This window comes from Meles meles, chromosome 16, assembly GCF_922984935.1.
Source record: "Meles meles chromosome 16, mMelMel3.1 paternal haplotype, whole genome shotgun sequence".
Taxonomy (NCBI): Eukaryota; Metazoa; Chordata; class Mammalia; order Carnivora; family Mustelidae; genus Meles; species Meles meles.
The window spans coordinates 9,094,737-9,166,825 of record NC_060081.1 but is presented as its reverse complement, the minus strand read 5'-3'; positions in this window follow the sequence as shown (position 1 = coordinate 9,166,825).

Here is a 72,089-nt window from a genome sequence, read left to right as displayed (position 1 = left end):
GATTACAGGAAGTTTCAGAGATAATCCTCCCACAGTTTTCATAGTCCGGCATTCTGGAGCAGTGCTCCTTGCTGTGGCAGTCAGGCCCTAGGGCAGTCACATCCCACACCCAGGTATGGAAGGAGTTGAGGAAAATTCACTCCAAAATTCCCCTATTGAGATCTAACATTTGGGATCTAACATATTTGGGATCTGCCAAAAGTGGAAATTCAGTTCCCTTGTGGGTAATCTGTCTTCTTCACCTGTGCCAGCCATGGTTTCTGTGTGATTACCATAAGATACTCTCCTACTATATATATATATATATATATATATATATAATTTTTTTTTCTTCACGGATTGATCATTAAGATGGGCATCTGACTTTCTTCCAAATAGGTAGAAATAATATGTTATGTTTTGCAAGTTGGAGGCAGAAAAGCTAAGCAATGGGAGAAGAAAAGAACCATCTTAGGGTTGTGTTAAAATTGACCACTTAAAATACACTCTTGGTGTGTTATGTGGACCTTTTGAAGGAAACAAACTTAAATCATCATTTTGGATAAATATAAAATGAGACAAATTATGGACTGACGTTTCCTTTTCGATCATGTATATATATGAAATATGTTGCATTTGAATGGATTTTGCTTGTCCTGTCAGTGTCAATATTTCCCTCCACAAAACAAAATCTGAGACAGCTGGATTGATATGTCACTTATTAACTCCAGAAACACCTAGACATCCATAAACTCCTGATTATTTTTCCCATGCCATCAACAGGGAGACTCTAAAGATCAAGAGAGTTACCTGATGGATTCCATGGGTGAATGCAGCTCTAAGAGCTGAGGGCTGGACCTTATGAAGAAAAGATTTCTGAGGGAAGAAGGAAGTCACAAGGCAAATCAGACCATGCGATAGAGGAAGGGTCTAAAGTTTCAAGATCAGAAGACTCGGTAGAGTATCCTCGCTTCCAGATACTGCTGAGCTGGGAAGGAAACATCCGTATGAGTAGCAGAAGACTGAAAGCCAGCAAGATTCTGGTGATCATGTGCATGTGATTTAACCTGTTCTCACCTGCTGGTGAGAGTCTCACCTGTTTCAGGGTCAAGAGTGGAAGGAATTTGCACAGAACACCCGATGGCTCATTGGATACAGTGGGACTGCAATGGCTGATCAGCAAGTATACTGTGCTTATGTGAGCATTCTGCTAAGTAGTTAGTAGGTTCCTGTGACACAGGCATGTTTGTAGGGGGCAGGTCAGGAGATATATTTGGGCCCAGTGCTGACTCAGCAAGTCCTGGGTCAGTCAAACCACAAGCTATGTCGAGTCCCCAGGGGGTGGTGGACTGGGCCTTGACAGATTGGGAAAGAGAGCTGTGAGTACAAGGGGAATATACTCAGAGCTAACTTCTCAGGATTTGAGTAGATCTCTGGAGGGCAGTTGACCTGAGACCCTAAACCTTAGCTTGGTGGCTAGGACTCTTCACAGTCTACTTGAAATGAGCACAGACTCTCAGTGCCTGAATGAAACAGCGGGGAACATCAAACTGTACGCCTTCATTTTTTTTTTTTAGATTTTATTTATTTATTTGACCTAGAGAAGGACAGAGAGATAGAGAGAGAGAGAGAGAGAGCGCGCACAAGCAGGGGGAGTGGTAGAGGAAGAATCAGACTCTCCACTGAGCAGGGAGCCCAATGTGGGACTCAATCCTGGGACCCTGGGATCATGACCTGAGCCAAAGGCAGATGCTTAATGACTGAGCCACCCAGACATCCTTATACACCTTCATTGTAGAAGAGAGAAGACTTGGCTTTATTCTAACACATAAGAGGAGAATTGTTGGATGATATGGTTATTCTATATCGATTTTTAAGTACTTTTTACCTCCAATGGGGGACTCAGACTCATGACCCCGAGATCAAGGGTCACTCACTCCTCTGATTGTGTCAGCCGAGTGCCCCTCTGTTGAAGTTATTGAGAAAACTTGACACTGTTTTCTATAGTGGTTGCACCCATTTATAGTCCTACCAACAGAGTCCATTTACAGTCCCACTGGAGCCCAGTAGAACACAGTTCCCTTTCCTCCACATTTTGGCCAAATTTATTGTTTGGTCTTCTGGATATTAGTCATTCTGACAGGTGACAGACATAATTTTGGGCTCTGATTTGCATTTCCATCGTGATAAGTGGTGGTGAACATCTCTTCGTGTATTTGTTGGCCCTCTCTGTGTTTTCTTTGAAAAAATATCTAGTCTGAACTCTACTGATCTTGTAACTGCTATCTATTTTTGTGTTATCGAGTTGTATGCATTCTTCAATATTTTGGATATGAGACATTTATCAGTTAGGTAGTTTGCAAATATTTTCTCCTCTTCAGTATGTTGTCTTTTCAATGTGTTGATGACTGGAGATTTCCTTTGCTGTAAGAGGCTTTCAGTTTGATGCAGTCCCAGTTGTTTTTCATTGTAGCTTTTGCTTCTGATGTCAAATCCAAAAATCAGTGTCAGGAAGGAACTCAGGAAACGTTCTTCAAAAAATATTGTGATAAGGGGATGAATGAATAGATCTCTTTTGATACCTCTATGCTGCATAGTTTTAGTAAGTTCTTTCTTGCCTGGCTCAGTCAACACAACATCTGACTCGATCTCAGAATCTGGAGTTCAAATTTTGGTCATGGAGCTTATTATAAAATGGCAGGGGTGTTAATAACAGTCTGCTCAATTTCCAGCTAGGTATTTTATGGTCCTAGCTGTTTTGTTGAACTCCTTGCCACATTGTGACTTCGTTGTTGTGGATCAGGTGGGATAGACATTCTGTTGCATTGCTACACTTGAGGTTGCCCAGTGTTTTCAAAACACTTATCGTGGAGACTCTTGCTTGCCTGTTTTATATTCTTGGAGCTTTTTTTGGAAATCAATTGACTACATATGTGTGGGTTTTTTTCCTGGATTTTCTACTCTGTTCCATTGATCTGTGTGTCTGTCTGCATTTCGATACCATATGATTTTCATTTCTACAACTTTGTAATACACTTTGAATTCAGAAAAAATTATGCCTCCAGGTTTGTTTTTTCTCCAGATGGCTTTGGCATTTCAGGGTATTTTGTGGTAGTATTCACTCTGTATGATTATTGGTTTTATTTCTAAAAATGCCATTAGATCTTGATGGGGTTTGCAATGAATATTTAGATTGTTAATGCAGTGTGGACCTTTGGATTACATATATACTAGGGTTAGCATGGGATGTCTCCAGACATAACTCTGTCTTCTTCAAATTCTTTCATTAATGATTTAAGGTCTTTTACTTCCAGGTGAAAATAATTCCTGTGTATTTTATTATTTTTGAGTAATTATCAATAACAAATAATTTTCTTAATTCCTGTCTTCGATAGCATGTTATTCATGTATAGAGATGAAACACATCTTTGTATATAGAATATGTGTCCTTAAGTTTAGGACTTAATCCATCTGTTAGTTCTATAAGGATTTTTGTAGAGTCATTAATAGTTCAATATATGATACCATCTTCTCCTAATAAGTAAAAAATAAGCTGGAAATATAAATTGATGTCATCTAACTGGAAAAAAGGATACACAAATGCTGAGTGATAGTTTTCAAATTGTCTAAAATGTTTTATGTTTACTGTAAGCAAAGTAATCCATAAATATGGCTTGTTATCTTTTACTGCTTTCTTTCAACCAAATATACAGAGCTGTGGTATGGACCAATTATTTCCCACACAATTCCACCATACACCATGTGTCTCTTGGGAAGCATCCACCCTTTTCCCTACTTTCTATCTTGGAACCCAGGGCCTGACTCAGCTACTCAGAAAATATTTCTCAAAACAGTGCATTTGGGGAAAAGCCCATTTTCCACAGATTTCCAAGAAGACACATTACAAAACGTTGAATTTTATGGAACTGTTTTAATCTCTCTGTGAATCCTTGAAGATGTCCAACATCCACTGTCTTGTTTTGAAGACAGTTCAGGGAACTCCTGCAATGTCACCAGGAGCCAACAGAGGAGGGTGTGTACTCTTAACAAGGACACTGCTCCACCCCTGCAGAAGATAAAAGTTAACTTCCTTTTGGACTTCCTTCATAATCTCAGTGAATTTCTTCAAGGATAGAGTAAATATTATTCTGCAGACTCTTGCAGATCTATTTACAAGTCCCTACAAGTGAAAACCTAAGGTACTACAGTGACTAAAGTGCATCCATTCTTGCACATATCAATACGTAATATTATAAATGACTGGATGAAGGCCTGTGGACCTTACCCTCAAAGAAGACAGAAAATGAACCCCAAATGGTTCACAGATCTAAATTCAAGAGGTAAAATTGTAAACTTCAGAGAAGAAAGCCTACGAGGAAATCTTCCTGACCTTAACTTTGGCATCTGTTTCTTATGATGACACCAAAATCAAGAAGTGGAAGAATAGGTACATGGGTAAATTGGTCACTGACATAAATACCTTCCCCGTGGGTTCCACACGTGCTCCCAGGCACCAGGCAGGAACTGTATGAGTCATTTCTTTCTACATCCCACTTAGCAGTACCCATTACATTCTCCAGTTTAGGGATGGGGTCTGTAGCTTCAGAGCCCTGCTTGGGTCATGCAGTTACAAAAAGGCTGAGCAGGGGCTAGAACATCTGTCTTTCTGCCATTGGGCTCTGTGTTCCATCCACACAGCTCACGCCTGGAAGTCAGAGGTGCAGAAAGCTCCACAGGCCTGGAGACCTCACTGATTTCAAGGGGCAGTGGTGCCACCTCTGACTTTGGGTTTTCCTGGGTCTGTTGTCTGATGATGCTGTGCCTTGGCGCTGAGGACTCTCCCAGTAACAACCATCATTTGTCTGCGTAGGAGGAGGTTTTCTCCCTGGGTACAAAGGCTCATGTAACCTCAAAGTTGAGAAGTCTCTTCTGAAGTATCTGGATGCAACATTCTTGTGAGGTTGGGCCCACAACGCTGGCAAGCCCTGGGTTCAAATCCTGCCTGTGACTCAATATGGAGCATGGAAAGGGGTAGTTTTATAAAACCTCGGTTTCCTTCTTCATCAAACATAGTATTTCTACCTTCCTCATGGAATTGTTAGGGGCATTGACTGACATGATTCATTCTCTCAAAAGACACTCAGTATTCCTTAGCTTTACCTGTTAAAATTAGCCCACTGGAAGCACGTTGCTCTCATGGGCTTTCAGTTTCTGCCTTCCCGTGTCCCTTCAGCCTGCCAATTCAGGCTCCCCTGACTCAGCTGTCCTTCCAGAAAGCCTTAATCCCCTCCAGTATGCGATCCCACAAAACTGGTGTTCATCCATCACACCAAAGGCAGCCCTGGAACAGGATGTCCCCCATAGCTTGTGTTCAGGACATGGAAAATCCTCAGTGGGGATACTGGCAGGCAGGATCCCCCTGAGATGTCACATGTTTTTTGGAACAAATATTGGGGTGCCTTGTGATGGCACTCTTTCTCTCCAAAGCATGGAAATGAACTGCCCTCAATTCCATCATGCCTGTCCCACATTTCCCCCATCGTGTAATCATTGGTAAATAGCATCTTGGGCCCCCTTGGCTGCCTGGGTCCCAGAGCCTTTTTGTGGTTGGAGTTGAAAGTATTTTATGGACGTCATTTTTGTTTTTGTTGGAACTATTAGTAAGATGAAGCTTGGCCACTCCCTGCAAGCTAACACAAAGTCTGTGCCATGGACCAATATGGCAGTGCCCAGTCCATGGCAGCCCTTCCTCTATTGCTAAGAGCTCTCCTTTCTCACTGAGTCCCAATAACTCGTGTTTCTCACTCTTCCTGCAGAGAGAGTCCCAAATATCCTTTCTGAAGATGTACCTTCAGTGTCTGGTTAGCTCCATGTTATGGCAGAGAATACAGGAATTACTGACGCTGGTCTCAATTACAGCATCAGATCAAGTTGATTTCCCTTTACCCGACTTTGTGGGAGGAAAGGGGTCTCAGCAGGAAGCACAGCCCCTTCTCTCAGACAAGCTCAACTTGAGGGATGCCAAGATTGGTGTTGAAAGGGTCCGGAGGTCACAACTAGAGGATCCTGAGGTGTGTTGATGGGCTATGTCCAGGGCCAAAGCTCCTGGTTGAGGATCTGTCCATCCTGTAGCTTCCATGGGCAGTCAGTGTTCTTTGTAGAGGGCTCTCTTGCTCACACAAGTTCAAGTGGTTCCTACTGTTGCCACTAAAACTATATCTGGGTGAACACTTGTCTGTAACCCACTGACCTGCACTGCCCTTAGATGTTCCTCCCTGAGACAATGGGGTTCAGCCAGGAAGGAGAGGGAGCAAGCTGAGAGGAGTGACCTGGCCTGCACCCCTATGTTGGCCTGGAGCAGGGTCTGGTTGCTCTAGTTAGAATCTGAGTTTTGAAGCACAAAGGGCTGGAGTGGCTGGAGCGTGTCACCAGACAGGGCATGGGTGAGGTGTGTTCCAGAACACAAGGCAAGGAATCTTGTGGGAAAGAACATATGAGGGGGTTGTGCGCAGACTTTTCTATGTTCTATGGTCGCTCCCAATACCCCGATGGCATCACTGGTGGCTTGTACTCCTCATGATTTCAGTTCTCATCTATAGTACCTGGGATCCGTCCTTTCCAAAGCAATACTTCTCCTTAATAAAGTGGGCATAGAGGAGCCAGCAGCCAGTCCCCCCAAAATGTGGTTAAAATATGTTCCAGTATTGGTGTTTATAGGAATCATTCATAAAGAAACAGAGATTTATGGCACAGATATGCTTGTCACTTACATAATGAGAGTAAAATAATTGGAAATGGCTTAGTTGTTCAATTATAGGGCTGCTGAGTACTGTCACTGAAAATGCCCAAGGGGACAGCAGCAACAGTGCCTGCCCACAGTGGGGACATGTGGTAGAACAAGAGCTCAGCCCTTGAAGCTTCCCTTACCAACTCTGCCACACACACGCAAACACACATACACACATACACTAAACTTATAAAGGCAGGGAAGAAGGACACTGTGTCATATGGGTGATTACTTCTTGGTAGAAGGAAGGTGACTTCTTGTTTTCATATTTAAATCATTATTTACTAAATAAACATAGTCTGGATAAAACCTAAAGAACTATTTACCTTATTACTAACTTATTAGCAATAAATGAGAGTATTTAAGATATGATTTTAATATTTCATAATATGCCCTTTAGAATAGTTTAAACTAAGACTATCCAGGAAAATGAAAGAATTGAAAGGTGTCTCATGGACCCAGACATTTCTATTGTGCTTTCTGCTTTTCAAGGCATCCTTGTAAAAGGGAAACCTATCACAGAAGAGAAAGTATCATCAGCATGACTGACTTCTCTTTTCCTTATAATAAAAGAATTTTTTTCCCACCACTCAGTGTGGTCTGCATCCAAGACTCAATCCCTAGAAGGTCTCCCCAACTGACGCCCATAGGGTCAGGGATCTGAGACTACTCACTCCAATTGGCCCAACCTGTGGCCCACACTCTCTCCTCCTCAGGCTCACATGAGCCACCCCCAGCCCTCCTCACCCCCAGGCTCTGGCTCTGTGTGCTCAAGCTGTTGAAGCTGTGAGAGAAGCTAGACATGGCACTCCATGTCTGAGCCTGGCATATTGAGCCCCATGTATGCCAGCAACATATACAGGCTGGGTAATTCTAGAGGCTGGAAAAAATCCCCACGATATTGCTCTAGCCATGTGCTCAAGATCGAATAGATTGCCCTATAGAGGTAGGTAAGAGAAGTCAGAGGACAGGGCACCCATCCTAACCAATAGCCCAGGGAACCCCTGTGGGAAACTGAGCCCCTGGTTTTCCAGCTCCTGTCAGAGTCCATTCCTAGTCCTTGTCTACCTGTGATCTGGCAGTCCTGATTGAGTCAGGCCTTGTCACAGACAGCAGGCTGGCAAAAATATGCTGTGAGTGGGACCTGTGACACCTTGATCAATGGTGTGACCATTTCTGTCCTTATCAGGGGAGCTGGACACACTCCTCGGTCTGTCTTCTTGCCCACTTGCCACTTGAATTCAACTGCATGTGCTGAGGAGAGGAGGTATCTGGCTTCCTAATTACCCTCACTGCACATGTCACTGGTCTGTGAAGATCCAACCAAGGAGGGAAGTAAGGGACTTTGTCTCTAGCCAGGCCTTCCCAGGACCCTCCCTATGCCTCAAACGTTACCTCCTGTACACATATGCTGCCTTATTCACTAGGTGCCATGTATGGGTCTCCTTCCACTGACACTAATATCCCACAGAGTGTGGGATGTCTGCTTCCTTAGCTCTCACTGGGTCTCATGAGAACCATCTGAGAACCCAGTGTCCAGGTTCCAATAGAAAGCTGTGTGATGGTTCCTAAATCCTCAGTTCAGGGTCCCAGAATTGGGGTAGAGATAAGTCTGGGAGGGGGCAGGGATGGAGAATGACCCTGTTAGGGGTTCAAGATATCCTCCATTCCCCTATGCACTCCACAGTGCTCACACACCAACCACATCTCCCCAGGACAACTTCCCATTTTCCAAAAGAAGCTCTCAGAACGTTACCATAAAGCACGAATAACAGATGTGTGGTTGAAGGTCCAAAAGCCTATCTAATTTGCAGTACCTCAATTGCCTGGTGGAGAGGGAAGGCCCCCTTTTATCAGCTAAAGCTCATTCACATGTTCCGCTTCTCCTGGGCTCTGGCAACCTCATCATAGCTGGAGAAAATGCACCCATATCTAGAGGACATGACATTGGTGTGAACAAGAAGGGATCACCAGGATATCCACTGTGCTCAACCTCCCCAAGCCCATGGGTGGGGAACCACACATAGCCCTCTTTCCCTAAAACTTAAGAGGAAGTAATGGGGCTGCCCTTGGATTGTTCAGAGAGGTAGGCATCACCTAGTCTGCTCAGTATTAAGTTCCTTATATTACCTCCTGCCAAATGTCCTGAGGCACTCTGGTTGAGGTTTGATCCAATGTTCCCAGTATGTAAAAAATCATTACCATGAGGTTTCTGGGAGCCAGAGCCCTGGGAAGTAGGCAAGAGGCAATAGAACATCTTTCCGTATCAGATGTCTTCAGCCAAGTAACTCTGATATTGGACTACACTAGAATGTGGTTGCCTGGTTGCAGGGGTACCAAGTTCTGTTGGGGTCTGTGGTCAAGGAAGTGACATCACTGCCTGGGACCCCCTACTGGAGTCCACTACTGATTTGGCACCTACACAAACAGTGCTCTGGTCTGCCATCTCCTCATACAATTTCTGCGTGCAAGGACACATCTGTAAACAGTGACAACAATGCATCCCTCTCCACAGGCCCCCAGGGACGATCTGGTAGCAGCCAGGGCCTCAGCTTGGAAACGCACCTGGTTTCAGGCAAAACTATCTATTATTACCTGTTTTTGACTCTAGATAATCCATTTTGCCTGACTGGAATGGTCTTCTCCGTAAAATCCAGATGATTCTAGCATGTCGTTCGACCAGATATCCACAGCATAGGTTGGATAGTATCTATGATGTTATAGTAGTGTCACATGTAGGAAATATCTCCAACTAAATTTCCCTCCTCTTATCAACTTCTTTGAATCTGCTACTAGGCAGATCCCACCCCACAGTCCTGACTGGTTTGTGTGTATTTGTGTGCACATGCACACTTACCCCTGTGTACATACATGTGTTAATCAGTGCTCACATTCTGGAGTCCCACAAGATGACAGCCCTACCTACAGAATGGTGGGCAATAGCTTCCCAAGACCTTCGGCTTCTAATTTTCAATGTAAACCCTAAAGAAGGGACTGAAGCCTTGGCCCTTGATGGTCAGAATCCACCCTTATCCGTAGGGACTGCCTGTCCTGTAATGCAAGCCATTACATCCTTTCCAAATGGTGGGTTGTTGATAGGGGTCCATTCACTGAGTTGACATGACCTGGGATAATCCTCATACAAGAACATGGGGACATGTCTCCTATCTAGGATATCAATGATCCCCCTCAGCCAAATGCCATTTCCATGTCTATAGCCACTTCCTTATAGACAACATTTCCAGAGCCCCCAGTGAATGACTAGGCACATCCAGGACCCCACCTTTGAGGAAACTCTAAGAGCTGGGCTCATGCCTAGTAATCCTACCTACCAGCATGATTCTGGGCAAAGCATGGACTCTGCAGGGATAGTCACCTTCTCTATGTATGGGCTCTACTGGTTCCCCAACTCCTCTGTATACATCCTTTTGCAACCCCCTTCCCTGAGTGTGGTCTGGATTTAGTGATTCACTTCCATTCCACAGAACATGGCAACATGGCCCAAAGGCCCTGCTGAGATTTATTTATAAAAGCTCATTGCCCAGCCCCATGTTGACTCTGATGCATGTTCTCTCTCAGATCCTTACACTGGAGTACAAGCACTTAGGTTGAACCATGACAAAGACATGTGCATGTGGCCTAGCACTGTGGGTCAAAAACAGAGAGAAAACTCAGGTCTTTAGGATTGGCTGTATCTGGCCAATGCCCCCAAGTGAGTCAGGTTCTCAGTGTAGCAGGTCGTCTCTTGGTGTTGTCAAAAAAACCCAAACAGCTGAGCACTGCTGGTTACTGATCCCCAGAGACTGAGAGACAGTGTTTGTGGATTCAGTCACTGAGTGTGAGGAAATGTGGTCACACAGCACTGGGAGAATTGCACTGATACTGTCAAACTGCCCTGGATCATGGCCCTCCTACCCTCCATCTCTGCTCTCTTACTCAGCTTCTTCTGGCCACCCTGGCCTCCTTTCTAAACTCCACTCTGGGAATATCAAATTCTGCCTCCAGTCCTCTGCCCTATGGTGCCCTCTGCCAGGCTCAATATACTCAGATTTGTGCAGGGCTGTTTCCTTCTTTTCCTGCCACAGGAATTCTCAATTTCATCTCAGAATAGCCTTGTCATACCCCTCAAGAGGTGGAGCTCAGGACTTAGTTGTAGTCCCTTCCTCTTTTCCTGTGGAGCAATTGCTCTTTTCATTCACATTTTTGTTTCTTGTTTCTCCATCTTCTCCTCTAGACCCCAAGCTCGTAGAAGGAGAACCTGATTGGCTGATAGCACTGGCACCATCTAGAGTGGGCAGTGCCCAGTGGCTGAATGAATGGTAGACAGGATCCATCCCCACACTGTCCAGCTCCATTGTTTGAGCCTCATTCATTTTGGCCATGTGTAAGTCCTTTTGTTTTCTTTTCTTTTGTTTTTTAAGTAAACTATGCCTTACATGGGGCTAAAACTCCTAACCCTGAGATCAAGTATCCTACTGATTGAGGAAGCCAGGTGCCTCTTTGGTCATTTTTTAAAGGTTTTAGGCTGATAAATATTGACATTTACTTGGTGGTTTCAACATGTTGTAGGTATATTACATTATGCTAAATTATCAAGTAACTACCTGGGTTGTCATGCACCTCTGAGGCCACCAGCACAAGAGGAAAGATGACAAAGAAATACACACAGGAGGGTGTTTACAGCCATGTCTTGAAGGCCCAAATGTACACTTTCTGGGCAAGAGATCACTTCCCTAGAAGACCATCACAAACAACTCACTCCTCTCAAGTTTACTGATAATAGGGGGCTGCAAAGCTTCAGAGCTTAGGAAAAACACTAACTAGCACTCTTTGTATTTTTATTTTGTAGCTTTTTATTTATTTTTTCAGGTTTTTCTTATTTTTCATCTCTTTTAAAATAATTTTTATTAGACAGACAGTGTGTGGGAGGGTGTTGGGAAATGGCAGAGAATCTTCAAACAGACTCCCTGCTGAGCACAGAGTCCAACTCTGGGCCTGGTCCCAGGACCCAAAAGTAAAAGACTTGAGCTCAAACTCAACAACTGAGCCACCCAGGCTACCCTCCAAGAGTATCTTTAAATGAGAAGAAATTAAAATCAGATCAATCCTAAGTACATAAGAATTTAAAGGAAGAGTAGGAGAAGGAAGGGAAACAAGAATGACAAGAGCAGAGGAAGAGTAGTCAAGAAGTAATATGAATTTTACTAAAGTGTGGCATGAGGCAAAACTAGAAAGAAAGAAATTACTTTGTTAGTAGTATCTTTGTGGTATGACCAAATGTGTTTGGTTTTTATTCTACATACTTGTAAAAATGTCTTCCTATTTTTAATGAACGCATGAATTATTCCAATTTTATCTTTAATACTGAAAGAAAATATGTTATATAATTTACTTTCTCAAATGTCTTAGGACTTCTGGGAGGAATTCTCTTCAACCACACTGCATCGCCAAGGGTCTTGGAGGTGATCCTTGACTGTGTTCTCGAACATGAACCAGTAGGCATTCCTGCTTGGTGTTTGTTTCTTTATTGCCCTTACCACAATGAAAAGTACTTATTAATTTAGTTATATACACATTAAATGTCTTTTTCTCTCTCACTTATCAACTCCAAAAGGGCAGTCACCTTTTCTGTTTTATTAATCAATATATAATCAATTGCCTAGCACAATGACCCATTAGGCAGGAACTCAATAAATACCTTGGAATGAATAAATATGTAAACCAAGAAAGTGAAATTGTATCAGAGTTTGGAAGTAAACAGAAAATCTATAAATACAAAATAAAATTTGATTTATTTGAGCAAATGGTTGAAAATTTGTCATCACAAAATGGGCCATTAGTGTCCAGACTATTTTCTTTTTACTACCCTTTCATTACTATTTTTCACCAAGATCTGCTGTTCCCCAAACTGAAAAATAGACATATCATCTGAGAAAAGAATAATTAATTATTTTTGACATAAACACCAGAAACAGCACTAAGGTGAGGCAATTGATGCAGCCAGAGCACACGATGTCAGGAGATATTCATGCCTTGGTTTGCACAATCTTCACCCATGAACTTTCATGAACCTGCAAGTGAGTGGCCCCTTCAATTTTGTACCCTAGGTGCCTCACTTGTATCATTTTCGTACGTCTGTTAATTTTTCTATTATGTATTCTTCCTATAAATTTATCCTTGAATTAGAATTTAGTGCATCTCCAGGCTATTTCAGTTAGCCAACAATAGTTTCATGGATGTCCTTCTTTTCATACACAGATTTCTTTCCATCTCTTGACTACCTGCCAAACCCACATAACAAAACTTCCAGATTGGTGACAACAATCTATTTCCTTTCCTCCAATCCCATACTGCTAATTGTGACCAAGCTTACTGGACGCACTAAATATTTTTGTTATCCAGCCTTAGCTGATGTGTAATGAGACTTGTTACTGTTTTCTTCCTCATCACTTTGTGCAGGCCAGAGATTACAAATGAGGTGTTGGGTCTCAGTGCATAGACTCCTTTCTTTGACTTCAACATACTTAATGTTAACTACTTCCCAACATTTAAAATGGTCAACCTTAAAGGAATATCCAGATGTACAAAATCTCAATAATGAAAAAAAAAACATTTTAGATGATTTTCCTTTATTTATTTTAGAGAAGGAGGGAGAGGATGTGCATGTGCATGAGGGGGAGGTGGGGCAGAGGCAGAGGGAGAGGAAAAGAAATGTAAACAGACTCCATTCTGAGCAGTCAGCCCCACATAAGTCTTGATCTCACAACCCTGAGATCATGACCTAAGCCAAAACCAAGAGTTGGATGCTTAATCTACTGAGCCACCCAGGTGCCCCATAAAACACCTTTTTTTTTTAAAAGAAAATCTGACAAGGGTCTATTAACATATGGCTCCAGTCAGCTGGAGCTTTCTTAACATTCAACTGAAATAAATGCCTTTCTTAGAAGCTTCCAATGGGCTTACCACAGATAAAATATTTCTTCTCAGTTTTCAGTTAATTTCAGACATCTGATTTCCAATGATATCTAGCCCTCATATATGAAAACTCTATTGACAGTTGGATGGGGAGACCCTACTTTCTAGCAAATGTAAGTTACTGCTCAACTCACTCCAGAAAACACAAGATCCCAAACATTTCCACGTTATGTTTGTAGACACAAACTCGTGGCTCAGTGGTTTAAGCCTCTGCCTTCAGCTCGGGTCGTGGTCTCAGGGTCCTGGGATCGAGCCCCGCATCGGGCTCTCTGCTCGGTGGGGAGCCTGTTTCTCCCTCTCTCTCTGCCTGCCTCTGCCTACTTGTGACTTCTCTCTCTGTCAAAAAAATAAATAAAATATTAAAAAAAAAGAAATATCCCTTTCACATTCCAATCACCCATAGCACTGGTGTTGTTCTTTTTACTTTATTTTTATTTTTTTAGAAAAAATACTGTGGTATCATTAACATATTATGTTATATTACTTTCAGGTGTACAATAGAGTGACTTGATAATTCTGTACATTACTTGATGCTTATCATGATAAACGTAGTCACCATCTGTCACCACACTGCATTGTTACAGTTATTAAACATATTCCCTATGCTGTACTTTACATTTCTGTAACTTATTTATTTTGTAACTGAAAAACTTTTACCTCTTTATCCCCTTAATCTCTTTTTCTCATTCTCCTACCCATTTTCCCTTTGGCAATCACCAGTTTGTTCTCTGTATTTAAGAGTTTGGTTTTTATTTGTTTTTTCAGATTCCACATATAACTGAAATCATATGATACTTTTATTTTTATAGTACTGTCACCCCTCTTAAACTTCACGTGTCTTGTCTTTTAAACTCTGTACCACAGGGGGATGGAGAAAGTACCAAACTTGTATCCAATGTTATATATATAAACACACACAGTCACACACACACACACATTATACAAGATAGAGAGGTAGATTCTGTGAATAAGAAAGTGTGAAAGTTGAGAGCTTTGGAGTTAAAAACTGAAATTCCAGAATTGGATCCCTGGTCCAAATTTCAACATTACACATTCCTATCTTGCTGGCCAGGAATCACATCTATAATGTCTTTACTGAAGTATTCTTCCATCCAACAACTCTTGTTCTCTGCAGTTCATGCTTTTCTTGTGTTTTTCAATGTGGATGGGCTGACAGTTTTCTGATGATTCAATGTCTGATTACTTTTTCCATAAAAAATGTTTAACAATTCCTTGTTAAAATCATCTCTACGCTTGTGAATTCTACTATGAACTGTAACAAAAATCCAGATTGCACCCCTGACATTTTTTCCCTTATAAATCTCCCCAAGTAATCATTTAAGCTCATCAAAAATATGTTCTCTTTTCCAAAAAAACACTAAGCACAATTCATCCAAGTGCTTTACCTCTTTATAACAAAGATCACCTTTCCTCCGGTTTCTAATAACATTCTTCATTCCCATTTGAGATCACATGAGCATCACCCTTAAAGGTTCATACTTCTACTGACAGTCTCTTCAATCAATGTAGGCCTTTCTAACATGAACCTTGTAACTCTTCCAGCCTTTCTCCATCCCACTTCCACAAAGTCACTTCCATATTTGCATGCATTTGTTACAGCAGCTCCCTATTTTTCAATGCCAAAATATCCATTAGGTTGCTAAGATTGTGTTATCAGAATGCCAGCAACCAGATTGGGTGGCTTAAACATAAGAAATTCATTTTTTCAGAAATCTGGAAGATGGAAGTCCAAAATTAAGGTATCAGAAGGTTTGGTTTCTCCTGATGCTTCTCTTCCTGGCTTGGAGACAGGACATTCTTGCTATGTCCTCACATAGCCTTTCCCTATGCATGTCCATCCTTGGTGTCTCTTCCAGTTCTTATAAAGAGACCTGACTTATTGATTAGGATTGGATTAGGATTAAATTATGATTTAACTTATCCTATTTAATTATGATTTATTTAGTTTAACCTAATTGCTTCTTTAAAAGTTCTATTATTAAAATATTTTACTTATATATTTGACAAAGAGAGATCACATATAATAAGCAAAGAAAGAGGCAGAGTGAGAGGGGAAGCAGGCTACTTGCTGAACAGAGAGCCATATATGGGGCTCAATCCCAGAACCCCAAAAGTAAAAATGCGTGTGTGTTTGTAGAAAGAGAGGGAGAGAGAGAGAGAGAGTCTATATTTATAAAATATATAGGTGGAACATACCAATAATATATAGATAGAAGATAGATAAATGATAGATAGATGATATATAGATAAATAGGTAGGTAATGAGCAATCGGCTCACACAATTATGGTAAACAAGAAGTTCTATGATTTGTCATCTGCAAACTGAAGCCCTAGGAAAGCTAGTGGAATATTCCAGTTGGAGCCCAGCCACCTGAGAAGTGGGGGAGCCAATATTTAAATCATAATCTGGAAGATGGCGGGGAAGTAGAAGGAGGCACCGTTTCAACCTGTACCCTAAAGTGAGCTGATTACCTACCAAAGAACTCCGACCACCCATGAAATCAGCCTGAGATCAGAATTATACACGTCTGTATCTCTACAGGAGCAGAAGACACCAGTGGCAGGTAAAGCACACTGGGAACATCAGACTGATATCTGAAGATAAACAAAAGGGGGAGGGAGCCACCAGAGGTGACCGATTGGAAAGTAACACCCCAATATGAGAGTGCCCTGCGTCTGGGGACCAGCATTAACTTGGAGTCTGGTTGAAATAACTCAAAATACAAAGGATCACGGGGTGGGGGGATAGTGGGAATCTGGGCGGTTAGGGTCAGGGACCTAAGTCCCTGGACCCAGGACAGCCTCCCCTGGCACTGAGCCAGAGAGAGTGCGGCAGAGAAATCGGGTCTCCATCCCTGAGCCTCCAGGGCACCTGACCCGCCAGCACGCCAAGAACGAGTGGGGTCTGGCTCCCATGAGGAGCTGGGAACCTGGCCAGATGGCAATCCTGAAACACGCACGTCCCACAACCTCCCTTGGGATCGGTGCTCATAGGCGCTAGCCTGGAGCTCTGGCATCCAGAAAAAACAGACATTCCCTGCCCAGGACAGCAGGAAAATCTCAGTGTGCGATCTCTGTTCGGAACCAATCTGGCGTTCTGGAGCTGCCTAGACAGCCACCGCTGCCCTGGTTTTGGGTACAATGAGGAGCTCCTGCATCCCCAGGGATAGTGACTCAGAACCGACTCTGCCAGCAGCTCTTGCAGAACATTCTGAGGCTTCTTCCTGAGAGAGAGGTCGGGGTGCAGTTTGCTCTCCTCTAAACCTCCAAAAACCATCAAAAGCTGTCAAGGTGAGAGAAAAGAGATGAAAGAACATAAAAATCCCCAGAGAACAAAAGCCTGAAAAAAACAGTTTCCTCAGAGCCCACCCCCTTGAGGGGAGTGGGAGGACCTAACTCAGGGAACATCATTGTCTGAAAACCCACGTGGCAGGCCCCTCCCCCAGAAAACCAACCAGGAAGGAAGAAAAAAAAAAGATTACAAGAGAACAACCACCACTACTTCATAAAGACAACTTTTATTTTTAACTCTTTACCAATATTCTGGTTCTTTTTTTTTATACATACAGATAATTTTTAACCTATGTACCATCACACTGAGATGTCCAGTACATCAAATTCTTTAATAACCTTCTAACCTGAACTTTTTGATACATACACCCGTGTTTTCCTTTTGCTTTTCTATTTTTAATTCTTTTTTAACTTTAACTTAGTTTAGTCTAGTTTATTCTTTTTTAATTTTTATTTTCTACTATACAAATAGAGTTAAACTTCAAGTTAATCCCCTTTCCCCAATCAATGCTACCCCTATAGGCAAACCAGTTTTTAATCCCCCTGTAACTTAGGAAAGTTGAGTCCCTTAACAAAAACATCAAGATACATTCAGGAAGAATCAAAATAACCTTTCTCACCCACAATGAGGATTTATAACCACTCTCCCAATTTTTCCTTCTGTCAGTGTTTCTGGGAATTTGTGTTTGTCCTGATAATATATAAATCTTACACTTGGGGTTCTTTCTGATGGGGTTCTTCCCTTTTTTTTTTTTTTTTTTTGCTTATATATATATATATTTTCTCTTGTCATATACTTTTATCAGTCTTTTTGTTTTTCTGTTTTTCTTTGTAAACTTCACAAATCTTACCTTGTGGTCCATTTTGACTGAACCTTCTCTTTTATCTTCCCTTTTTTTCCTATCTCTCTCTCTCTCACTTTTTCCCCCTTTTTTCTTTTCCCTTTTTTTTCTTTCTTCTTCTCTATTTCTTTTTCTTTTCTTTTTTCTCTCATTTGGGTGGGGAACCCTGATTTCACAGAAGCATTCCAGGGTGCACCTTGTCTGCACCGCAATCGATAAGTCCAGCTGCATCTGTTCAGTCATCTCTTACCAAAATGACTAGGAGGAGGAATACCCAACAGAAGAAAAATACAGAGGATGGGCCTTCTGCAACAGAGCTAATGGCTATCAACATAGACAATATGTCAGAAAAGGAATTCAGACTGACAATTATCCAGGCAATAGGTAGGTTGGAGAAAGCCATGGATGACCAAACAGAATTGATTAGGGCAGAACTGAAAGCCACCAGGGATGATGTTCACAATGTTAGGGCAGAACTGAAAGCCACCAGGGATGATGTTCAAAATGCTCTCAATGAGTTCCAATCTAATCTAAATTCCCTAAAAGCTAGGGGAACTGAGACAGAAGATAGAATTAGTGATCTGGAGGACAAACATATAGAGAGAAAGGATCAGGAGGAAGCCTGGAACAAACAGCTCAGAAACCATGAAAACAGAATCAGGGAAATAAATGATGCCATGAAACGTTCCAACGTCAGAATTATTGGAATCCCTGAAGGGGTGGAAAAAGAAAGAAGTCTAGAAGATATAGTGGAAGAAGTTGTCTATGAAAATTTTCCCAATCTCACGAGTGGAAACAACGTTCATGTACTAGAGGCAGAGAGATTTCCTCCCAAGATTTTAGATTCTCGAAAGTCCTCATGACACCTTATAGTTAGAATGAGGAATTATGTTTCACAACAGACCCTCTTAAAAGCAGCCAGGACAAAGAAGCTCCTTACATACAGAGGAAAGCCCATTAGAATAACGTCAGACCTTTCCACAGAGACCTGGCAAGCCAGGAAGGGCTGGCAAAATATATTCAGAGTACTAAATGAGAAGAACATGCAACCAAGAATACTCTATCCAGCAAGACTGACATTTAAAATGGATGGGAAGATAAAGAGTTTCCAAGACCAGCAAGGCTTAAAAGACTATGCAACCACCAAGCCGACACTGCAGGAAATATTAAGGGGGGTCCTATAAAAGAGAAAAAATCCTAAGAATATCATTGAACAGAAATATAGAAACAATGTACAGACAGAAAGACTTCAAAGGCAACACAATGTCAATAAAAACCTATCTCTCAATAATCACTCTTAATGTGAATGGCCTAAATGCACCCATAAAACGTGGACACAGGGTTGCAGATTGGATAAAACGACAGGACCCATCCATATGTTGTCTACAAGAGACCCATTTTGAACCTAAGGATACACCCAGACTGAAAGTGAAGGGATGGAGAAGCATCTTTCATGCCAATGGGCCTCAAAAGAAGGCCGGGGTAGTGATTCTCATATCAGATAAATTAGATTTTAAATTAAAGACTAGTCAGAGATACAGAAGGACACTACATAATTCTTTTATTTTTAAAGATTTTATTTATTTATTTGACAGAGAGAGATCACAAGTAGGCAGAGAGGCAGGCAGAGAGAGTGAGAGGGAAGCAGGCTCCCTGCTGAGCAGAGAGTCCGATGCGGGACTCGACATAATTCTTAAAGGGACTATTCACCAAGATGATCTAACAATTGTGAATATCTATGCCCCCAATAAGGGAGCAGCCAATCACATAAGAAAACTATTAACCAAGATAGTCATATTGATATGAATACATTAATAGTAGGAGATCTTATTACGCCTCTCTCAGTAATAGACAGATCATCCAAGCAGAAAATCAATAAGGAAATAAGAGCATTGAGTGACACAGTGTACCAGATGGACCTCATAGAATTATACAGAACCTTCCACCCTAAAACAACAGAATACTCATTCTTCTCAAGTGTACATAGAACCTTCTCCAGAATAGACTACATACTGGGTCACATAGCAGGACTCAATTGATACCAAAAGACTGGCATTAATCCGTGCATATTTTCAAATCACAATGCTTGAAACTGGAGCTCAATTACAAGGAAAAGTCGGAAAGAACTCAAACACCTGGAAGGCAAAGACCACCTTGCTTAGGAATGCTTGGATCAACCAGGAGATCAAAGATGAACTTAAACAATTCATGGAAACCAATGAGAATGAAGACACTTCGGTCCAAAACCTATGGGATACAGCAAAGGCAGTTCTAAGGGGAAATACGTAGCCATCCAACCCTCCCTCAAAAAAATTGATAAATCCAGAATACACCAGCTGTCTCTACACCTAAAAGAACTGGAGAATCAACAACAAATCAAACCAACTCCACATGCAAAAAGGAAATAATCAAGATTAGAGCAGAGATCAATGAGGTAGAAACGAGAGATACAGTAGAACGTATCAATGAAACTAGAAGCTGGTTTTTTGAAAGAATCAATAAGATCGATAAACCATTGGCCACACTAATCCAAAAGAAAAAATAGAAAGCCCAAATTAATAAAATTATGAATGAAAAGGGAGAGATCACAACGAACACCAAGGAAATAGAAATAATCATCAGAAATTATTACCAACAGTTATATGCCAATAAGCTAAGCAACCTAGATGAAATGGATGCATTCCTGGAAAACTACAAACTCCCAAAATTGAACCAGGAAGAAATTGACAACCTGAATAGACCAATATCTAGTAATGAGTTTGAAGCAGTGAGCAAAAACCTCCCAAAAAACAAGAGCCCAGGGCCTGATGGATTCCCTGGGGAATTCTACCAAACTTTCAAAGAAGAAATAACACCAATTCTCCTGAAGCTGTTCCAAAAATTTGAAGCAGAAGGAAAACTTTCAGACTCTTTTTATGAAGCCAGCATTACCCTGATCCCCAAACCAGGCAAAGGCCCTACCAATAAGGAGAATTTCAGACCAATATCACTGATGAATATGGATGCAAAGATTCTCAACAAGATCGTAGCAAACAGGATCCAGCAGCACATTAAAAAGATTATCCACCATGACCAGGTGGGATTCATCCCTGGGTTGCAAGGTTGGTTCAACATTCGCAAATCAATCAATGTGATAGAACAAATCAATAAGAGAAGAGAGAAGAACCAAATAGTCCTCTCAATTGATGCAGAAAAAACATTTGACAAAATCCAGCATCCGTTCCTGATGAAAACGCTTCAAAGTATAGGGATGGAGGGAACATTCCTGAACTTCATAAAATCTCTCTATGAAAGACCCACAGCAAATATCATCCTCAATGGGAAAAAGCTTGCAGCCTTCCCGTTGAGATCAGGAACACAACAAGGATTCCCAGTCTCACCACTCTTGTTCAACATAGTATTAGAAATCCTATCAACGGCAATCAGACAATAAAGAGAAATAAAAGGTATCCAAATTGGCAAGGAAGAAGTCAAACTCTCTCTCTTCGCAGATGACATGATTCTTTATATGGAAAACCTCAAAGACTCCACCCTCAAACTACTAGAACTCATACAACAATTCAGTAACGTGGCAGGATACAAAGTCAATGTACAGATCAGTGGCTTTCTTATACACTAACAATGAAAGTACAGAAAGGGAAACTAGAGAATTGATTCCATTTACTATAGCACCCAGAACGATAAGATTCCTGGAAATAAACCTAACCAAAGAGATAAAGGACCTGTACTCGAAGAACTATAGAAAACTCATGAAAGAAATTGAAGAAGACACAAAAAGTTGGAAGACTGTTCCATGCTCTTGGATTGGAAGAATAAACATTGTTAAAATGTCTATACTGCCGAGAGCGATCTATACTTTTAATACCATTCCGATCAAAATTCCATAGGTATTTTTCAAAGAGCTGGAGCAAATAATCCTAAAATTTTTATGGAATCAGAAGAGACCCCGAATTGCTAAGGAAATGTTGAAAAACAAAAACAAAACTGGCGGCATCATGTTACCCGATTTCAAGCTTTACTACAAAGCTGTGATCACCAAGACAACGTGATACTGACATAAAAACAGACACATAGACCAGTGGAACAGATTAGAGAGCCCAGATATGGACCCACAACACTGTGGTCAAATAATCTTTGACAAAACAGGAAAAAATATGCAGTGGATTAAAGACAATCTCTTCAAAAACTGGTGCTGAGAAAACTGGACAGCGATATGTAGAAGAATGAAACTCGACCATTCTCTTACACCGTACACAAAGATAAACTCGAAATGGATAAAACACCTCAATGTGAGACAGGAATCCATCAGAATCCTAGAGGAGAACATAGGCAGTAACCTCTTCGATATCAGCCACAGCAACTTCTTTCAAGATATGTCTCCAAAGGCAAAGGAAACAAAAGTGAAAATGACTTTTGGGACTTCATCAAGATCAAAAGCTTCTGCACAGCAAAGGAAACACTCCACAAAACAAAAAGGCAACCCACAGAATGGGAGAAGATATTTGCAAATGACAGTACAGACAAAAGGTTGATATCCAGGATCTATAAAGAACTTCTCAAACTCAACACACACAAAACAGATAATCATATCCAAAAATGGGCAGAAGATATGAACAGACACTTCTCCAACGAAGACATACAAATGGCTATCAGACACATGAAAAAATGTTCATCATCACTAGCCATCAGGGAGATTAAAATTAAAACCACATTGAGATACCACCTGACACCAGTTAGAATGGCCAAAATTTGCAATACAGGAAACAACGGGTGTTGGAGAGGATGTGGAGAAAGGGGAACCCTCTTACACTGTTGGTGGGAATGCAAGTTAGTGCAGCCACTTTGGAGAAAAGTGTGGAGATTCCTGAAGAAATTAAGAATAGAGCTTCCCTATGACCCTGCAATTGCATTGCTGGTTATTTACCCCAAAGATACAGATGTAGTGAAAGAAGGGCCATCTGTACCCCAATGTTTATTGCAGCAATGGCTACAGTCGCCAAACTGTGGAAAGAAGCAAGATGCCCTTCAACAGACGAATGGATAAGGAAGATGTGGTACATATACACAATGGAGTATTATGCCTCCATCAGAAAGGATGAATACCCAACTTTTGTAGCAACATGGACGGGACTGGAAGAGTTTATGCTGAGCGAAATAAGTCAAGCAGAGAGAGTCAAGTATCATATGGTCTCACTTATTTTTGGAGCATAACAAATAACATGGAGGACATGGGGAGATGGAGAGGAGAGGGAGTTGAGGGAAACTGGAAGGGGAGATGAAACATGAGAGACTGTGGACTCTGAAAAACAACCAGAGTGTTTTGAAAGGGTGGTGGGGTGGGAGGTTGAGAAACCAGGTGGTGAATTATAGGGAGGGCACGTACTGCATGGAGCACTGGGTGTGATGCCAAAACAATGAACACTGTTATGCTGTAAATAAAAAATGAAAAAATATGATCAGTGCATAAATGTATTATATATGGAAATCTACTAAAATAGTGCAAATGCAGCTGAAGTTTAATTCCATCAAAATCTGGGTCTGGATCTAATTCCTCCCTTCTATGTTTGCCATATGAATCCATAGGCACTGTATTTTTAAAAAATATGAAGTTAGTTGTGTGTGTGTGTGTGTGTGTGTGTGTGTGTGTAAACACTAATAAGTTCTTAAAGAAATTTGTGGGATATGGTTTCATTGTTGCCTTTCTGCTGACTATGGAGAGTAGATTCAAGTGCAAAGTAATAAACGTAGGGGCTTAGAGGAAATCTCATTTCACTTGCTAACTTTTCTAATGCAGGTCAGGAATATAATATGCCTCCTGAGAGGATAACAATATGCTGAATAAGACTGAGTGAGAAAATCCAACACTGGGAAGGAAATAATCACCCTTCTCTTCCCTTTTTGTGTTTCACAATGATGAGAGGGCTTAGTGCTTAGCCTAAGTAAGGTGTTTATTGAGTTCATTCGCATGGCAAGCATAAATATGAAATGATACATTTGCCTACACTGTCATTTCTAGTTATTTTTTGGAGATTATATATGAATATATATTCATATATAATCTCCAAATATACATTTATAAGGCAATGATTCCTGCTGCTGCTATTATTTTTCATGGGGATTTTCAGTATTTTGCATTGATCTGATTTAAAATTTATATGTGTACAGATTTCCATCTTCCTAATACCTATCATTCCAGCTCCATTTCTAGGGTAACTTTATTTCCTACTTGCTTTCTCCCTATTTCATTCTATAGTCGCATTTATTTATTGGCTTGTTCATTATTCATTCAATGAGGAAAATGAGATAAGACCTTATTGAGAGAGAAGAGAATAAATCCAGGAGAAAGATGGGAAAGAAAGAGAAATCTCCCTCTAAACCTTTTGTTCTGGGCTTTAGAAATTTTCATAGCCTCATGCTTTCTGCAGAGATTTGCCAAAAATAAGTTTGATGAAAAAAGAAACTACCAATCATATCCCAAGAAAAATGTCATTTTTAAAAAGATTTTTTATTTAATTATGCGACAGAGAGAGATCACAATCAGGCAGAGAGAGAGAGAGAGAGAGTGAGAGAGAGAGAGAGAAGCAGGCTCCCTACTCAGCAGAGAGCCTGATGCGGGACTCGATCCCAGGACCCTGAGATTGTGACCTGAGCTAAGGCAGTGGCCTAACCCTCTGAGCCACCCAGGTGCCCGAAAACTGTCATTATTATCTCCTTCCATAAACAAACAAAAAAATCTGTAGAAGTCAAGCATCAAAGATGGAGGAGAAGTAGATTCAATACCATCAAGGATGATGAGTCCTTTTCAAGAGGTTCTTCCTCTCTCATGAAAGGACACAACCTTCCTGTCTCTATTGCTTCTAGTGTAGTAATATAGAGGATACAGATATCCATATCTGGAACTTTTTCTTTTCACATGAATAATTGAAAGCCCATATCAATCTTTTCATCTTGTTTTCAATGATCCTTGAGATAATGTGTGGCTATTATGTGTGTGTGTGTGTGTGTGTTTATTTTTTCAATAGTCATAATGTGTGAGTTCCTCCTTGTCTTTGGCATTGTGTAATGAAACACATACTAACCTAGAATTCATAACACTCTAGGTTCAAGCCTTATTCCTTTTGTTAAGTATATGACCCTAGAGAGACTCTCACCACCTTTTAACTTCAGTTTCCATCCCTGACAAAGAAAACAATAATACTTATGTTCTAGAATGATGTGAAGCTTAAATGAAATTGATGTGTATGACACCCTTTTAAAAATTTCAGGTGTTGTTATTGTAAGAAAATATATTAATCATATTTTTTTAATTTAAAATTGATAGATTTCAAAATTTTTAGCATTGGCAACTCTTAAAAAAACTATTGAATAAGTAATATTGTGATTACAGATAATTTCAATCATTTTGAGAAGTCTGAGTATGTTACCGAAAACCCAGTACATTGATTTTAGTTATTAGTCAATGAGATGAGCAAAAAGGATGATAAAATAATTAAATGGATAATTCTGCCTCCCAGTTAAAAATATGCCAGTGGCCTCAGAGGACACTATTACAAGAAAAAGGTAATCTTAGCAAGAATTTTCCTGAGATATAGACACAGAATTGCATACTTGAAATGTAATCTCATCACCACAGTGATGAGATTATTATCATCAATTATTAATAATATAAGTTAATCATTATTACTTGTTAATTAATAGTAATTAAATGATTAGTCAGCTAATAATTAGGTACAAATAAATAAATAAATAAAATTATTTGTCAATTATTAATGATTAATAATAATTAATGTTTAGAATTAATAATTCTGATAAGGCTATCAGACTGAATTGTGAAGTCACAAAAATAGCAGGTCGCTGTGAAAAAGGCTGGAGCCTTAGAACTAAACATCCATGGTTTGCATATGTGAGTTATTTAACATTGGATATATTATTGAGCTTTCTGTCTGGAAAGGAATGCCATTTCTCATGCCAGGCTTCCAAGAATATGCTTCTTCTGTTTGCATATTCTGGCCTTTCCCCACTTCTTCTTTCATTCCAGCCTAGTAGAAATGAAGTTGACATAACTAATTGGTTACTCGGGAATGAATAAATACATACTTGGTTTAATTTCACTCTTTTCTTTTTTGCTATTAAGCTTGTCCTTAAGCACATGTTTTCCACCATTCCTCTGTATTGCACATAGGACCCAGGAAAATAAGTGTAGGAAGACAAATCATGAAAATTGCCTACACACTCAAAATCATTTCCTACTTCAGAGTTTCAAGGTGACACTAAACTGGCTAACTCAAGGTTGGGGGAGAAATCATTGCTAGGGGGTGGGTTTCTTGGCAAGAGGCATGGAAATGTCCACTATGGCACAGGATTGAGAATGGATATTTACAAGAAATTGTGGCCCTGGCCTCTGAGATATCTCCTTTGCAAACTTCTAAGCTCTATAGGCAACCTAGGTGTCACTTTCAGAGATGGGTGCCTGGGTGCCTAATGGATTATGCTGTCAGAAATGGGACTGTGGAAAACCAAAATTAACTCCTCGCTGCAAGATTTCCCCAACTGAGTTTAAATTCACACATAATGGATTTAGTACTAGAACAGAGTGACTGGTGTCCTGGCAAGGCTATAACAAAGAAGTTTTTCTCGTTCACTCTGGTCTTTAACATCATTAAATACTGGGTTCTGATGACATCCTCCCCCTCCCCCTCTGTTTTTATAAGTATCGATTGGATTCTTAACTTAATTTATGGAGTATGATGATTTTTGTGTCTCATTATCTTTTTGAATTGTTTAAAATTGAGGCCCTACACCTTGCAATTGACCTAATACAACTTCTTGTTGACTTATTCCAGACAGAAGTGGTATAAGCAATAGTTGCTGACAGGACCAAGATTTAATCAAGCATGAAAAATCCTTCTAGTTTAGACTGAGCTAAAGAAAGTGGAGAGAAGTGGGAGACGAGTCAAGATGGCAGAGAAATAGAGGCTGAGACAATATCAGGTAGCAGGAGATCAGCTAGATAGCTTTTCAAACCATTGCAAATACCTAAAAATCCAACAGGAGATCAAAGAGATGAAGAGCAACAATTCTAGAAACAGAAAATTGACCACTTTCTGAAAGGTAGGACCTGTGGAGAAGTGAATCCAAAGTGATGGGAAGATAGATTGCGGGGGGAGGGCCGGCTCCTGGCAAGCTGCAGAGCAACGGAGCACAAAATAAGGATTTTTAAAAGTCTGCTCCACTGAGGGACATCGCTCCAGAGGCTAAACCAGAGTGAAACCCATGCAGGGACAGCGTGGCCCGAGGTCCTGCAGGGTCACAGAAGGATCGGTGGTGTCACAGAGCTATAGGTATTAGAGTGGGGATGCTGGCTAAAGTGACAGAGCCGATGAGTGAGCTCTCAACTCGGGGTGACCTTGAACCATAATCCATGGCATATCCACTGCTCTGTGAGTGAGGTCACCACAAGATGTGGAGAGACACCCCCTGGGGGAGATCAAGGATGTGTGGGGTTCGGAGACTCCAGGCAGAGCTGTGTGCCTGAGACAGAGACACTTGGTCACAGGCTGGGTGAGCTCAGAGTGCAGCCTGAGGCCAGGGAGATTGGAGTGACTGAGCGCTTTTCTCTGAGGGTGCACTGAGGAGTGGGACCCTGAGGTCTTGGCTCCTGTGGGCCAGAGATTAGGAGGCCATCATTTTCATTCCCATCCTCCAGAACTCTATGGAAAGCGATCACAGAACAAAAGCTCCCGAAAGCAAACCTGAGTTGATTAATTACCCTGGCCCCTGCTAAGGGTGGTGCAATTCCAGCTCGGGCTAAGACACTTGAGAATCACTACAGCAGGCCCCTCCCCCAGAAGACCAACACAAAATCCAGCCAAGACCGAGTTCACTTATCAAGGATAACAGAGGAATTCCAGAGGAGGAGAAAGCAAAGCATGGAATTCATGGCTCTCTCCCCATGATTCTCCAGTCCTGCAGTTATTTTTTTTTAATTTAATTTTTTTCTTCTGCTAAATCTTTTTTAACTTTTACCATTTCCTCTTTTAACATTTTAAACTAGTTTATCTTAGCAATACCTTTCATAAATAAATAATAATCTTTTTTGAATCTTCATTATTATAGTTATATTTTATCCTTCATTGTATTTAACTTAATTTTTTGTATACACATAGGGTTTTTTCGTCTAAAATATTTGAGGTATAACTTCTTAAAATAGATCAAAATATATCCTAAATCTAGCTCCGGGCTTGTTCTAGTCTCCAGCCCAAGCAAATTCTCTCCACTTTCTTTTTCTTTATTCTCCCATACAACTTATTTTATCAACTTCTTTCTTATAAATTAATAAAAAATTTTCATCTTTATAGGCATATTCCATCACTTTATTGTGTTTACCCTTATACATGTTTTTAATTCTTTAAAATTTTGGAGATAGTAACTTCTAAGAGACCAAAATACTCCCAAAATTAAGTGGGTGACCCTGTTCTAGTCACCAATCTAATATATATATTATTTCTTTTTATATTTTTTTCTTTATAAGTTTTCTTTCCTAAGTTTTTTCTGAACTTCTTTTTATCCCCTTTCTCCCCCCCCATGATTTGGGGTCTCCACTGATTTGGTTAAAGCATATTTTCCTGGGGTTGTTGCCACCCTTTTAGTATTTTATTTGCTCCTTCATATATTCTTATCTGGACAAAATGACAATGCAAAAAAAACCCACCACAAAAAAAAAAAAAAAAAAAAGAACAAGATACAGTACCAAAGGCTAGGGACCCAATCACTATGGATTTTGCTAACATGTCAGATCTAGAGTTCAGAATGACGATTCTCAAGGTTCTAAGACGGGCTCAAGAAACGGATGGAAGATATTAGAGAAACACTCCCTGGAGAGATAAAAGCCCTTTCTGGAGAAATAAAAGAACTAAAATCTAACCAAGTTGAAATAACAAAAGCTATTAATGAGGTGCAGTAAAAAATGGAGGCTATTACTGCTAGGATAAATGAGGCAGATGAAAGAAATAGTGATATAGAAGACCAAATGACAGAGAATAAAGAAGCTGAGCAAAAGAGAGACGAACAAATACTGGACCTTGTGTGGAGAATTTGAGAGATAAGTAAGACCATAAGATGAAACAACATCAGAATACTTGGGATTCCAGAAGAAGAAGAGAGGGGGGGGGAGCAGAAGATATATTGGGCGAATTATTGTAGAGAATTTCCCTAAGATGGCAAAGGGAACAAGCATCAAAATCCAGGAGGTGCAGAGAACCCCCTCAAAATCAATAATATTTCCACACCCCATCACCTAATAGTAATACAAGTCTTAGTGACAAAGAGAAAATCCTGAAAGCAGCCCAGAAAAAAAAAAGTCTGTATCATACAATGCTAAAAAAAATTAGATTTGCAGCAGACTGATCCACAGAGACCTGGCAGGCCAGAAAGAACTGGCACGATATATTCAGAACACTAAATGAGAAAAACATGCAGCCAAGAATAATATATCCAGTTAGGCTATCATTGAAAATAGAATAAGACATAAAAAACTTCCAGGACAAACAAAAACTGAAAGAATTTGAAAACACCAAACCAGCTCTACAGGAAATATTGAAAGAGGTCCTCTAAGCAAAGAGAGACCCTAAAAGTAGTAGGTCAGAAAGGAACAGAGACAATATGCAGTAAATGGTTACCCTGAATGTAAATGGGCTAAATGCCCCAATAAAAAGATACAGGGTATCAGAATGGATAAAAAAATAAAACCCACCTATACATTGCCTACAAGAAACTCATTTTAGACCCGATGACACCTCCAGATTTAAAGTGAGGGGTGGAAAACAATTTACCATGCTAATGGACATCAGAAGAAAGCTGGAGTGGCAATCCTTATATCAGATCAATTAGATTTTCAGCCAATACTATAATAAGAGATGAGGAAGGACACTATATCATACTCAAAGGGTCTGTCCAACAGGAAGTTTTAACAATTATAAATATCTATACCCTTAACATGGGAGGAGCCAACTATATAAACCAATTAATAACAAAATCAAAGAAACACATCGACAATACTACAATAATAATAGGAGACTTCATTGAAATGGACAAATCATCCATGCAAAGGATCAACAAGGAAATAAAGGCCTTAAATGACAAACTGAACCAGATGGACATCACAGATATATTCAGAACATTTCATTTCAAAGCAACAGAATACACAATCTTCTCCAGTGCACATGGAACATTCTTCAGAATAGATCACATCCTGGGTCATAAATCAGGTCTCAACCAGTATCAAAAGTCTGGGATCATCCCATGCACATTTTCAGACCAAAATGCTATAAAGCTAGAACTCAATCACAAGAGGAAATTTGGAAGGAACCCAAATACATGGAGACTAAACAGCATCCTTCTAAAGAATGAATGGGTCAACCAGGAAATTAAAGAAGAATTGGAAAAAATCATGGAAACAAATGATAATGAAAACACAAGGGTTCAAAATCTGTGGGACACAGCAACGGCAGTCCTGAGAGGAAAAGATATAGTGATACAAGCCTTTCTTTCTTTCTTTCTTTCTTTTTTTTTTTTTTTGATACAAGCCTTTCTTAAGAAACAAGAAAGGTCTCAAATACAAAACCTAACCCTACACCTAAAAGAACAAACAAAAAGTATTAGAAAGCATTAGAACAAATCAACGAAAGTAGGAGCTGGTTCTTTGAAAGAATTAATAAGATTGATAAAACCCTGGACAGTCTTATCAAAAAGAAAAGAGAAAGAACCCAAATAAATAAATCATGAATGAAAGAAGAGAGATCACGGCCAACACCAGTGAAATACAAGCAAATATAAGAACATACTATGAGCAACTCTACACCAACAAATTGGACAAACTGAAAGAAATGGATGCATTCCTACAGACATATAAACTACCACATCTGAACCAGGAAGAAATAGAAAACCTGAACAGGCCCATAACCAGTAAGGAGATTGAAACAGTCATCAAAAATCTCCAAACAAACAAAAGCCCAGGGCCAGATGGCTTCCCAGGGGAATTCTACCAAACATTTAAAGAAGAATTAGTTCCTATTCTCCTTAAACTCTTCCAAAAAACAGGAATGGAAGAAAAACTTCCAAAATCATTTTATGACACCCCCATCACATTGATCCCAAAGCAGCCAAGGATCCCACCAAAAAAGAGAATTACACACCAATATTCTTGATGAACACAGATGCGAAAATTCTCACCAAAATACTAGCCAATAGGATTCAACAGTACATTAAAAAGATTATTCACCACGATCAAGTGGGATTTATTCCATGGCTGCAAGGTTGGTTCAACATCTGCAAATAAATCAATGTGATAGAATACATTAATAAAAGAAAGAACAAGAACCACATGATACTCTCAATAGATGCTGAAAAAGCATTCGAAAAAGTACAGCATCCCCTCCTGATCAAAACTTTTCAATGTGTAGAGATAGAGGGTACACACATCAATATTATCAAAGCCATCTATGAAAAACCCACTGCAAGTATCATTCTCAATGGAGGAAAACTGAAAGCTTTTCTGCTAAGGTCAGGAACATGGCAGGGACGTCCATTATCACCACTGCTATTCAACATAGTACTAGAAGTCCTAGCCTCTGCAATCATACAACAACAACAATTTTTTAAAAAATTAAAGGCATCCAAATCAGCAAAGAAGAAGTCAAACTATCATTCTTTGCAGATGACATGATAATATATATCAAAAACCCAAAATAATCTACTCCAAAACTGCTAGAACTTGTTACAAGAATTCAGTAATGTGTCAGGATATAAAATCAATGCACAGAAATAAGTTGCTTTTCTTTACACCAAAAACAAGGAAGAAGAAAGAGAAATTAAGGAGTCAATTCCATTTTCAATTGCACTCAAACCATAAGATACATAGGAATAAATCTAACCAAACAGGCAAAAATCTATACACAGAAAATTATAAAGTACTCATGAAAGAAATTGAGGAAGACAAAGAAATGGAAAAATGTTCCATTCTCATGAATTGGAAGAACAAATATTGTGAAAATGTCATGCTACCTAAAGCTGTCTACAAATTTAATGCAATCCCTATCAAAATTCCATCCATTTTTTTTTTCAAAGAAATGGAACAAATAATCCTAAAATTTATATGGAACTAGAAAAGACCTTGAATAGCCAAAGGAATATTGAAAAAGAAAGCCAAAGTTGGTGGCATCACAATTCCGGACTTCAAGCTCTATTACAAAGCTGTTATCATCAAGACAGTGTGGTGCTGGCACAAAAACAGAAACATAGATCAATGGTACAGAATAGAGAGTCCAGAAATATACTCTCAACTCTATGGTCAGCTAATCTTCAACAAAGCAGGGAAGAATGTCCAATGGAAAAAAAACAGCCTCTTCAACAAATGGTGCTGTGAAAATTGGACAGCCATATGCGGAAAAATGAAATTGGACCATTTCCTTACACCACGCATGAAAATAGACTCAAAATGGATGAAGGATCTCAATGTGGGAAAGAAATCCATCCAAATCCTTTAGGAGAACACAGGCAGCAACCTCTTCAACCTCAGCTGCAGAAACATCTTCCTAGGAACATCGCAAAAGGCAAGGGATGCAAGGGCAAAATGAACTATTGGGATTTCATCAAGATCAAAAGCTTTTGCACAGCAAAGGATGAAGTTAACAAAACCAAAAGACAAATGGCATAATGGGTGATGATATTTGAAAATGACATATCAGATAAAGGGCTAGTATCCAAAATCTATAAGGAACTTAGCAAACTCAACACCCAAAGAACAAACAATCCAATCAAGAAATGGGCAGAGGACATGAACAGACATTTCTTCAAAGAAGATATCCAGATGGCCAACAGACACATGAAAAAGTGCTCCACGTCACTCGGCATCAGGGAAATACAAATAAAAACCACAATGAGATGCCACCTCACACCAGTCAGAATAGCTAAAATTAACAAGTCAGGAAATGACAGATGCTGGAGAGGATGTGGAGAAAGGGGAAAACTCCTAAGCTGTTGGTGGGAATGCAACTGGTGCATCCACTCTGGAAAACAGCCTGGAGGTTCCTCAAAAAGTTGAAAATAGAGCTAACCCATGACCCAGCTATTGCACTACTGGGTATTTATCCTAGGGATAGAAATGTAGTGATCCGAAGGGGCATGTTCACCCCAATGTTTATAGCAGCAAGGTCCACAATAGCCAAACTATGGAAAGAACCTAGATGTCTATCAACATTTGAATGGATAAAGAAGATGTATACACACACACACACACACACACACACACACACACATATATATATATATATATATACACACACACACACACACACAATGGAATACTATTCAGCCATCTAAAGAAACGAAATCTTGCCATTTGCCATGATGTGGATGGAACTAGAGGGTATTATGCTTAGCAAAGTAAGTTAGTTGGAGAAAGACAGCTATTATATGATCTTCATGATATGAGGAAGTGGAGATGCAATGTGGGGAGCTTGGGGGGTAGGAAACAAATAAATGAAACAAGTTGGGATCGGGGGATAGACAAACCATAAGAGACTCTTAATCTTGCAGAACAAACTGAGGGATGTGGGGGGCTGGGGGTTAGGAGAAGGTGGTGGGGTTATGGACTTTGGGGAGTTGTACTGTGGGGAGTGCTGTGAAATGTGTAAACCTGGAGATTCACAGACCTGTACCTTTGGGTATCAAAATACATTATATGTTTATAAAAAATTATAAAAATTTTTAAAAAGATGGAGAGGATGCAATTTTTTTCTCCAAATTTTGATTAAAAGAGTAAGAACAACTTGATTTTTTGTATAAGATTGTGGATTATATATACAGTTGAATTTCTTTCTGCAAAGTTCAAAGTGAGTGTGTATTCAAATGTTAGCATCTTGATGTTGACAACTTGGAATAGCTTATGGCATTTAATCTCTCTGCAGTCTGTAATAAATTATGTTATATGGCTGGGCATAATACTATTGGGTAATAAATAAACCAGAGAGTGAGTTAGGCTTTTGGGGCTGAGTGGCCTTGGATTGGGTTTAACTCATTCATCATTTTGATCTACTGTAGAATTTCAGAGACAAACTTTATATTATCCACATTTGATTCCAAGAGAATGCTCAAAACAGAAATACTTAGTATGTGTGAGTGAGATCTTGAAAAATAGGAGTCGTCCAAACACACTGCTGCTCACTTCATTTGAGAGACAAGGGCCAAACTCCCATTTTGTTAAATTTCATATGTTTATGGGAATAAAAAGTGAGACAACTCTTTTCTCCAGTCCCGGTTTCTATGTTTAGAGAATTTCCTTGAACATTTCTCTCCACTTACATCACCTCCTCCCCTTCATTAGTTCCCACAGAGAATGAATAACAGCTATGCTACCTGTACTCAAATCCTGCCAACACCTCTTAGTAACTATGTGACATCAGACAAATTTATTTGTCTCCCATTTCTCACGTCTACAATGCAGATATTTTTGATTTTTGATTTCTGAAGTTAATCTATTGGATTGGACCAAGTACTATATTTAAAGTGGTTAAAACAATGTCTGTTCACACAAAGCACTATGTTTTGTATTAGCTATTATTTCTCAAATTTGCCTTCAATTTTCAATTGAATTTAAATAATTTTATTTTTTAATAATTTAAATAATTTAATTTAATTCAATAAATTTAAATAATACTTGTTCCAATTTTTAAGATTGCTCTGCTTACTTAAAGGGATTGAAATGAAAGAGAGACTAATTTTTTCGCTGTTTATATGTTATTAATTTTCCTTAAACGTTGACTTAGTATGTACCCTGGTTCATTATCTGAACATGAGAATGAACAAACTATAAATTATTCAAGAGCCTTTTGTTAGCAGGAAATTCTGGGAATATTTAGACTTTCAGGTAACTATCCTTCCATTTATTACCCAATCGAAATTATTTGAGATGAATATTTGGGAGAAGATTCTAGTTTTGGGGGTATAGGAGCAGGTATGAAATAGATAGCCAGGAGACTGGTAAAATCAATGAATTAAGGAATTCCAGTAGGACTTCCAGATAACATTAAAGACCTACAGAAGACTAGCGGTCATGACAGAAAGTGATAATGAGGCTCAGGGGAAGCAAGATAAATGCAAGAATTGCATTTATCTGGGACAGGCGTTTTGACAAGCAAACATGATGGTCTTCACACCACCACTGGAAAGATGAAGAGAGCCTGCAGAGCTTGGTGAGACTCTGTTAAGACGCTCTGGTATTCCTGGTAAGTTCTCCTAGTAAGACTACTACAGTATCGTCCAGGCCTCTTAAAAGGCCTCCAAAAGATATTACTATCTTTTAGTAATATTAACTAAATTAATATTTAACACCTCCAAAAGATATTACTAACACCTCCAAAAGATATTACTAAAATATCAAAAGACCATCATACCATGACAAAAATGGGATAAATTAAGGAATGTTATCATAGAATCTGTCAACATGGCTCACTACATCAGTACATTTAGGGATTTAATTGATATAACCATGTAATATACATATGTTAATTTTTAAGAACTCCTAATAAAATTGTAAATTGGAATGTAACAAAATTACTCAAATATAATAAAGTTGTCATTAAAATTAAATATTACCATAGATAAAGGCACCAAAACCATTTCATTTAAATCCAAGAATCATGCAGGAATATGCACCATGACCATTATTTTTCAGAATAGCCTCAAAGTTTCTAGCAAATGCAATCATTCAATGAAATAAGGTAATATTTATAAAATATAAGTAATGGTTATGTAAGTAATAAGAATCATGGGTTATTTGATTTTTTTTATAAATAGAAAAAAGTGATAGAATAAAAGAAAGTGATAGAGAAAATACTAAAGTTATTGGACATTTGATAAACAAAATAGCAATTTAATAATGTGTTCTTTTTTAAGATTTTATTTTATTTATTTGACAGAGAGAGAGATCATAAATAGGCAGAGAACCAGGCAGAGAGAGAGGGGGAAGTAGGCTCCCTGCTGAGCAGAGAGACTGATGAAGAGCTCGATCCCAGGGCCCCAAGATCATGACCTAAACCAAAGGCAGAAGCTTAACCCACTGAGCCAACCAGGTACCCCTCAGTAATGTTTCTAATTCAGCAGTAAACATTTAGGGACAGTAGGAAGAGAAAACATCTCCCATTCATATTAGCGACAAAAACTATAAAATGTATGTGAATGTATTTAATAGTTAAGGCAAAGGATCTACATGTGTAATATCTCATTGAAAAACATAAAACACAAATGAACTAATTAAAACCATATCATAGGAGTCAAGATGGCGGGAAAGTAGGAGGAGGTCCCGTTTCAACTTGTACCCTAAGTGAGGTGATTACCTACCAAAGAATTCCGATCACCCATGAAATAAGCCTGAGATCAGAATTATACACATCTGGATATATACAGGAGCAGATGATGCCAGTGAGCAGGTGAAGTGGAGTGAGAACGTCGGACTGATATCAGAAGATGAACAAAAGAGGGAGGGAGCCACCAGAGGCGACCTATTGGAAAATAATACCCCAATACGAGAGTGGCCTGCATCTGGGGACCAGTATTAACTTGGAGTCTGGTTGAAAGCACTCAAGAAAAGAGCAAAGTATTGCGGGGGTGGAAATTGTGGGAATCAGTGTGGTTAGGGAGGGGCTTAAGTCCCCGGACCCAGGACAGCCTCCCCTGGCGATGAGCCAGAGAGAATGCAACAGAGAAACCAGATCCCTGAGCCACCGGCATGCCTGAGTCGCTAGTGTGCCTGAGAACATGTGGGGTCCGGCTCCGGTGAGGGGCTTGGAGCCTCGCCAGACAGCGTTCCTGAAACGCTTGTGCCCCACACCCTCCCTGAGAGGGGTGCAGGCAGGCATTAGCCTGGAGCTCTTAGATCCCCACAGAGGGATTAGAGCCTGAGGCACACCCACCCCACACCCTCCCCTGGGAAAGGGGATCACAGGCGTGAGCCAGGAGCTCTGGCACCCAGAAAAACCAGGCAGTCCCAGCCCGGGCCAGCGGGAAAATCTCAGTGTGCGATCGCTGCTTGGAACCTCTCTGCCAGTCTGAAGCTGCCCAGACAGCCGCCGCTGCCCTGGTATTGGGTACAACAAGGAGATCCTGCATCCCCAGGGACCCTGACTCAGAACCTACTCTGCCAGCAGCTCTGCAGAGCATTCTGAGGCTTCTCTCTGAGAGGGAGGTCAGGGTGCAGTTTGCTCTCCTCTAAACCTCCAAAAACCATCAAAACCTGTCAAGGCAAGAGAAAACAGATTATAGAACATAAAAACCTCCAGAGAACAAAAGCCTGAAAAAACCGGTTTCCTCAGAGCCCACCCCCTTGAGGGGGGTGGAAGACCTAACTCAGGGAACATCATTGTCTGAAAACCCACATGGCAGGCCCCTACCCTAGAAAACCAACCAGGAAGAAAAAAAAAAAAAAAAAGAAGAGGACAAGAGAACAACCACCACTACTTCATAAATACAACTTTTATTTTTAACTCTTTACCACTATTCTGATTCATTTTTATACATGTAGACAATTTTTATCTTATTTACCACTACAGTGAGATGTCCACTACATAAAATTCTTTAATAACCTTCTAACCTGAACTTTTTGCTACATACACTAGTGCTTTTATTTTGCTCTTCTATTTTTTTAGTTTTTTATTTAAATTTTAATTTAGTCTAGTTTATTCTTTTTTAATTTTTATTTTCTAATATACATATAGTGTTAAACTTCAAGGTAATCCCCTTTCCCCAAACAATGCTACCCCTATAGGCAACCAATTCTTAATCTCCCTTTATCTTAGGAAAGTTGAGTCCCTTAAAAAAGACATCAAGATACAACCAGGAAGAATCAAAATAACCTTCCTCGCCCACACTGAGAATTTATAACCACTCTCCCATCTTTTCCTTCTCCCAATGATTCTGTGTATTTGTGTTTGTCCTGATAGTATATACATCTTAGACTTGGGCTACATTTTGATGAGGTTCTTCCTTTTTATGCTTTTATATATATATATATATATATATATATATATATATATATATATATTTCTCTTCTCATACACTTTTATCATTCTTTTTGTTTGTCTGCTTTTGTTTGTGTACTTCATAAATCTTACCTTGGGGCCCATTTGCGATGAGAATTCTCTTTTATCTTCACATTTTTCCTTTCTTTCTCTCTCTCTCTCAATCTCTCTCTCTCTCTCTCTTTCGTTATCTTTTCTTTTTTTCCTCTATTTCTCTTTCTTTTCTTTTTTCTCTCATTTGGGTGGGGAATCCTGATTGCACAGAAGTGTTCCAGGGTGCACCTTGACTGCACCACAGTCGATACATCCAGCTGCATCCATTCAGTCATCTCTTACCAAAATGACTAAGAGGAAGAATGCCCAAGAGAAGAAAAATACAGAAGATGGACCTTCTGCAACAGGGCTAATGATTATCAACATAGACAATATATCAGAAAAATAATTCAGGCTAACAATTATCCAGGCAATAGCTGGGTTGGAGAAAGCCATGGATGACCAAACGGAATTGATTAGGGCAGAACTGAAAGTCACCAGGGATGATGTTCCCAATGTTAGGGCAGAACTGAAAGCCACTAAGAATGATGTTCAAAATGCTCTCAATGAGTTCCAATCTAATCTAAATTCTCTAAAAGCTAGGGGAACTGAGACAGAAGATAGAATTAGTGATCTGGAGGACAAACAGAGAGAGAGAAAGGATCAGGAGGAAGCCTGGAACAAACAGCTCAGAAGTCACAAAAACAGAATCAGGGAAATAAATGATGCCATGAAACGTTCCAATGTCAGAATTAATGGAAACCATGAAGGGGAGGAGAAAGAAAGAAGTCTAGAAGATAGAGTGGAAGAAGTTGTCTATGAAAATTTTCCCAATCTCACGAATGGAAACAACGTTCATGTACTAGAGGCAGAACGGTTTCCCCCCAAGATTTTAGATTCTCAAAAGTCCAAGTGACACCTGATCGTTAGAATGAAGAATTATGATTCTAGACAGACCCTCTGGAAAGCAGCTAGGACAAAGAAGCTCCTTACATACAGAGGAAAGCCCATTAGAATAATGTCAGACCTTTCCACAGAGACCTGGCAAGCCAGGAAGGGCTGGCAAAATATATTCAGAGTACTAAATGAGAAGACCATAAAGCCAAGAATACTTTACCCAGCAAGACTGACATTCAAAATGGATGGAGAGATGAAGAGTTTCAAAGACCGGCAAGGCTTAGAAGACTGTGCAACCACCAAGCCAACACTGCGGGAAATATTAAGGGGGGTCCAATAAGAGAGAAAAAAGTCCTAAGAATATCATTGAACAGAAATATAGAGACAATCTACAGACAGAAAGACTTCAAAGGTAACATGATATCAATGAAAACGTATCTATCAATAATCACTCTCAATGTGAATGGCCTAAATATGCCCATAAAATGACACAGGGTTGCAGATTGGATAAAACGACAGGACCCCTCTATATGTTGTCTACAATAGACCCATGTTGAACGTAAGGATACACCCAGACTGAGAGCAAAGGGATGGAGAAGCATCTTTCATGACAATGGGCCTCAAAAGAAGGCTGCGGTAGCGATTCTCATATCAGATAAATTAGATTTTAAAGTAAAGACTGAAGTCAGAGATACAGAAGGACACTACATCATTCTTAAAGGGACTATCCACCACGATGATCTAACCATTTTAAATATCTACGACCCCAATATGGGAGCAGCCAATTACATAAGAAAACTATTAATCAAGATAAAGGGTTATAGTGATATGAATACATCAATAGTAGGAGATCTTAATACGCCTCTCTCCGTAATAGATCATCGAAGCAGAAAATCAATAAAGAAATAAGAGCATTGGGGTGCCTGGGTGGCTCAGTGGTTTAAGCCTCTGCCTTCGGCTCAGGTCATGATCTCAGGGTCCTGGGATTGAGCCCCGCATCAGGCTCTCTGCTCAGTGAGGAGCCTGTTTCTCCCTCTCTCTCTGCCTGCCTCTCTGCCTACTTGTGACCTCTCTTTCTGTCAAATAAATAAATAAAATATTTAAAAAAAGAAAAAAAAAGAAATAAGAGCATTGAATGAAAGATTGGACCAGATGGACCTCATAGACATATACAGAACATTCTACCCTAAAACAACAGAATACTCATTCTTCTCAAGTGCACATGGAACATTCTCCAGAATAGAACACATACTGGGTCACAAAGCAGAACTCAACCGATACAAAAAGACTGACATTATTCCCTGCATATTCTCAGATCACAATGCTTTGAAACTGGAACTCAATCACAAGGAAAAGTTCAGAAGGAACTCAAACACCTGGAAGCTAAAGACCACCTTTCTTAAAAATGCTTGGATCAACCAGGAGATCAAAGAAGAATTAAAACAATTCATGGAAATCAATGAGAATGAAGACAGTTCAGTAAAAAACCTATGGGATACAGAAAAGGCGGTACTAATTGGGAAATACATAGCCATCCAAGCCTCCCTCAAAAAAATGGATAAATCCAGAATACACCAGCTGTCTCTACACCTTAAAGAACTGGAGAATCAACAACAAATCAAACCAACTCCACATGCAAGAAGGAAATAATCAAGATTAGAGCAGAGATCAATGAGGTAGAAACGAGAGATACAGTAGAACGTATCAATGAAACTAGAAGCTGGTTTTTTGAAAGAATCAATAAGATCGATAAACCATTGGCCACACTAATCCAAAAGAAAAAATAGAAAGCCCAAATTAATAAAATTATGAATGAAAAGGGAGAGATCACAACTAGCACCAAGGAAATAGAAACAATCTTCAGAAATTATTACCAACAGTTATGTGCCAATAAACTAAGCAACCTAGATGAAATGGATGCATTCCTGGAAAACTACAAACTCCCAAAATTGAACCAGGAAGAAATTGACAACCTGAATAGACCGATATCTAGTAACGAGATTGAAGCAGTGATCAAAAACCTCCCAAAAAACAAGAGCCCAAGACCTGACGGATTCCCTGGGGAATACTACCAAACTTTCAAAGAAGAAATAACACCAATTCTCCTGAAGATGTTCCAAAAAATTGAAGCAGAGGAAAAACTTCCAGACTCTTTTTATGAAGCTAGCATTACCCTGATCCCCAAACCAGGTAACAACCCTACCAATAAGGAGAATTTCAGACTAATATCACTGATGAATATGGATGCAAGATTCTCAACAAGATCCTAGCAAACAGGATCCAGCAGCACATTCAAAAGATTATCCACCATGACCAGGTGGGATTCATCCCTGGTTTACAAGGTTGGTTCAACATTCGCAAATCAATCAATGTGATAGAACAAATCAATAAGAGAAGAGAGAAGAACCACATGGTCCTCTCAATTGGTGCAGAAAATGCATTTGACAAGATCCAGCATCTGTTCTTGATTAAAACGCTTCAAAGTATAGGGAAAGAGGGGATATTCCTGAACTTCATAAAATCTATCTATGAAATATGCACAGCAAATATCATTCTCAATGGGAAAAAGCTCGCAGCCTTCCCGTTGAGATCAGGAACACTACAAGGATGCCCACTCTCACCACTCTTGTTCAACATAGTATTAGAAGTCCTTAGCAGTGGCAATCAGACAACAAAGAGAAATAAAAGATATTTAAATTGGCAATGAAGAAGTAAAAATCTCTCTCTTCGCAGATGACATGATTCTTTATATGGAAAACTTCAAAGACTCCACCCCCAAACTATTAGAACTCATACAGCAATTCAGTAACGTGCCAGGATACAAAGTCAATGTATAGAAATCAGTGGGTTTCTTATACACTAACAATGAAAGAAAAAAAAAGGGAAATTAGAGAATCGATGCCATTTACTCTAGCACCAAGAACCATAAGATACCTGGGAATAAACCTAATCAAAAAGGTAAAGGATCTGTACTGGAGGAACTACAGAACACTCATGAAAGAAATTGAAGACACAAAAAGATGGAAGACAATTCCATGCTCTTGGATCGGTTGAATAAATATTGTTAAAATGTCTATACAGCCTATGGCAATCTATACTTTTAATGCCATTCCAATCAAAATTCCACTGGTATTTTTCAAAAAGCTGGAGCAAATAATCCTAAAATTTGTATGGAATCAGAAGAGACCCCGAATTGTTAATGAAATGTTGAAAAACAAAAACAACACTGGTGGCATCACATTACCTGATTTCAAGCTTTACTACAAAGCTGTGATCACCAAGACAGCGTGGTACTGGCATAAAAACAGACACATAGACCAGTGGAACAGATTAGAGAGCCCAGATATGGACCCTCAACACTATGGTCAAATAATCTTTGACAAAACAGGAAAAAATATACAGTGGAATAAAGATAATCTCTTCAAAAAATGGTGCTTGGAAAACTGGACAGCTATATGTAGAAGAATAAAACTCGACCAATCTCTTACACCGTACACAAAGATAAACTCGAAATGAATAAAAGACCTCAACGTGAGACAGGAATCCATCAGAATCCTAGAGGAGAACATAGGCAGTAACCTCTTCGATATCAGCCACAGCAACTTCTTTCAAGATATGTCTCCAAAGGTAAAGGAAACAAAAGTGAAAATGAACTTTTGGGACTTCACCTAGATCAATAGCTTCTGCACAGCAAAGGAAATGTGAACAAAACACAAAGGAAACCCATGGAATGGGAGAATATATTCACAAATTACAGTACAGACAAAAGGTTGATATCCAGGATCTATAAAGAACTCCTCAAACTCAACACACACAAAAGAGATAATCATATCAAAAAAAGGGCAGAGGGTATGAACAGACACTTCTCCAATGAAGACATACAAATGGCTATCAGACATGAAAAAATGCTCATCATCGCTAGCCATCAGGGCGATTCAAATTAAAACCACATTGAGATACCACCTGACACCAGTTAGAATGGCCAAAATGATCAAGACAGGAAACAACGTGTGTTGGACAGGATGTGGAGAAAGGGGAACCCTCTTACACTGTTGGTGGGAATGCAAGTTGGTGCAGCCACTTTGGAGAACTGTGGAGATTCCTCAAGAGATTAAAATTAGAGATTCCCTATGACCCTGCAATTGCACTGCAGGGTGTTTACCCCAAAGATACAGATGTAGTGAAAATAAGAGTCATCTGTACCCCAATGTTTATTGCAGCAATGACCCCAGTCACCAAACTGTGGAAAGAACCAAGATGCCCTTCCACAGATGAATGGATACGGAAAATGTGGTCCATATACACGATGGAATATTATGCCTCCATCAGAAAGGATGAATACCCAACTTTTGTAGCAACATAGACGGGACTGGAAGAGATTATGCTGAGCAAAATAAGTCAAGCAGAGAGAGTCAAGTATCATATGGTTTCACTTATTTGTGGAGCATAACATAGAACATGGAGGACATGGGGAGATGGAGAAGAGAAGGGAGTTGAGGTAAATTGGAAGGGAAGGTGAATCATTTGAGACTATGGACTCTGAAAAACAACCTGAGGGTTTTGAGGTGGCTGGGGTTGGGAGGTTGGTGAACCAGGTGATGGATAATAGGGAGGGCACATATTGCATGGAGCACAGGTTATGGTGCAAAAACAATGAATACTGTTACGCTGAAAATAAAAAAAAATCATAGTCTTGTATAGGAAGAGTTAACATCATTAATATGTCAGTTGTTCCAAAATTAATGAGTACATGTTAATGTCATTCTCATGGAATCCCAGTAGAGCTGAACTTCTGGGGAAGGAAAGGAGTTTGAGAAGAACTGACAAGTAAGGGACCTTATAGTTTCAATTATAAAATAAATGCATAAGAATCACTGAGAGGCGAACCATAAGAGACTATGGACTCTGAAAAACAACCTGAGGGTTTTGAAGGGTCAGGGGTGGGAGGTTGGGGGAACAGGTGGTGGGTGATGGGGAGGGCACGTTTTGCATGGAGCACTGGGTGTTGTGCAAAAAGAATGAATACTGTTACGCTGAAAAAAAATAAATAAAAAAAAAAAAAAAAAAAAAAAAAAAAAAAAAAAGAATCACTGAGAAAATTTTGGAAAAGAATACTGAACAAAAATTTTCTTGTTGATATCACAACACATTATAAAGACTCTGGAAGACATCACTGGCATTGAAATGGAAAGTCAAGCAGTGAAAACAAACTCAAGATTACAGAAATAGATTCTGGTATGTATAAAGAGAACGTAGCACACACAGAAATCATCCTTAAAAGGCTATAATCAGTATTACCACCTTAATGATAATCAGGATCATCATTATATGACCCCTGCTAAAATTATCATCATCACAACATGCTCTACCCATGCATAATTACCAGCACCGAGTAAGTTCATATCAATATTGTGTGAATGGAACTGATAAAATAGTGGGACATCAATAATTGACTGCATTTTATTTTTAAAAATCTGGAGAACTTTGTGGACGTTTTGACTACTTGTGAAATACAGATAAGTGAGGTTAACACATGTGAACCCTCTTTGCAGATGGGAAGGTACTTATGTAAGTGCTATTTCTGATCTTAACATTATTTTATATCTTGCAAGGTCATAGCAACATAGAATAGTCATTTACAGTACATATGAAACATGCACACACACACATACGCACACACACACACTCTCACGCATGTTGGTAAAGTATTAAATCACTGTTCTGTCTGTAGGAGAGATACAAAATAATCTTACATTTGTATGTGTTCAGCCAAACTCTGATGGGTGAGGGATCAGGGAGGGGACATTAAAACACTCTCAAGAAGACCAAATATCTTTTGGTAAAGATCTATTTTTACCTAGCTCCTGTGAGAAAAGCCCTGAGCCAAGGTTTACATTTATATATTTGACCTCAAGGAATGTACCAGCTCACAGAAGGTGAACCTATGACCTGAGTGATTTGCCTTGGTTTCATTAATACAATCTCATTCCCTATGCATTTTCTCAGAGGTAGTAAAAGAAAGTAGAATCTATTTTACTTAGGATGAGATCTTTTGTAATCCCTGGGATATTATTTAAAGGTGGGATTGAGGTTTTTCTTGGGGTTTTAATGGCTTGATATGTTGAAAATAATTATTGTCTAATTTACCTAGTAAGCTGTTCCATTCTTTCAGACGTTGAGGCACTAGATAAATTACTTCATATTTTAATAGGTAGGATTCATTATAGCAGTAGGGAGGGGGATCTGAGGAAGACATTTACTAGCTGGTCTCTAAGCATTTGTAAAGTTGATAAATTCTACGTGCATTTAACATAGCACACTTGTGGGGGTAACAAGAGCTTTATTTTCCTGTTTTGTTTCTACTCACCTATGTGAAAAGTAGTAATAGATAAATCATTTGAGACCAACTTTAAAGGGGCAACACCACACCTGCCATTGAGAATGATGTGTTAATCATCTTTCAGTGTAGGGGTACTTTGTGTTTGCAGTTGAGAATAAAGATCATATAAGGGAAAAATAAATACATCTTTTTATTACAAACTATTACCCAGACATTAGCTATAGATTTTTAAAATCCCACATTGCACTTTTATTCTCTAATTCTGCTTCAGATTGGATCTACTACCGATATCAACAAAAATTGAAATATGAGTGATTACTATGTGTCAGATACATAACTGTATCTGTTTTCCCATGTGTTGTTTCACTTAAAGTGTACTAACTTCCTGTTATAACCCAGTTTACCTATGATAAAACACAGGATCACAGGATTTTACATAAATATTTTCAGATATTAACCACAATTAAGTCTGTATGGTTGTCTGTTTCCTAAAAATCAGTTTGCAGTCTGCTGAGACATCTAAAAAATGTGGTGTTCTTTTGACACTCTGTTGTTGAACTTTATAGATAACCATGGGAGGGGCTGTCAAACTTGGACACAAAGGAAGATCTTGAACTCACCTCCTCACAAGGACATACCAAATTTATAGCTACATATGGATAATTCCCACTGAAAAAGGACTTAAACTAGATGAATGGCTCCTTCCACAGCTAGGAATAAAAAGACCACTTTAAGATGAGTGTGATAGAGGTAAGTTCTTGCCTAAAACCCCAACCCAGCACATGACACACAATAAGTAGGGAGGTTACAGTTATGAAACATCTCTCCAAGAAGTGAGATGTTTGTGTCCCACATCAGGCACCCCAACTTTTGAGACTTGCATTGGAAAGACAAGTCTTGCTTTAGAAACAAATAAGCTTATAACTACTTGGTCTGAGGGGCTGTGGTGATCTGAGATATTCCTTTTATATTTTTTAAGATTTTATCCAATTATTTGAGAGAAAGAGAGAGATCATGGGGGTGGGGAAGAGGGCCAGAGAAAGAGAGACTGGCTGCCTCCACACTGAGCAGGGAGTCCAACATGGCCAGATCCCAGGACCCCAGGATCATGATCTGAGATGAATGCAGGTAATCCCAAAGCTGACGCTTAACTGACTGGGCCACACAAGTGCCCCTGAGATACCCCTTTTGAGGGACTTGTGCATGGACTCATTTGTCCTGGGATTCATCTCAAAGGCAATAGTTTGGGAAGTGACAAGATGATAAGTGAAGGAGATGCATTTGCTAATTTTGAAGTATCTCCTGGAGGGGTGGGACCAGTAGAACTTTGAAGAAAATGGTGAGTGCCATTTTTGCATTCTCCTTCTATCTTGGTAGTACTGGTGTCTGAGACACAGCCTTGGTAATGCTGCAGGTATGCCTAGCTCAGAACTCATCTCTGCAGTAGATGTCCCCTGCCCTAGCACTCTTCTCCTTTATCACTAAAGCCTCCAATATGCCCCACCATCATCACTTTCCCAAGGTCTTGCTCAGTGGACAAATGCAGTCCACAGAGGTAATGCTTCTTGATTGCCTGGTTCTGAAGGTAAGAGGGGTGTGTATTTCTGGGCCCCATGCAACTGCTACAATCAGAAAGTCAGTTCAGAATAGGCTATCACACCCAGTGCATTGCACAAAGGCTGATCGATATGCATCCTTAGTCTACTTATTAAAAAAAAACACCTACTTTTGCTGAAGCTTCAATCTGGTGATATAAACTTCATGTATGCCACACATCTGGAGGCCACAGAGGTACTCTCAGGGAATGTGAGCAGGGTGTCACCAACTTTGTGTCATCCCTTGGCCTCACAGAAGCAAACAGATACCTCCCAGAAATGAACATATACACTCATCTGAAATACCAATTCTTGCAAAAAAAAAAAAAAGTGGTGAAGATACCTCCAGATCTCTTGGTCTGAAGATCAGCAGAGTCTATGATTGTGCCCCACAGTCCCATAAGACTATAATGTGTTTACATAAGCTAAAAGCAGTTGCCTAAGGATCTGGATTCCGGTGAGCCTGAAGCTAAGTGTTGACTGAGATTCTTCCGTTTGGAACACTACAAGTCTTGGTACACCTTCAACAGTTAATACTTAGGAAGAATAAATGAAGCTTCTGAGACGATCACAAAGGCTCAAGAGACTACCAAGTGATAGGTAAATTTGAATGATATTTCATCTCCTACACATGGCCACTCCTCTCTCCTCTAGGAGAGGTACCTGTTTCACATAATACACAGAAATAAACAAAAAGAGTGAGAAAAAAATAAAGAAATAAAGAGACGATAATGCTCCAAATGAGAGAAGACAAAAGCTCAGGGGAAAAATAATGGACATAACTAATCTGCTTGATATAAACTTCAAAGTAACAATTATAAAGATTCTCAACAAACTCAGGAGAAACTCACAGAGTGAACACTGTAAGAACTTCAACAAAGAGAAAGATAATACAAGAAAGTATTAATCAGATGTCTGAGCAATACAACAACTAAACTAAATAGTACGTTAGAAAAGTTCAACAAAAGACTGGATGAAGCCAACTCATCAACAAGCTCAACAACAGGGCAGCACAATTCACACAAACAGAAGAACAAAATGAAATTAGAACTTTAAAACATGAGGATAGCTTATGAGACTTATGGGACAATATCAGGTGGAATAATATTCCCATTATAATGGTTCCAGGAAGAAATGAGACAGAAGGGGCAAAAAACTTATTTGAGGAAAAAATTGAACACTTTCTTGACCTGGAAAGAAAACAGATATTCATGTCCAGGAAGCAGAGAGAGCTCCAATTAAGGTAAAGAGATCCACGCCAAGACATTAATTAAAATATCAAAAGTTAGAGTATCTTAAAAATGGTAAGAAAAAAACTAACTTGTTACATACAAGGGATGCCCTATGAGACGATCATCTGATTTTTCAGCAAAAACTATCCAGGCTGGGAGAGAATTGCATGACATAGCCAAGGTGCTGAGAGGAAGAATGTTCCTTTTGCATGGAGACCAAATTGATTTAAGAGACATGTACAGAACATACCATAAAAAAGTAGCAGAATACACATTCTTTATTTTTTAAACTAAAACAAAACAAACAGTGGTATTTAAGATAAGTTTTAGGTTCACAGCAAAACTGAGCAGAAACTACAGAGCTTTCCCATATATTCCTCATCTCCAAAAATGCACAACCTCTCCCACTATCGATATCTAGCATGACAGGATACATTTGTTATGACCAATGAATCTAGATGATTGTGTCAGTAGCTTCCAAAGTCCATAGTTTACCTTAAGGTTCACTAATGATATCATACATCATGTGGACCTTGATAAATGTATAATCAGGTGTATTTACCATTATAGTATCATACTGAACATTGTCACCTTAAAAATCCTCTATTTTCTGTCTATTCACGCTTTCCTCCCCTCTAAACCCTAGCAAACCAGATACTTTAACTGATTCACCATTCTTATTGGTACAGAATGTCATGGTGGAATCATACATATAACTTTCATATTGTCTTCTTTACTTAATAATTAGTATTTAAGTTTCTTCCATGTCTGTTCATTGCTTGATAGCTATTTCTTTATAGAACTGAATTTCATTTGATGTACTGAAGTGTTTCTTCTTTTCTTCTTTTTTAAATCTATTCTCCCAGTTAAAGACACCTTAGTTAATTCCAAGTTTTTGGAAATTATGAATAGAACTGCATTAACATCCAGGTGCAAGTTTGTATGTTAACATGTTTCCAACTCATTCAGGTAAATACAAAGACTGTAGTTGCTTGATAGTATGGTAGGAGTATGTTTAGTTTTGGAAGAATCCACCAAACTGTCTTCCAAAATGGCTATACCATTTCATTCCCACCATTGATGAATGAGAGATTCTGTTGTTCTGTATCCTTTCCAGCATTTTGGATCATCTGTTTTGGATTCTGTCCATTCTCATAGGTAGGCAGTGCCATTTCACTTTTAACTTGCAATTTCCTGCTGTAAGAGGAAGTTGAACATCTTTCCTTCTGTTTTCTTGCCAACAATAAATCTTTGATGAGGTTATTGTTGAGGTCTTTTGTCCCATTTTTAATTGGGGTGTTCATTTTCTAATGTGGCATTTAAGAGTTCTTTGTATATTTTGGATAATGGTTATTTATCAGATGTGTTATATTTTCTCCCAGTCTGTGACCTGTCATCTTATTCTCTTGACATGGTCTTTTGTAGAGAAGAAGTTCTTAATTTTAATAAGGTACAGTTAATCAATCCTGTCTTTCATGGATCTTGTCTTTAATGTTGTATCTAAAAATCATAACCAGACCCCAGGCCAGAGATTTTCTCCTATACTATATTGTAGGAGTTTTATACTTTTGGATTTTACATTTAGGTCTGGGATCCATTTTGAGTTAATTTTCATGAAGGGTATATGTTCTGAGTCTCTTTTTTTTCCATGTGAATGTCTAGTTGCAGCATTATTGGTTGAAAAGACCTTCATTGCTCTAGTATACTGACTTTGCTCCTTTGTCAAAGATCTGTTGATGTACTTCTGTGGATCTATCTATGGGTTGTCTACCACATTACATTACTCTGTCTATTATTTTACCCATAACCACACTATCTTGATTACATAGTTTTATAGTAAGTATTAAAGAACAGTTTGACCTGTGCTCTGACTTTGTTCTTCTTCTTCATTATTATGTTGGCTCTTCTTGATCTTCAGCCCTTTCAAGTAAATTTAGAATCAGTTTGCTGATATCCATAAATTAATTTGATGAGATTTTGATAGGGATTGTGCGGAATCTATAGACCAATTTTGAGGAACTGACATCTTGACCATATTGAATCTTTTTATCCATGAATATGGAGTCTCTCTCAATTTCCTTTGTTCAGAGATACTTTCCATCAGTGTTTTGAATTGTTCTTATGTAGATAAAAGGGGTATTTTTCAAAATATATCTTTTTCCTTTTCTCTTGCGGGTCCAGCTGTCTTAGTCGAGGGCTGTCCTGGAACAGCAACCTGACCAGTGATTTCCAGAACTGGGTACCATTGGCCAGGACTTCTTGTTAACCCAGGGCATGTAACTCCCTGGCATCCTGGGTACTCCAGGATCCCTTTGAGGGTTCTGCCAGGACCCCTCTTCCGCTTCTAGAAACTACTCAACAAAAGTCTTTCTTCAGAGATCCCTACAGCTGTTAAAAGGCAGTCCTCCCACCCAGAGACCCCCTCTTTCAGCCCCAGTCCCTTCTGTCCTGTCTCTTCTCCTTTCTGCTTTCAGAGGTCTTTATCAGTCCCTTTAGAGAAGGCCACTCATTTTGGAAATAGAATCTCATCCTTATGGATGGGAAAAGTCCAGCCACTTTGAGTGGAAAACTTAAACTTTTGAAGCCCCAAGGCTGGAACCAGGTCTCCCCACTGAAAGTTAACCAGCACTAAAAATGTGTGGAGATCCTCAAGGATCCTGTGATTATATGGTGTATAAAATTGTATTTTATATTGAAATTTCCCACAACTTTGAGAGGAAAATGTATCAGCAACAATTATCTGCTGATCATAGGTAATAAATTTATTATTTTGCAAAAAAAAAGTAGATTATGGAAATATCAACTATAACAAAACTCAAGGAAGCAGATTCATCTATGACTTCCAGCTTCCTAAATGTGTACGGGTTCTCCACAGATAACAAACTCACCCTTATTTAATCTTTCCAGATGTAAAAAATATATCATTATTTGTTAACTTCACACTTAACATGTACTCCATATTTTCCAGGTACTGGGTATTCAACATCAAATTAACAAATCAGACCCTAGCTCTTTCCCTTTTGAAGCTTTGAATTTGTGGCCCCCACCTAAGAAGAAGGCAGTTCTTCTGGTTATCATTCACCTTCCTCCTTTTCATTCAGTTCTTAGTAAAATATATCTCTTTAGGCCCTCTGTGATCATCCTGCTGAATGGTCCACTACTGTATCCCCATCATTTTCTATCACAATACTGGCTGGTTTGCTTAATTAGTTTTTGAAATTAATTTATTCATTCCTTAATTTTCATGCTTTTCTACCACAGTATAATGAATACCCCATAGAATTTTGCAGCACCTTTAGCAAAGTGACCAATAGCTTCTACATAAATTTGTCAACAACTGTTACTTTATTTAATTAACTAATTCATCAGTAATAAGAAATCAGAGAGGGATACAAATCAAGAGAGACCCTGGACTCCAGGAAACAAACTTAAGGTTACAGAAGTGAGGGGGATGGGAGGATGGGGTAATAAGTTGATGGGCGTTAAGGAGGGCACATGTTGTGATGAACACTGGGTGTAACGTGCAAATGAATCACTGGACACTACATCAAAAACTAGTGACGTAGTACACAGTGTCTAACTGAACTTTAAAACAACAACAACAACAATAAAACAAATTCTGATGCCCTCTTGCAAACCACGGGTCCTTTGAGCATCATTGGAGTACGTTTAAATGTAGTTATGATTTTCTTAGTTCAAATTATTGATGACCTATCAAAATATGTAATAGGTTCTTCAATATTAGAGTGAAATGTCCACAACTCAATCCAGAAAGAGGAGACTACCTTTATGATGAAGTAGAAATAATAACTGGTATACGTTTATTCCTTTCCTTCTTGAACTACATCATTTAAATTGCTCTTGTCTGGCAGAATGGAAGAAAGTGTATGGTATAACAATTCCCCTAGTCCTCAGATTTGATTTCTGAGCACAAATAAGAACTTTCTTTTTTTTTTCTTTTTTTTTCTTATTTCTGTTCCTAATAGTGCTGGAAGCTTTGCTTTTCCCTACAGACAAATCCCAAGCAACAGTCTAGCCTGTGGATCACATTGGTCCTTACCCATCTGAATTTAAAATGCTGTCACAAGATTTCTTTTTTTTCCCACTTTTTAAAAATGTATTTTCAATGTAATAGTATTCATTGTTTTTGCACCACACCAAGTGCTCCATGCAATACGTGCCCTCCCTATTACCCACCACCTGGTTCCTCTACCTCCCAACCCCTGCCCCTTCAAAACCCTCAGGTTGTTTTTCAGAGTCCATAGTCTTTCACGGTTCATCTCTCCTTCCAATTTCCCTCAACTCCCTTCTCCTCTCCATCTTCCCATGTCCTCCATGTTCTTTGTTATGCTCCACAAATAAGTGAAACCATATGATACTTGACTCTCTCTGCTTGACTTATTTTGCTCAGCATAATCTCTTCCAGTCCCATCAATGTTGCTACAAAAGTTGGGTATTCATCCTTTCTGATGGAGGCATAATACTCCATCGTGTATGTGGACCACCTCTTCCTTATCCATTCATCTGTTGAAGGGCACAAAAGATTTCTTTTAAATCACCAAAACTTAACAGGTTATTTTCTCTCTGCATTTCTATTTGCTGCTTACTCTGTCCTTTGGTGTAGCAATATCAGTTCAAACTTCCTCTTCTCTCTCTCTATGCCTGATATAAAGTTTCTTCTGTCAGCAAATCATTGCTTTTCATCTTAATTGTTAAGATACATTAATCATTTACAGTTAGTTGACTATTTTAATTTTGAAAGTAAATAATGTTTCTACTATTCACTGCCTAAGAATAGTTTTTAATATTCACAAGAGAAAGTTCATGTAAAAGAGAGACTATATTAAGTTATACATATGTCAATATGGAAAGAAGACAAGGTCTACCAGAGGCAATAGTTTGGAAGAGATTAATCTCTAAATGTATTTGCATGTAAATTGAGATCTGAAATTACAGATCCAAGATCATGCTGCAATTGGGAAATAGTCCATTGAAACTGATATTTCTGTATTAAGCAAATTTAGTCACATGGTCCATTGCTGAAATAATTATATATTTTTTAAAGATTTTATTTATTTATTTGACAGAGAGAGATCACAAGCAGGCAGAGAGGCAGGCAGTGAGAGAGAGAGAGAGGAGGAAGCAGGCACCTTGCCAAGTAGAGAGCCTGACGCAGCACTCAATCCCAAGACGCTGAGATCATGACCCAAGCTGAAGGCAGAGGCTTAACCCACTGAGCCACCCAGGCGACCTAAAATAATTATATTTGTATTGCATGGGTAGCACAATATAAAATATCTTAAAATTTAAAATGCAAAGGCTAAAATGTCTGATTTTAGTTTAGTACATTTAATTTAGCACAGAAGGGTTGCCTAGGTGCCTTAGTGAAGTGAGCTACAGACTTAACTTCAGCTCAGGTCATGATCTTGGGGTCCTGAAATGATCTCCATATCATGTACTGAGCTCAGCATGGAGTCTGCTTGCCCCTCTCCCTCTGCTCCTTCCCCTGTTCATATGCACTCTCTCTCTCTAATAAATAAATAAATGAACAAACTCTTTTTAAAAAATGAAAGTAGACAAAACATGGTAATTGCAAATGAAATAAAGATATTTAGAACTTCCAGTACCTTAAAATCCAATCATTGTGTATTATGATTGAATTTAAGCTCATCTTTTCCTGTTTTCCAAATGAATTGCCTTAGGAGTGCGATGATGTTGGTGTCTTTTTCTCCACAGATCATGATATTTGATTACTTTCTTTTTTTAGCAAACATATGATGTATTGTTTGTTTCAGGGGTATGGGTGTATAATTCATCAGTCCTAATCAAGTAACAATGCTCATCATAGTACATAGCCTATATAATGTCCATCACCCACTGACCCCATCTGGCGCACCCTCCTTTCATTCTAGCAAACCTTAGTTTGAACACAAACTCGGGTTAAGTTTAGGGCCAAGGGGATTGCAGGCCTACAGTGCAGACCCCGAGGGCAGCTCCTTGGGATCTCAAATAAGGGCAAGTGTGAAGCCATAGCTCAGGCTTTTGGCTCTGGATTTTGTGTCTAGGTTGACCTCGGAATGTAGCAGGGACCTCATGGAGCCATGGAAGATTCTCCCTCTCTGGGGATTTACCTGGCTCCCAATAGTATGGATTTGTGTTAGGGGAAGGATGGAATCGTGTTTTCTGTCTCAGGGGTCACCCCAAAAGAGGGATTCCACAACAGGGCTCTGGGTACGGGTGCCTGGAAAACCCCACCTTGGGTCAGGATTTGGGCCTAGGGGCATGGCAATCCCTATATGTGGACTCTTGGTCCAAATCCCGAGGGTCTTTATTTGGAAACGGGGCTCAGGCTGAGGGTCCCAATGCATGTTTGTGCCCAAGGCAGGCCTCAGGAGTGGGCGTGGCCTCCTGGGCCAGGCAGGTCTCTCCTCCTCTGAGGGCTTGACACCCATCCCAACAGCAAAGTTTTCTGTCACAGGGAAGGGGGAGTTCTGTTTTGTGCATCTGTTGGGTCCATTATCAAAGAAATGAGACTGAGACAAGGTTAAAGTTATGTAAAGCCTTGTTCTATGCCAAGCATTAGAGGTCAGACTGACCAGCCAGGGCTGCCTCCAAAGAGAGGGACCCCCCTTTGGTCTTACAGGATAGTTTTATAGGGCACAACCACAGACCTCTATGTATGTGGGTTTGGCTGATTGGATGTGTCCTACCTGTGTTTTTTAGTAACGGTTACCCGGAACCGATACTAGTAACTGCTGAGGTGTTTATTAAACAACAAAATGGCCTTGTTTTAGGTATGTGTTTTAGCAACGGTTACCTGGAACTGGTAACAGTAACTGCTGAGGCATTTATTAAACAACAAAATGACTACCTAGGTAACATGGAGTCACTAAGGCTAAGTAGGCCCAGGCAGGCCCTAGGGGTTTAACAGTTATTAATGTGGAATCGGCCCCAGCATTCCCCCCTTTTCTTTGGGGATTAGTCAATTCTTTGACTTTTTTCTGAACTTCAAGCAAATCAGCCTCTGGTGGGGCTTTAAGAAAGGTAGTAAAGGGGCTATTATGGTCCATTGGGCTGTTTTAGGATGGTGATGAGTTTTCTGGCTGCTGCTCAGTAGAAACAGGGTTAAAAGTTAGGAAACGCTTTTGAGTCTTAGTTTTAGTCCACAGTTGGTGGGGTCCACCAACAGTGGCTCCTATTTCTGGGGGGCATTCTTGCTTTTGGCTTGTTTGGTGTGACATGTGTGAATCCAGGTCCTGATGTCTTTTACTTTTACTGCCATGGGGGTGGTCAGGATGACAGTGAATGGTCCTTTACAGTGAGGCTTCAAGTTTTCATTTGGTGGCAGCATATCCAAACCAAGTTTCCAGGTTGGTAATGATGCGGTTCCATCTCCGTCTCCATCTCAGTGTATGCAGCTCGGATCCCTGTATGGGCTTTTTTAACTACAGAATCTAGTGCCTGCAGTGACTGGAGTACAGATTGGTCAGTCATTTCTGCTAAGGCAACCTGTTGTAGCCATGGGCAGAGCGGGGGTGTGTGTGTGTCTCTTGAACATTATTTTAAATGTGGTAACCTTGTTTATGTAGGGTGTACCCTGTGCCCTAAGGAGGTCAGAGGGAAGGAAATCCACCCATCCACCACCAGTTTCCAGAATTAACTTTGTCAATGTCTCCTTAAGAGTCCAGTTTATTTTCTGTACTTGTCCGGAACTCTGGGGCCAATAGGCACAGTATAGTTTCCAATTAGTGCCCATGGCCTTGGCAAATGCCTATGAGACTGAACTCACAAATGCAAGGCTGTTATTTGACCCAATCACGAGAGGCAACCCAAACCTAGGAATTATTTTTTTCTAGTAGTTTTTTTGGCTACTATTTCTGCCATCTCATGTTTGGCGGAAAAAGTCTCTACTCAGGCTGAAAAGTTATCTATAAAAGATAACATATATTTGTGTCCAATGGGCTCTGTTATTATCCCTATAGAATATTAGGTAAGATTGTCTAAGCAAGCTATTGTGTAACTTCTTTGAAGTTTACCTCAAGTTGTCTAGTTTAGGTAAACAAATATTTAAAGACAACAAAATCTAGAACTTAATATTCACAAAGATGTGTTACTGAAACATGATTTTACTTTCTAAAATAACCCTCATTTTCAGAGATAGCCAATTCAGGACTAACTTATTTGTTTGTTTCTTTGTTTGTTTAAGATTTTACTTATTTATTTGACAGAGATCACAAGTAGGTAGAGAGGCAGGCAGAGAGAGAGAGGAGGAAGCAGGCTCCCCGCTGAGTAGAGAGCCCAATGCGGGGCTTGATCCCAGGTCCCTGAGATCATGACCTGGGCTGAGGGCAGAGGCTTTAAGCCACTGAGCCACCCAGGCGCCCCTGGGACTAATTTATTTGAAAAACAAGTCCAGTTTTAACAAACTTGGCCAAATTATTTACATAAGCTCAGCAAGAACAGTGAGTGTTCATATAGCTCTTTTAGAATCTGCTTTGCCAGAACTTTTTATAAGGAATCTGTAGGTTTAACTTATAATAGCCTCTTCAAGCCAGAAGCCAAACCAAGTACTTGCCATCGGATATGCCTGCAATACCAATCAATTTGGGTGAATTCCTCTTTTGAAGTCCCCAAAGTATCTTGAGGTTCCTACACCTGCCTGGAAGTGACATTCTTTACTCACCTGGTGAGGCTGCTGGGAACTCTGTAAGCAAGGTTTCAGGACAACAGTTTCAAGGGGCTTTATGGCTCCAGGTTTTATAAAGCCAACCTTAGTTCCTTTAAGCTGTCTGGTCATATCTGAGTCTTTCTCAAATATGATATTCCAGTCAAAGCCTTGGTAAAATAACCAGCATTTCCAATGGTGTTCTGTTACAAGGAGAACAGATTCTTATTGAACTTATGCAAATGACTGATTGCCATGGAAGAAAGAATACTTGCTGAGACCTTTTGAGTTTTAGAGGGTTCAGATAGAGAGAAGAGCAAATGCCTTGATTTGTTTACAAATGAATATTCTTACATCTCTGCAAGTTACAGATAACCCAATAAAAAGTTTCCCTTGTCTGGAAGAGCAAACATCAATTCTTCTAGTCCCATGGTACTAATTCTGGTTTAGTCCAAATGCAGCCCCTATTTAGTTCTGGAAATTCTTACCCTTTTTAGTTCTAGGATTTTTAACATATCTAAAACCTGTATTTATCCCGAAAGTCCTTTATATGAATCTCCTTTAAGGTAAAACTTATTTTACAAGAGAATTAAGACAATTATAAATGACAAAAACTCAGAATAGATATGGTTTTACAATTTAACTGCCAAGGAAATCAGGTTACTTCCATGACACATAATATTTCAATAATTAGAATATCAAGTGATGACCTTATCAAAAGGTTAAAACTTTAGGAAATTCATACAATTTTTATAATAATTATAGCATTTACCCAAATGTAACCCAAGTTTTATCATTGGTTTAGCAGTACTTTCTGAGTAACTTAGCATATCAAGGAAAAGCCTTATGAGTCAAAGAGATCTCATTTACAATTTAAATTTTGTTGAAAATTTCTAAAATTTAAGTTTTAAAGCACATGCCTAAATAGGATTACAGATGAAATAAAACATAGAAACTGGTTTCTCTGGACAGGCAAATGGAAAACCATTTATATTCTTTTCTTAACAGAAGATCAACTAATCTAATAAAACTTTGTCTTTGTGAACAGAAAGAAAGCAGATTTTTTCCTACCAGTGTTTTTTAATTTACATAATCGTCAACATTTTCTTTTGAGTGGATCAGCAATATAGATTTGCCATGACATAGGGCTTTAGTCTTCGTTTCTTAAATACTATGCCTCATTTGATCAGAAACATTTAATAGGAAAATATTTATTAGTCTTTTTTTTCTTTCTTATGAATACATCCATCAAAACTGATCTAATATGGTTACATTTCCAACATATTTCATTGTTTTCTTTCAAATCTATAAACCAAGGCAAATAAAGGTCACTTTCTCCAAGCTTTCTATGATATACTAAATACCATCATGTTTAGTTTTTATTTCCTTTCAAGTTCTGGTGCAAACAGACATTTTTATTTTAAGACAAAACTTATTCTCCTAGGCCCTCTTTTATTGTGTGTGTACAATTTATCTAAACTTACTATCAGTTACCATCAACTGCCTTTCCTCTGGTTTTTTAGACAACATTAAAACTTTTAATAAAAACCTTAATGGCATTTTTCTTTTGGTAGTCTAGAATACATGGAGTCATTTCATTTATCATTCTGATGTGCTACATTTTATCCATTTTATTTATTTTTTCAGCGTTACAGTATTCATTGTTTTTGCACAACACCCAGTGCTCCATGCAATATGTGCCCTCCCTATTACTCGCCACTTGTTCCCCCAACTTCCCACCCCTGACACTTCAAAACCCTCAGGTTCTTTTTCAGAGTCCATAGTCTCTTATGGTTCGCCTCCCCTTCCAAATTTTTTTTTTAATAAACATATAATGTATTTTTATCCCCAGGGATACAGGTCTGTGAATCGCCAGGTTTACACACTTCACAGCACTCACGATAGCACATACCCTCCCCAATGTCCATAGCAACCTCCCCCTCTCCCAAACCCACCTCCCCCCAGCAACCCCCAGTTTGTTTTGTGAGATTAAGAGTCATTTATGGTTTGTCTCCCTCCCAATCCCATCTTGTTTCATTTATTCTTCTCCTATCCCCCTAACCCCCCATGTTGCTTCTCCATGTCCTCATATAAGAGAGATCATATGATAGTTGTCTTTCTCCCATTGACTTATTTCACTAAGCATGATACGCTCTAGTTCCATCCACGTCATCACAAATGGCAAGATTTCATTTCTTTTGATGGCTGCATAGTATTCCATTGTGTATATATACCACATCTTCTTTATCCATTCATCTGTTGATGGACATCTAGGTTCTTTCCATAGTTTGGCTATTGTAGACATTGCTGCTATAAACATTCGGGTACACGTGCCTTCCGGATCACTATGTTTGTATCTTTAGGGTAAATACCCAGTAGTGCAATTGCTGGGTCATAGGGTAGTTCTATTTTCAACATTTTGAGGAACCTCCATGCTGTTTTCCAGAGTGGTTGGACCAGCTTGCATTCCCACCAACAGTGGAGGAGGGTTCCCCTTTCTCCACATCCTCACCAGCATCTGTCCTTTCCTGACTTGTTAATTTTAGCCATCCTGACTTGTGTGAGGTGATATCTCATTGTGGTTTTGATTTGTATTTCCCTGATGCCGAGTGACGTGGAACACTTTTTCATGTGTCTGTTGGCCATCTGGATGTCTTCTGTGCAGAAATGTCTGTTCATGTCCTCTGCCCATTTCTTGATTGGATTGTTTGTTCTTTGGGTGTTGAGTTTGCTAAGTTCCTTATAGATTTTGGATACTAGCCCTTTATCTGATATGTCGTTTGCAAATATCTTCTCCCATTCTGTCAGTTGTCTTTTGGTTTTGTTAACTCTTTCCTTTGCTGTGCAGAAGCTTTTGATCTTGGTGAAATCTCAATAGTTCATTTTTGCCCTTGCTTCCCTTGCCTTTGCCGTTGTTCCTAGGAAGATGTTGCTGCGGCTGAGGTCGAAGGGGTTGCTGCCTGCATTCTCCTCAATGATTTGGATGGATTCCTTTCTCACATTGAGGTCCTTCATCCATTTGGAGTCTATTTTCGTGTGTGGTGTAAGGAAGTGGTCCAATTTCATTTTTCTGCATGTGGCTGTCCAATTTTCCCAGCACCATTTATTGAAGAGGCTGTCTTTTTTCCATTGGACATTCTTTCCTGCTTTGTCGAAGATGAGTTGACCATAGAGTTGAGGGTCGATTTCTGGGCTCTCTATTCAGTTCCAGTGATCTATGTGTCTGTTTTTGTGCCAGTACCATGCTGTCTTGATGATGACAGCTTTGTAATAGAGCTTGAAGTCCGGAATTGTGATGCCACCAACTTTGGCTTTGTTCTTCAATATTCCTTTGGCTATTCGAGGTCTTTTCTGGTTCCATATAAATTTTAGGATATTTGTTCCATTTCTTTGAAAAAAATGGATGGTATTTTGATAGGGATTGCATTAAATGTGTAGATTGCTTTAGGTAGCATGGACATTTTCACAATATTTATTCTTCCAATCCAGGAGCATGGAACATTTTTCCATTTCTTTGTGTCTTCCTCAATTTCTTTCATGAGTACTTTATAATTTTCTGTATAGATTCTTAGCCTCTTTGATTAGGTTTATTCCTAGGTATCTTATAGTTTTGGGTACAATTGTAAATGGGATTGACTCCTTAATTTCTCTTTCTTCTGTCTTGTTGTTGGTGTACAGAAATGCAACTGATTTCTGTGCATTGATTTTATATCTTGACACTTTACTGAATTCATGGACAAGTTCTAGCAGTTTTGGAGTGGAGACTTTTGGGTTTCCCACATAAAGTATCAAATCATCTGCGAAGAGTGATAGTTTGACTTCTTCTCTACCAACTTGGATGCCTTGAATTTCTTTTTGTTGTCTGATTGTTGAGGCTAGGACTACTAGTACTATGTTGAATAGCAGTGGTAATAATGAAAATCCCTGCCGCGTTCCTGACCTTAGCGGAAAAGCTTTCAGGTTTTCTCCATTGAGAATGATATTTGCGGTGGGCTTTTCATAGATGGCTTTGATAATATTGAGGTATGTGCCCTCTATCCATACACTTTGAAGAGTTTTGAACAGGAAGGGATGCTGTACTTTGTCAAATGCTATTTCAGCATCTATTGAGAGTATCATATGGTTCTTGTTCTTTCTTTTATTAATGTGTTCTATCACATTGATTGATTTGTGGATGTTGAACCAACCCTGCAGCCCTGGAATAAATCCCACTTGGTCGTGTTGAATAATCCTTTTAATGTACTTTTGAATCCTATTGGCTAGTATTTTGATGAGAATTTTTGCGTCTGTGTTCATCAAGGATATTGGTCTGTAGTTCTCTTTTTTTGGTGGGATCCTTGTCTGGTTTTGGGATCAAGGTGATGCTGGCCTCATAAAATGAGCTTGGAAGTTTTCCTTCCATTTCTATTTTTTGAAACAGTTTCAGGAGAATAGGAATGAGTTCTTCTATAAATGTTTGGTAGAATTCCCCTGGGAAGCCGTCTGGCCCTGGGCTTTTGTTTGTTTGGAGATTTTTAATGACTGTTTCAATCTCCTTACTGGTTATGGGCCTGTTCAGGTTTTCTATTTCTTCCTGGTTCAGTTGTGGTAGTTTATATGTCTCTAGGAATGCATCCATTTCTTCCAGATTCTCAAATTTGTTGGCGTAGAGTTGCTCATAGTATGTTCTTATAATTGTCTGTATTTCTTTGGTGTTAGTTGTGATCTCTCCTCTTTCATTCATGATTTTATTGATTTGGGTCCTTTCTCTTTTCTTTTGGATGAGTCTGGCCAGGGGTTTATCAATCTTATTGATTCTTTCAAAGAACCAGCTCCTAGTTTCATTGATTTTTTCTATTTTTTTTTTTTTTTGGTTTTGATTTCATTGATTTCTGCTCTGATCTTTATGATTTCTCTTCTCCTGCTGGGTTTAGGGTTTCTTTCTTGTTCTTTCTCCAGCTACTTTACGTGTAGGGTTAGGTTGCATACTTGAGACCTTTCTTGTTTCTTGAGAAAGGCTTGTACCGCTATATATTTTCCTCTCAGGACTGCCTTTGATGTGTCCCACAGATTTTGAACTGTTGTGTTTTCATTATCATTTCTTTCCATGAATTTTTTCAATTCTTCTTTAATTTCCTGGTTAACCCATTCATTCCTTAGAAGGATGCTGTTTAGTCTCCATGTATTTGGGTTCTTTCCAGCTTTCCTCTCGTGATTGAGTTCTAGCTTCAGAGCATTGTGGTCTTAAAATATGCAGGGAATGATGCTAATCTTTTGATACCGGTTGAGACCTGATTTGTGACCCAGGATGTGATCTATTCTGGAGAAGTTTCCATGTGCACTAGAGAAGCATGTGTATTCTGTTGTTTTGGGATGAAATGTTCTGAATATATCTGTGATGTCCATCTGGTCCAGTGTGTCATTTAAGGCCTTTATTTCCTTGTTGATCTTTTGCTTGGATGATCTGTCCATTTCAGTGAGGGGAGTGTTAAAGTCCGCTACTATTATTGTATTATTATTGATGTGTTTCTTTGATTTTGTTATTAATTGGTTGATATAGTTGGTTGCTCCCACGTTAGGGGCATAGATATTGAAAATTGTTAAATCTTCTTGTTGGACAGACCCTTTGAGTAGGTATAGTGTCCTTCCTCATCTCTTATTAGAGTCTTTGGCTTGAAATCTAATTGATCTGATAGAAGGATTGCCACCCCAGCTTTCTTCTGATGCCCATTAGCATGGTAAATTGTTTTCCACCCCCTCACTTTCAATCTGGAGGTGTCTTCGCGTCTAAAATGAGTTTCTTGTAGGCAACATACTGATGGGTTTTGTTTTTTTATCCATTCTGATACCCTGTGTCTTTTGATTGGGGCATTTAGCCCATTAACATTCAGGGTAACTATTGAGAGATATGAATTTAGTGCCATTATTAGTCTGTAAGTTGACTGTTACTGTATATTGTCTCTGTACCTTTCTGATCTACTACTTTTAGGCTCTCTCTTTGCTTAGAGGACCCCTTTCAATATTTCCTGTAGAGCTGGTTTGGTGTTTGCAAATTCTTTCAGTTTATGTTTGTCTTGGAAGCTTTTTATCTCTCCTTCTATTTTCAATGATAGCATAGCTGGATAGAGTATTCTTGGCTGCATGTTTTTCTCATTTAGTGCTCTGAATATATCATGCCAGCTCTTCCTGGCCTGCCAGGTCTCTGTGGATAAGTCTGCTGTCAATCTAATATTTTTACCATTGTAAGTTACAGACTTCTTTTCTCGGGCTGCTTTCAGGATTTTCTCTTTGTCACTAAGACTTGTAAATTTTACTATTAGGTGACGGGGTGTGGACCTATTCTTTTTGACTTTGAGGGGGGTTCTCTGCATCTCCTGGATTTTGATGCTTGTTCCCTTTGCCATATTCGGGAAATTCTCTCCAATAATTCTCTCCAATAGACCTTCTGCTCCCCTCTCTGTTTCTTCATCTTCTGGAATCCCAACTATTCTAATGTTGTTTCGTCTTATGGTGTCACTTATCTCTCGAATTCTCCCCTCATGGCCAGTAGCTGTTTGTCCCTCTTTTGCTCGGCTTCTTTATTCTCTGTCATTTGGTCTTCTATATCACTAATTCTTTCTTCTGCCTCATTGATCCTAGCAGTGAGAGCCTCCATTTTTGATTGCACCTCATTAATAGCTTTTTTGATTTCAACTTGGTTAGATTTTAGTTCTTTAATTTCTCCAGAAAGGGCTTTAATATCTCCAGAGAGGGTTTCTCTAATATCTTCCATGCCTTTTTCGAGCCCGGCTAGAATGTTCAGAATCGTCATTCTGAACTCTTGATCTGACATATTACCAATGTCTGTGTTGATTAGGTCCCTAGCCTTCAATACTGTCTCTTGTTCTTTTGTTTGTGATGATTTTTTCCGCCTTGTCATTTTGTCCAGATAAGAGGATATGAAGGAGCAAATAAAATACTAAAAGGGTGGCAAAGACCCCAGAAAAATGCGCTGTAACCAAATGAGAAGAGACCCCAAATTGTGGGCGGGGGGAGAAAGGGGATAAAAAGAGGTTCAGAAAAAAAAAAGAAAAAATTTTAAAAAATAAAACAAATAAAGAAAAAATATAAAAAAGAAAATATATATATATATTTAGATAAACTAGTCAAAAAACGTTAAAAAAGAAAAGGGTAAAAGTTTTAAAAAATTTAGCAGAAGAAGAAAAAACAAAAAAGAAAAAAAATTGAAAAAAGAAAAAAAAATTGAAGTAGCCACAGGACTAAAGAATCATGGGGAGAAAGCCCTGAGTTCCGTGCTTTGCTTTCTCCTCCTCTGGAATTGCGCTGCTGTCTTAGGAATTGTACCTACTTTCCTTGATAGATAAACTTCATCCTGGCTGGATATTTTGTTGATCTTCTGGGGGAGGGGCCTGTTGTAGTGACTCTCAAGTGTCTTTGCCCGAGGCGGGATTGCACCGCCCTTACCAGTGGCCGGACTAAGTAATCCGCTCAGGTTCGCTTTTGGGAGCTTCTGTTCCCTGAACGCTTTCCGTAGAGTTCGGGAGGACGGGAATGAAAATGGCAGCCTCCTAGTCTCCAGCCCGGAGGAGCCGAGAGCCTGGGGCCCCACTCCTCAGTGGGCCCCCAGAGGACAGCACCCAATCACTCCCATATCCCCAGCCTCTAGCCGCGCTCTGAGCTCACCCAGCCCACGACCAGTTCAAGGTAACCCCGAGCTGAGAGTTCAGTCCTCAGCTCTGTCTCTGCAGCCGTCTTCTCCGTTCTAATACCTGTGAGCTCTCCGACACTCCGACACCCCCGATCCTTCTGTGACCCTGCGGGACCTAGGGACACGCTGACCCCGCGTGGGCTTCATCCTGGTTTAGCCTCTGGAGCAATGTCCCTCAGTGGAACAGACTTTTAAAAGTCCTGGTTTTGTGCTCCATTCCTCCGCCGCTTGCCGGGAGCCGGCCCCTCCCCCCACGGTCTATCTTCCCGTCATTTAAGATTCACTTCTCCGCCAGTCGTACCTTTCAGAAAGTGGTTGATTTTCTGTTTCTAGAGTTGCTGTTCTTCTTCTCTTCGCTCTCCTGTTGGATTTGTAGGTGTTTGCCATGTTTAGATAAGCTATCGAGCTGATCTCCTGCTACCTGATGTAGTCTCAGCCTGCTACTTCTCCGCCATCTTGATGTGCTACATTTTAAAATTCATTTTAATCTTAGTTCATCCTGACAATGCTTAAAATTTCTTTTTTGATGATTTCCCTTTACAAACCTTTTACAACTTTTTTTGTGTCTAGGTTTTGTGCCAAGCCATTTTTTCCAAACAATTATCTCATTTAGGACAAAATTACCTTTTATCTTTAACAGAATGGATTTCCATTCCTTATTTTTTGTATCTCCTACTTTTTATATATGGGTTTTTTTCCTTACTTCTATCAGTCTTAGTTACATTTAGCAGAATTTTATTCTTAGAAACATTTTAGTCTCTAGTGATGGCTAAGTATTAACCAATTGTGAACAGTTACAACAGAATTCTGTAGATGGCAAATTTATGAATCTGGTAAGCACAAAACATGTTTACCAACAGATTTAAATATTTTTTTTTGCAGTAATAAGTCAAAAGCATAAACCTACATCTAGTATTCAATGCTTTAGCACTTTATCTTATTTGGTTAAGACTTAGATATCCAACAAATTTAATTCCATTTGTCATCCAAGTAAACTTCTAAAGTTTCAGGTTACTGAAGACATTGAAAGCTATTTTAACAATTACCCATTAAACCTTTGAGACAATTAATCATCAGTTCAGTTATATCTTTGCTAACAGATTTTAACAAATAACATGAGCTTATTTGACCTTCAGTAAACTTGGATTGAAGTTTTACATTCACTGCTGTAACTTTAAAGACATGTCTACCTTAATTAAACCAACAAACTTAACTTAGTTTAAATACTGATTTATGTTTCACCTGGATCCACTCCACTTTTAATGTTTACCTGAGACACGGGTGGGAAGATCTGGAGTGGGGGGTGTTAGGTCCAGGGGCTGTTCTTTTTGTTCATTGACAATGAAGAGAGAAGGAGCCATGATGCAGGAAGCACCAAGGATGGTCTAGAGGCCAGCTATGCAGGCTGCACCCAAGTTGGTGCAGAAACAGAAAGGGGAGACAGAAGAACAACATGCTGCGAGAAGGCTCCACCAGCAAGGGGTGGGGGGCTAGGCAGTCCAGATTAGGCCAGAGAAAGCAGGGACTTTCCCCAAAAGAAAGGGAGTTTTGGCAGCTGCTTGGGAATATTCCTTAAAGTCTCTGTCTCGAGGGGTGCCTGGGTGCCTCAGTGGTTAAAGCCTCTGCCTTCGGCTCAGGTCATGATCTCAGGGTCCTGGGATCGAGTCCCACATCGGGCTCTCTGCTCAGCGGGGAGCCTGTTTCCTCCTTTTTCTCTCTCTGCCTGCATCTCTGCCTACTTGTGATCTATCAAATAAATAAATAAAATCTTTAAAAAAAACTTAAAAAAAAAGTCTCTGTCTCGAGTTAGACTAAACACAGATGGCTCCAGTTATATCCATTAACACAAGAAATGAGTAAGGGAAAAGTGCCACATCTATTAGCAGGAACAGAAAGATGAAAGTCAGAGTCCCCCTACTCTCTGCTTGCCCCATTTATTCAAACACAATAAACAACACAACAGAAAACAAAAAGACAAGACATAGAAAACCGCAGACCCAGCGGCCCTTACCCAGCAACTGCCGCTGGTGGGAATTTTCTCAGTCGCCTACAAACATTCACGAGTGGGGATTTTCTTGATCCTCTAGAAACGAACAGAACAGACAACAAAAAGACAAGACAAAGACACCTGCAGACCCAGCAGCTGGTGAGGATTTTCTCGGTCCCCTGCAACCACCCGCTGGTGGGGATTTTCTCAGTCCCCTGAGCGCCTAGGGGGGCTCGAACCCCTTGGCGATCTACCAGAAGAGAAATGGGGCATCCCCGCATCCACTGCAGCCCTGGGGAACATGGCTGCGCCCAGCTTCTCCCTGGTGGGCTATACCCTGGTGCTCTACAACCAGGCAGACAGACCGGATCTCACAATAAAATCTGGAAATCTTACCTCCATAGGCTTTTCCCAGAAGATCTGATGCTGGCTCAGTTCTCGTCATTTGATTGCAGAAGAGCCCCCAAATGTTGGGTCCATTATCAAAGGAACGAGACTGAGACAAAGCTAAAGTTATGCAAAGCCTTATTCTATGCCATGCATTAGAGGTCAGACAGACTGGCCAGGGCTCCATCTGAAGAGAGCAAACCCCCTTTTGTCTTACAGGCTAGTTTTATAGGGCACAAACACAGACCTCTACGTATGTGGGTTTGGCTGATTGGATGTGTCCTAAATGTGTGTTTTAGTAATGGGTACCCGGAACCGATACAAGTAACTTCTGAGGTGTTTATTAAACAACAAAATGGCCTTGTTTTAGGTATGTGCTTTAGCTATGGTTACCTGGAACTGGTATCAGTAACTGCTGAGGCATTTGTTAAACAACAACAACAAAAAAAAATGGCTACCTAGGCATCATGGAGTCACTATGGCTAAGTAGACCCTGGCAGGCCTTAGGGGATTAACAGGTTTTAAAGTGGAATCGGCCCCAACACATCGGGTTCCCCCACATGCAGGTATTTGAGCTAAGGTCTGGGATCAGAAGCCTGAGAACCAAGGTTGGGTAGAGTTGACGGACTAGGGACATGGCTCTTTCTGGGTGACTGTCGGGAGGTGTAGGCTCAGACTGTGTCAGACAGAGCATTAGTGCACAGGGCTGTTAAGACATTGGAGTGCCATCAAGGGCGGTGCAGATCGATCCTCATTTGGGGTGTTTGGGCAGACCCACAGAGCACTTTTTGCTTCTGGTGGGCAGGCAGAGTGCTGTGGAGGCTCCATAATTCCCAGTATGGAGGGCTTGTGGGCCTGGAGTGTGATGACAGAAGTCTGAAAAGTCTAGCTAGGGTTAAATTTAGGTCCGAGGGCATGGCAGCCCAATCTACAGAGGCTGACTCGAGATCTCCAGCATCTGAAGTAAGGGTGAGAGTCAGGCATTTGCTCAGGCTAGAGATGTGTCCATGATGGCCGCCTTGTGGAGGGATGGCCTCATGAGGCCATGGAGGTTGTCCCACTCTGGAGGTGGTGAGGTGCTCCAAACGGCAAGGTTTCCTTCAGCAGGACAGGGGGTGACCGCATTGATGGCCCAAGGGACCCCATACAGAAAGATCTGAGAGCAGGGCTCTACGTATGGATGCCTGGAGACCCAAGCAAGCCTTCCCATTGGTGCCTTGGAACAAGGCAGTTTCCATGTGCTGGCCTGGGGCAAGCTACCCAGGGGGCTGAGTGGAAATGGAGTATGATGACAATAAGGGTTTGTGTCCAGGGAGACCTTGGAATGTGGCGGTGGCTCATGGGCCATGCAGTATTCTCCAGCCCTGAGGATTGGACACAGCTCCAAAGAGCAAGGTTGCCTAGTGGGCACAGGATGTGTTCTGTTTTGGGCCTCCAGGATCCACATCTGTTGGTCTTCAAGACCAGGCCTCTGGGGACTGATGTTAACAAACCTAAGCTAGGCCAAAGATTAGGGTCTAGGGACGTGTCAGTTTCAATTTTCTGTCTCTGGGGCGATGGACCTGGGTGTCTGCCTTGATGTCACTGTACAGGTTGTGTCAGACTGTATATTTTTGTTAAGGTGGCCTCCAAAATTGGGGTGGGCATGGGGGACATAAAGGTGTCTCCTAATCCGGAGGATTTGGGCAACTATAGAGGGCACAGTTTCCTTTGAGTGTGGTCCCGCGGTGTGGCTCCGGTGGCCCCAGCCTCGAGGGTGCGTGGGCCAGGGCCCTGGGGACAGAAGTCTGTTTGATATTAGGGTTCTGTTGAAGCCCGGGCAATTTGATCCTCAAGTCAGGCTTCTGAGCAGTCCCATGGGGGCACTTATTTCTGGTGGGGAGGCAGAAGGCTGCATTGTGGCTCCACAATTCACAATCGGGAGGGCTTGCCAGCCATTAGTGTGCAGACTGAAGTCTGAAAACACAAGCTATGGTTCAGTTTAGTGCTTAGCACATGGCAGTTCCAATGTATAGCGACTGATTCGAGATCTCCAGCCTCTGAGTAAGGACGAGTTTCAGATAGTTGCTCATGCTGGAGTTTGTGTCCATGATGACTGACGAATGAAGGGGTGGCCTGATGAGGCCATGGAGGTTTTCCAACTCTGGGGCTTGTGAGCTGTTCCAAACAGCAAGGTGTCCTTCTGCGGGATGGGGGAGTCCAGATAGATGCTTCCAGCGTCCCCCATATGGAAAGATTGGATTGCAGAACTCTCTGCACGGATGCCTGGAAAGCCCACCTTGGATTACTGCCACCGAGGGGCATGGCAGGTTTGATCTGCTGGCTCTGGGTTGAAGTGTGATGTGGAGTGAGCTTTACGGTGTCTCATGCTAACAGGTCACAATGCTGGGCTGTGTCCAGAGAGACCTTAGAATGTGGTGGTGGCTCAGGGCCCATGCAGGATTCTCCTAACCTAAGGGTTTGACACAGCTCCCAAGAGCAACATTTCCTTCTGGAAACAGGAAGGGTTCTGTTGTGGGGCTCAGAGACCACATGGTGGACCATATGTTGATATTCCAGGACAGGCCTCTGGGGACAGATGCCTGAAAACCTAAGCTAGGGTTCTGATGAGGTGCGATGGTCATGTCAGTTTCAAACTATTGACTCAGGGTCATTGAACTGATTGTCTGCCTGGAGGTAGGTGGTCAGGGTGTGTCAGACTGCGAATTTTTGTCCAGAACAGCCTATAAAATTGGGGTGGGTTCAGGGACCTTGCAAGTTTCTCCTAATCTAGAGGGTTTGGGCAACTGTGACGGGTGGAGTTTCCTTTGTGAGGACAGGCACAGTCCTGCAACTGTGAGGAGCAGAGGTTCCTTTGGGAGGGCAGGCACAATCCTGCATTGTGGCTTCAGAGGTTCTACCCTGGAGGGCCTGTTGCCCAGGGCTTTTGGATCAGAGGTTCTGGGTCCAGGCGCCTGGATATCCCCATCGAGTGTTAGGATATGGACCTAGGGGCATGGCAGGCCCGTTATGCGGGCTCCTGGTCCTGCTTCAGAAGTGGTTTGTTTGAAAGTGAGCACAGGCTGAGCGTCACAATGCCTGTTTGTGCCCAGGGCGGCCCTCATGAGTTGGCGTGGTCTCATGGGCCATGCAGCTGGATCCCACTCTGAGAGTTGGACACCCATCCCAACAGCCAGGTTTCCTCCCATGGGGAAGGAGGAGGACACTTTTGTGCTTCAGGTTCAACTATAGGCAGGGATTTGAGGTAAGGTCTGGGACAGATGTCTGAATACCCAGGTTGGGTAGAGATGACCACCTCGGCGCATGGCAGGTCCCACCTGCAGGATATGGGGTCCGCTATCTGGGTGGCTAACAGGAAGTCGGGGCTCAGGCTGTGTCAGACAGAGTATTAGTGCCCAGGGCGACCAATGATATTGGGGTGCTATCGGGGGCCATGCAGGTGTATCCTCATGTGGGGTTTCTGGACAGACCCATATGCCACTTCTTCTGGTGGGCAGGCAGAAGGCTGCATTGTGGCTCCAGAATTACCAATCTGGAGGCCTTGTGGCCAGGAGTGTGAGGACAGATGTCGGAAAACCCAAGCTATGCTTCAGTTCAGTGCCGAGTGCATACCAGTTTCACTGTGCAGTGGCTGATTTGTGATATCCAGCCCCTGAGTAAGGGCGAGCTTCCTGGTCACTCACACTGGAGTTTGTGTCCATGATGGCCAATGAATGGAGGGGTGGCCTCATGAGGCCATGGAGGTTTTTCCACTCTGGGGCTTGTGAGCTGCTCCAAACAGCAAGGTATTCTCTGGGACAGCAGGAGTCAGGTTAGATGGCTCCAGTGTCCCCCATATGGAAATACTGGATAGCAGAGCTCTCTGCATGGATGCCTGGAAAGCCCACCTCTGGTTAAAATTGTAACCCTGGAACATGGCAGCTTCCATCTGCTGGCTCTGAGGCAAAGTTCCATGTGGGCTAAGTTGACAGGGTGTCTAACGCTGACAGGTCACAATGCTGGTCTTTGTCGAGGGAGACCTTAGAATGTGGTGGTGTTTCAGGGAACATGCAGGGTTCTCCTACCCTGAGGGTTTGACATAGCTCCCAAAAGCAACATTTCCTTCTGGGGATAGGAGGGGTTCTGATGTGTGGCTCAGGGATCACATGTTGGATCATTTGTAGGTATTCTACAACAGGCCTCTGGGGACAGATGCCTGAAAATCTAAGCTAGGGTTCCAATGAGGACCTAGGGTCATGTCTGGTTCAAGCTTCTGACTCAGGGACCTGGATGTCTGATGGGATGTAGGTGCTTGGTTGTGTCAGATAGCACATTTTTGTCCAGAGACGCCTTCCAAATTGGGGTGGGCTCAGGGGCCTTGAAGATTTCTCCTAATACGGTGGGTTGGCACAACTGTGTAGGACAGAGTTTCTTTCAGGAGGGCAGACACAGTACTGCGGTATGGCTCTGGAGGCCCCATCCTGGAGGGCCTGTGGGCCAGGGCTTTGGATTCAGAAGTCTGCAAACCAAACTCAGATTAGGGTTCTGGGTGAGGTGAGGGCAGGTACAATCTACAGACGCTGAGGGCAGTGCCTCGGGATTTGAAATTCAGGGGGCTGGGAGGTGGTTGTGCATGCTTTGATGTCTGGATTGTGTATCTAAGATGGCCACGAAATGGAGGGTGGCCTTATGGGGCCGTGGGAGTTTCTTCCTCTGTGGGGATTCTGCCCGGCTCCAAAGAGTTTGGTGTCTTTCTGGGGGAACAGAAGAATGGTGTTTTCTGTTTCAGGGATCATGCCAAAACAGGGAATTTAGAGACTTTGTTCTGGGTCAGGAACCACGATAACCCCATTGAGGGTTAGAATTTGGGCCTAGGGGTATGGCAGGCCTGGTATGTGGATGCCTGGTCCAACTCCCGAGGGAGCTTGTTTGAAAGCGGGTTCAGGCTTAGGGTCACAATGCCTGTTTGTGCCCGGGGGGTGCCCTCAAGAGTGGGCGTGGTCTCATGGGCCATGCAGCTTGTTCTCGCTCTGAGGGCTGGGCATCCATCCCAATAGCCAGTTTTCTTGCCATGGGGAAGGAGGAGTACTCTTTTGTGCTTCAGGTTCCCCCAGAGGCAGGGATTTGAGCTAAGGTATGGGTACATATGCCTGAATACCCAGGTTGGTTAGAGATGATGGCTTTGGGCCATGGCAGGTCCCACCTGCAGGATATGGGGTCTTCTCTCTGGGTGGCTGACAGGAGGTCGGGGCTCAGGCTGTGTTAGACAGAGCATTAGTGCACAGGGTGGCCTATGTTATTTGGGTGCCGTCCAGGGCTG